The 72,089-nt window shown below is 40.4% G+C and overlaps 1 pseudogene across 1 annotated transcript; it reads right to left on the reverse strand.

Annotated features, from left to right (window-relative positions):
* Positions 1–38,047: 38,047 nt before the first annotated feature.
* On the reverse strand, positions 38,048–50,002 carry LOC114267859 (glutamate receptor 2.8-like; annotated as a pseudogene). Its single transcript, XR_014335217.1, has 6 exons — positions 49,708–50,002; positions 45,555–46,605; positions 43,992–44,251; positions 41,062–41,377; positions 39,565–39,962; positions 38,048–38,725 (listed from the first exon to the last, which is right to left on the reverse strand). The product of XR_014335217.1 is annotated as a glutamate receptor 2.8-like (transcript).
* Between the last annotated feature and the right edge of the window lie 22,087 nt (positions 50,003–72,089).

The raw sequence follows: 72,089 nt of genomic DNA on the forward strand, positions 1-72,089 counted from the left end.
TTGGGAATACCATGGTTGCATGCAATGGGGGCAGTTCCCTCAACATTGCATCGACTACTGCGGTTCCCAACAGAGCATGGAATTGAAGAAGTCAGAGGAGATCAACTGCAGGCAAAGAATTGTTCCATAGCAGCAATGAAATCCACTTGCAACATTCGAGAACCAGAAAAGGTAGAAATTGAAGATAAGGAAGTGGAAGTCCTAGAAGACGTCGGCAAAGAACCAGCCGAGAAGAGCAAAGAGGCGCTGAAGAAAATCCTCGTTCAGAATGGGGATGAAGAACGCTTCTTTCTTCTCGGCTCGGGCTTAGCCGAAGAGGAAGAAAAAGAGTTAGAGACTTTTTTAAGAGCCAACATTGAGGTGTTCGCCTGGACACCTTACGAAATGCCTGGCATTGACCCCGAGGTCACTTGCCACAGACTGAATGTCGATAGGTCGGCAAAACCTGTGATTCAATGAGCCAGAAGACCGACGTTGATGCACATCGAAGCAGTAGAAGAAGAAGTGGACAGACTTCTGGAGGCCAGGGCTATTCGAGAAGTTCATTACCCGACATGGCTATCCAACACAGTAGTGGTAAAGAAGAAGAACGGTAAATGGCGGGTCTGCGTAGATTTTACAAGCCTGAACAAAGCTTGTCCCAAAGACTGTTTTCCTCTACCAAGATTGACCAGTTGGTAGACGCCACATCTGGACATGGAAGGATGAGCTTCCTGGATGCTTATAGAGGATACCACCAGATAGCCATGTACCCCCCAGACGAAGAGAAGACAGGGTTTATCACCCCAAAAGGACTGTATTGTTACAAGGTAATGCCTTTTGGGTTGAAAAACTCAGGAGCAACTTACCAAAGGTTGGTAATCAAGATGTTCAAAAATCTGATTGGCCAAACAGTGGAAGTCTACATTGACGACATGGTCGTGAAGACCAAGGAACCAAGGGGTCACCTTGCCGACTTAAAAGAGGTCTTTGAGATTCTCAAAACATACCGGCTCCGACTCAACGCATCGAAGTGCGCGTTTGGAGTTGGATCAGGTAAATTTTGGGGGTACTTGGTAACAAGAAAGGGCATTGAGGCCAACCCAGATCAAATCAAGGCCATCCAAGAGCTAAAAAGCCCGACGTCGGCAAAACAGGTTCAAATGCTTACTGGAAGGGCCGCAGCCTTAAACAGGTTCATAAGCCGAAGCTCAGACAAATGTAAACCTTTCTTCAACCTGGTAAAGAAGGCCACAGACTTCCTATGGACTGAAGAATGTGAGGCCGCCTTGGCCGACCTAAAGAAATATCTGACGACGGCTCCAGTCCTTTCAACACCTGAACCTGGAGAAGAACTGTTTTTGTACTTAGCCGTTTTAGAGCATGCAATAAGTGCGGTATTAATTCGTGAAGAAAAAGGGGAGCAAAAGGCTGTTTACTATGTAAGCAGAACCTTAGCCGATGCAAAAACAAGGTATCTACCCTTGGAAAAATTAGCGCTAGCTTTAGTAATGGCTTCAAAGAAGCTAAACCATTACTTTCAAGCACACAAGATTATAGTGCTAACAGAACACCCACTGAAGTCCTTGTTACAACAAGGAGACTTAACTGGAAGAATAGCAAGATGGGCAGTGGCCTTGGGCCAGTACGATCTGGAGTTCAGGCCGAGAACAGCAATTAAGGGCCAAGTTTTAGCCGACTTCGTGGCCGAATTCACGCCAGAATCCATCGAACATCAGGCTCCATTGAGCCGAGATGAATGATGTCCAAGCAAGCAAGGAGAAGCCCAGCCAAAGACAAAAGAACAAGGAAAAGAAAAACTAAGACCTTGCAGCATTTACATCGGCGACTCCTTTCGCCTGTTTGTCGATGGAAGTTCAAATCGACAAGGAGCGGGGGCAGGAGTAGTGTTAATATCTTCGGATGGGGAGATATTGGAACAGTCTATTCGATTGGGGTTCAAGGTCTCAAACAATGAGATAGAATACGAAGCACTGATTGCAGGACTGAAGCTAGCAGTAGCAGCAGAAGCAGATGAGGTAATAATTTTTTGTGATTCACAACTTATAGTAAATCAAACAACAAGAGAGTTTGCAACCCGAGATGAGAGGATGTCGGCATACGCAAAAGAGGTCAACAGATTAACAGCCTTGTTTCGCAACTGCCGACTTCTTCAAGTCAGCCGAGATAATAATAACCACGTCGACGCGTTGGCCAACTTGGCAAGCTCAATGCAAACTGAAAAAACAAGAACAATAATGATTGACTATCTGTCAAGCCCGAGCATAGAACAGCCGATCACAGAGCAAGAAGCAATATGTGTGGACTTGGGTCCAAGCTAGATGGATGCAATTGTTGCATTCCTGAAAGAGGGAAAGCTACCAGAAGACCATAAGGAGACACACAAGATCAGATTGAAATCGGCAAGATTCAGCCTGACAGCAGATGGACATCTCTACAGAAGGTCCTTCACAGGACCCCTTTTAAGGTGCGTACACCCTTTACAGGTTGAAGATTTTCTATACGAGATTCATGAAGGGATTTGTGGAAGCCACGCTGGGGGCAGATCACTAGGTCACAGAGCCATTACCCAGGGGTATTGGTGGCCCTACATGCAAAAAGATGCAGAAGCCTACGTAAAGAAGTGTGAACAATGCCAAAGGTTTACACCTTTAATACACCAGCCAGCTGCTGACCTGAACCCTGTATCCAGTCTATGGCCATTTGCCCAATAGGGCATGGATCTCATTGGACAGTTGCCCCGAGCAACTGGGCAAAGGAAGTACTTGCTGGTAGCAACAGATTACTTCACAAAGTGGATAGAAGCAGAACCTCTTGCCAAAATCCGAGATGTGGACGTCAAGAATTTCGTATGGAGAAACATCATCACCAGATTTGGCATCCCAAGGGCAATAGTTGCCGACAACGGAACACAGTTTGACAGCAAACTCATCAAGAACTTCTGTGCGAAATTCAAGATAAAAAATTACTTTTCAACACCAAGTTTTCCCTAAAGCAATGGGCAAGCAGAAGCATCCAACAAAGTAATATTGGATGGAATAAAAAAGAGACTGCAGGCAGCAAAATGAAAGTGGGTAGACGAATTGCCCAATGTACTCTGGGCATATCGGACTACGCTGAGAAGATCAACAGGGGAAACCCCCTTTGCCATGGCTTATGGCACAGAAGCAGTCATCCCCCTGGAGATCGGCATCCCAGGGATCAGAGCCGAAGGAGTAGAGAATGGCACAAATGATATACTTCTAGCCCGAGATTTGGACCTCTTAGAAGAAAGAAGGGAGAAAGCTGTAATTCAGCTCGCAACATACCAGCAGCAACTTGCTAGAGCTTACAATAAGAAGGTTAATCCAAGGGATTTTCAGGTCGGCGACCTAGTCCTAAGAAAAGTTGTTGGCAACAAGAAGGATCCAAGAGAGGGCAAGCTTGGCCCAAACTGGGAAGGGCCCTACAGAATTACTTCGGTATTGGGCAATGGAGCATACCGGCTTGAAGATAATGAGGGCAAAGAATTGCCAAGACCTTGGAACACTTGTAATTTGAAATTTTTCTATCATTAGATGTTCCTTGTTATATTTTGCCAAACATCATCAATAAAATCTTAGCAAAATTCTCCAAGACTTGTGAATTGATAAAAGATACATAATGATTGTTTCTGAATAATGAGAACCCAGGTAGAACTCAGGTTTACATTGGGGGCAGAGAGAAGACAATAATACTTAACGCTTGTTGAAATTTGTAGCAATTTACAAGTTGAAGTTAAACCGAAGTAATGCTTAACGCTTGTTGAAATTTGTAGCAATTTACAAGTTGAAGTTAAGCCGACATAATTGTTTATCTTCACTTGTTGAAATTTGTAGCAATTTACAAGTTGAAGTTAAACCGAAGTAATGCTTAACGCTTGTTAAAATTTGTAGCAATTTACAAGTTGAAGTTAAGCCGAGATAATTGTTTACCTTCACTTGTTGAAATTTGTAGCAATTTACAAGTTGAAGTTAAGCTGACATAATTGTTTATCTTCACTTGTTGAAATTTGTAGCAATTTACAAGTTGAAGTTAAACCGAAGTAATGCTTAACACTTGTTGAAATTTGTAGCAATTTACAAGTTGAAGTTAAGCCGAGATAATTGTTTATCTTCACTTGTTGAAATTTGTAGCAATTTACAAGTTGAAGTTAAACCGAAGTAATTCTTAACGCTTGTTGAAATTTGTAGCAATTTACAAGTTGAAGTTAAGCCGAGGTCATTGTTTACCTTCACTTGTTGAAATTTGTAGCAATTTACAAGTTAAAGTTAAACCGAAGTAATGCTTAACACTTGTTGAAATTTGTAGTAGTTTACAAGTTGAAGTTAAACCAATATATTACTTAGCACTTGTTATAACTTGAGAAAAATTTATAACCTTTATATGTTTATCCTTGTTGAAACTTATAAGCAATTTACAGGACAAGTACTTGCCGAGGTAAATTATCAGGTGGCATAACCGAGGTATGTTACCCCGAGAAGATTGTACAAAGAAGAATGAGTACATATACGCAGAATATTCTAAGTATAGAATCATATGAAGACAAGGAAGAGAAGATAGAAGTACAAGCATTCAATAAAGGAAAAACCTTGTATTAACATTCAGAGAAAAAAGGGGGGCACATCGACCATACAAAAGCATACATTGTTCCCCAAGACAAAGAAGCTAGAAAATGCAAGTAAGAAAAAGATAAACAGCTAAGACTCCTCCCCAATAGTTGGTTGAGTTTGAAGAATAGATACCACCTCGGCCTCCTTCTCTGCCGCTATCTCGGCGTCAATTTCTTGAAGAGTTTCTTCAACCGTCTTGACCTCAGAAGGGATGTCGGCTGGTGCAATCTCAGGAACAGCTTCTATGGGAACCAAATCACCTTCATCGTCCTGAGTCAAGTCTAGGACTTGCTCATTCTGAGGAGGGGGCTTGGCCCTATCAGCGTCTTTGGATTTTCTAATCAAAGCCTCGTCCTCTTCCTTCTCGGTCTCATCCTCAGCATTAGACTCGCCGACATCTTCACTTGGAGTTGGGGTTGGAGGAAATGGCAAGGGAATGGCGTCGGCCTTGCGCAAAGGAGAGTCATCAGGAATATTAAGCTTTTTAAGAAGGGACATCCAACCAAGGGTGAAACCCTTGTTGCATGCCTCCTTCACTTGTTTTTCATAGGCCTCAGTGACGTCGGCCATACCCTGTGAATATGCCTTTTCATCGGCTTCTTTGATTTCAGCTTCTTTGGTGGCCAGGGCTTCCTGAAGCTCTTTCTCAGCTTGGGCCATCTTTTCCTCGGCTTCTCTCTTTTGAGACTCAGCCACTTTCCTGATGACTTCAGCGGCCTCAGCCTTCTCTTCGGCATTAGTCTGGGCTTTTATTGCAGCCTCGGCCTGGTCTTCTAGTTTTTTCATCTTCGATTGAAGACCTTTGTTGGTCTTTTGGAGGGAAGAGAACTCCCTCTTCATCTCAACAAGCCTTTCCCGATTTTCGAAAGATTGCATTGAAAATGAGTGGGTATGCTGGATGGCCTGAAAGAAAACAGAAGTGTTAGAGAATATTCAAAGTATGAAAGAGGACGATTACCAAATAGAAGACATCTACCTGAACGGAGTGCTGCAGCATCAGGGCGTAATTCTCATACTCGCTAAAGCCAGCATTTCGTTCCAAGTCCCCAGGCAGAAGCAGAGCTGTACTGAGTGCTATGTCGACGTTGATATCATCGGCACTGTCAGAGGACAGGACTGGCTTGTCCTCCAGAGTAATTTTTGGAGTCCAAGGGGCACCGCTCTGTTTGGACCCCGATGTCGTCGCGGAAGAAGACCTCGGCTTTTTGGATTTTGGGGACTCTGATGGTTGAGTTTCAGAGCGCCTCTTCCCAGCAGAGGGTTGAGATTTGTCGCTCTCCGCCAACTTTGAGACAGGCAGGCTATCTTCGGACTCGACCTGGGTTACCTTAGGCTTTGGTTGAGCCTTTTTTATTCTCTTTGGCTTCGATGGAGGAAGGGTTTGGGTTGGATGCTCATCAACAGATGATGGAATGCTGGCCAGAAGATCTTTTGCGACAGGCTTAGGGCGACCCATCTCGGCAGTTAGGACAAGTCGTCGCCGACGTTTTCGTTCTGCAATTGGAACCAAGTATGGAGCTGAAGAAGATGACTGATCTGCTGGATCAGATGTTGATCCTTGGTTTGTTCGTGATATTGATGCAGCTAGAAGAGTTGTAGCAGATGGAGGAGATAAGCTATTCTTCTTTTTTCTCCTGGGGACGTCGGGGAGAGCTGATTTGTATGTTGGGATGAAGTTGAGAAGCAGGGGTGCCTTTCGCCTTTGAACTGGAAGGTCCAGTAATTTCTTTAAATCCTTGCTGGGAACAAAGGATTGGCGAAAGTTTTTTGGCGGCTGAGGCAGAACTGCAAAAGTAAAGGCAAAGCAGACATTAGGAAACAAATAAAATATAGAAGACTTTAAAAGTAAAACAAGTATGAATGCAGGGCTCTTTCCATTACCCTCTATAAAGACTGATTGTGGGAGAGGGAAGAGGTGGAGGTCTTCATCTGGGGCAAACTCCCAGTTCCCCGAGGTAATGAGATAATCATCACCAGCTCCTTTGTTGGAATCTGGGAGGTCGGCTACAATTTTGAATTCTGTGGATCTCGGCTTAAGGTAATAAATGTAGCATTTTTCTTTCAAATTAAGGCCACACATGGTATAGCAATATTGGATGTCGGCAAGGGTGATCCTAGCGTTTTCCCGTTTAGCTAGGGCTATAATACCAAAGATCACTCGATAGGAATTGATTGCCAATTGCATGGGGTTCAACTTATAGTAATGGAGAACCTCACGAAACAGAATGTTTAATGGAAGCCGAAGTCCACACTCTATAAAGGCGACTACAGGGAAGGGCATGGAGTTTTCGGTAGGCATGATGGAGTCATCATCCCTAGCCAACCTCAGATTGACATCGGCTGGAATTTCAAACTCCTGTCTAAAGTATTCTAGTTTGGAGGGGGTGTTTACCCTATGTTTCCACATACCCATGATGTCGGCTCAAATCTTAGACGGGTTAAAATTCAGAAAGAAGATGTTTCTTATTGATGGGGCCTCGAGTTTTTCTTAGGTTTGTGCTGGTACAGAAATTTGTAAAGAATGTTTCAATTTTTTCCTAAGTTATGGGTTCTACAAACAAATCCCAAACCTAAAGCTATGAAGATGAAGAGTAAAGGCATAGATCTGGAAAAGATACAAAAAACAGAAAACAAAAACGAGGTTTCAGAAACAAGAATTGAGATGGGCTATCAAGAACATGAAGAATACAAGAGTATATGTCCAAGAACAGTGGCAAAAGTGCAAAGAAGTGGTGAAACAGTGCGTGTGTTCAAAATGTAGGCAAAGGCAAAATCATGGATGAATACATTTCAGATGTACGATTTATGAATTAAAAAAGCTTGAAAGAGTACAGTAATGGTGATAGCAAGAAAGAAGAAACATCAGGGAAATGAAAAACGAAAAGAACAGTAGCTGACCAGAAAAAGGGAAGCCGGAAAGGGATTTGCCGATGTCCTACGACGATTTCAAGAGCAGAAGACCAGTGGAAATCTCGTCGGAAGAGGTGAACGGAGGAGGTTGCAGAGCTTTGGAAGCTTGAGTGATGGAGGATTTTGAAAGCTAGAGAGAGAGAGCAGGAGATTCGAATGAAAAAGGGAAAAAGTTTTTGATTAAACAGAAACGGCGGCAAAAACAATCAATACGCCTAGAAGAACGAGGGCGTCAGACGGCGCATAGAAAGAAAGAGACGGCTAACGGGCGTGTTACCTGTACGAACCAATAAGAGGGAAACATATGTCTAAAACGGTTGGGTTAAAGTGCATGACAGCTCATGCGCATGAGAAGTTCCTTAAAAATCTTGATTTATTAGGGAAAGCATGTCGGCCTGAAATGAAAGATCTCGGCTGTCAAGTTTTAAGCCGATTTATTGGAAGAAAATACAGATATAGGTTCCATCACCTCAGAATGCCGAGGTAATAGAACCTAGGGGGCAGTTGTGGGGATGTATTTTCTGAATACCAACACGTGGCAAGGTGACGCCGACGTGTCAGCCGAGGTGCCACGTGTCCTGGTTGTAAGGCCGAGGTTATCTCCGAGGATATCGGAATCCGAGATAAGCGGATAAGGGATAAGGGACAAGAGTCCTAGAGTAAAGTGGAGACTTAGCCAAGATAAGGATAAAACTCTTAGGGAGTTTATCTTTATCTCTTGAGGAGTCCAAAGTAAGTACAGAACAGGAGTTCATAGAAGTCAGGCTTCTAGTGGGATTAGAATTGAGTTGACTATAAAAGAGAGGCATCCCTGTGGGTCTAAGGTACGCAATTTATATTCTGTCTAGTAAGTTTAGCACTTGATTATCTTTGAGAGATATACTGACTTGATTGTCGGAGTGCCCCCAGGTGGAAGAGCCACCGTCGGAGCCTTTTCTTTCTGTTGCAGGTTAGCTGAAACCATCTATTCTGCCGGTGCTCTCCAGCTGATTACCAGGCAGGCAGTGTGGTCAGAAAATCACTCACACAGTAAACATGTACAAAATGTATGGCTTTATGTATTTATTATATGTCATCATGAATATTTTATTTAATTCTTCCTGTTTCTTTTATTTGTGTTCTATTAGATCAACAATTTGATATGCAATATTTGGCGGTAAATGATGATCAAGCCCACCCTGGACTGAAACCGGCCAAGTTGGTGGCCGGTTGTGATTGGCTACAGGTGTGGGACCCACAAACCTATAGCCGATCACAACTGATCACCTTGGTGTGTTTTGGCTAAGGAATGGGCCTGAATAGAAAAATTCATATTTCTAAAATAACTCATACTGAAAGAGTGATTTTTTTTATTTTAAATATTGTTTTACAAAAAAGTTAACTTTTCTCTTAACTATCAAATGATTAATTATGTGCTGTTATGTGTATCATTGATCACACTGAATGAATGATATAAATTCATAGATAATGTGATAGTAAAAGTAGCATTTGGCAATGTGTAACCATTATGGAGTTGCCAATGATGAGATTTTGTAAGAGAAATACCATCCACCTTGTTAGCATGATTCTGAAAAAATACATAAACTCCTTGGATAATTGACAAATCAATGTTTTGACAAATAGGAAGATTAAAGAAGTATTTTCTAAATTAGTTGTGAATATAGTTAAAATGGTATAAGACATTTGACATTAAGTTCCCAAACAATTTCATTGAACCAAAATGAAGTGCATGAGTGCATGTGTAATTTTTCTTTTTTTTTTTTTAATAGATGAGAGTATTGAACACTGAAAAAGTCCACAAGGATTCCAAAAGAGCCGGTTAAAAAGTTCCAAACATCACAGCAAAAGTATAACAAGCTCAACTCTTATTTTCAGTAAAGTTTAGGACAGAGAGCTTTAAAGTTGACCCATCAAATACTTAAATACATTGGTTTAGTTCCAATAAAATGGAAAAGGCTTGTATGTATGAGATTCATACAAACTCTTTTTTTTTTTTTTAAACAAATTCACTGAAAACAACAGCAACAATCAATTTCAAAAAATTATTGGTAATCTCAGACAAATTTCTACAAATCTCAACCAAACAATAACAATGTCAAGCAATCTCAAGCGAAGATTCCAAAATCTAAAGTAAATTTTAAACAAGAAATCCCTGTATTTCAATATGCTTACGAATTTGGGCTTGTGATATGTGATATGCAATCTACGAATAGGGCTGCGATCTGCGAGAAGGGTTTGTGATCTTTGATCTCGTCGACTGATGTTTACCGAAGAGAGGTTTGAGATGTTAGATCCTCGTCAATTGATGTTCACCAGAGAAAGATGAAAGAGATGGAGAAAAAGCGGGGGGTAGGATGTCGACTATGAGAGACCGATTGACAACGAGAAGAGACCCCCGCTGATAGTCCCTTGTTCATCGAAGAGAACAATGGAGAGAGAAAGAGAGAGAGAGAGAGAGAGAGAGAGAGAGAGAGAGACTCTCACAGTCGTTGATGAGAGAGACTGAAGGGTCAGTGATGAGAAGCTTCTGGATTGGAAGAGCACAAATGAGAGAGAGATGAGAGAATGAAAAGGATGGAAAGAGAGAGAGAGAGAGAGAGAGAGAGAGAGGCCTGATGATCCACAAAAAATAATTTTTAAGTAATTTTTTTTTTCAAACAATAATCTCAAGTAATTTTTATTTTTCAATGGTGGAGTGAATTATATACTCCTATATATATTTTCAAATTTAAATTTTTGTTTAGTTAGGTATAGTATAAATATTTAATTTTTTTATAAAACAAATTAAATAGTCATAAAAGACAAAAAAAAAAGGGTGATGTCGGTGGTAGCACTGAAGGAGGAGAACGGGTAACGTCAGTGGCGGCACTGAAGGAGGAGAACAAGCTACAGGAGGAAAATGGGGGCTGAAGGTACAGAACGTGTGTTTTGCAAGAGAGAGATGTGAGGAAAACTGAAGCACCAAAAAAAAAGGAAGGGGGGAAATTAGTAGTTTTTTTTTTTTTTTTCATTACCGCCAATATTACAAAGTTCTCTCTCCAAAATTAGTGATAAAATAATTTTCTCACCAAAAATGAAAATATATTTTTCATCAAATAGTTTTAAAATATTTAAAATCAATTTTTTTTAAAAAAATATTTAAAATTATTGGTGATGAAAATTGATTCCTCACTAATAATTTTATAATTAGTGACAAATTTTTTTCTCATCAAAAGTCTCAAAATTTTGGCGTCACCCAAAAAGATTAGAATGAAAACCTTTGGTGACGAAATTTAATTTTTCCTCATCTAAAACGAAGTATTTATTAACGAAAATAAATTTTGTCACCTATTATTTTTATTTATTTTTATTATATATGATAAAATTTTATAATTCATAATGGATTATTCTTATTTAGTGACGAAATTTATTTTCTTTATTACTTTTTCGTCACCATAGGTTACTTAGAGATCTAATTAACTTGTGTTTAGTTTTGAGAGAAAGAAAGAGAGAGAGAGAGGGGAGAGGAAAACTGATGAACAAAAAAAAGAGAGGCGAGTTAGTAGTTTATTTTTTTTCATTACCGCCCAATATGTCAAAATTTTCTCTCCAAAATTAGTGAGAAAATAATTTCCTCACTAAAAAGTCTCAAAATATTAAAAATTATTAGTGATAAAAATATATTTCTCACCAAATGATCTTAAAAATATTTAAAATCAAGTTTCTCAAAAAAAAATATATAAAATTATTGGTGACGAAAATATATTCCTCACTAATAATTTTATAATTGGTGACAAAAAAATTTTCTCACCAAAAGTCTCAAAATTTTGGCGCCACCAAAAAAAATTAGCGAGAAAATCTTCGGTGACGAAATTTAATTTTTCCTCACTTAAAAATAAGTATTTGTTGACGAAAATAAATTTCGTCGCCTATTATTTTTATTTTTTTATTATATGTGACAAAATTTTATAATTCGTTACAGATTATTTTTATTTAGTGACAAAATTTATTTTCTTCACTACTTTTCGTCACCATAAGTTACTTTTCTTGTAGTGATTATTGATACAGAAAACTTTTGGCAATCAACAGATAATGACTGTCGTGGTACATAGATCACCTTTTGTCGTGGTACATATATACCATTTGTCGGCGTACATATAGGACGTTTTGTCATGGTCCATAGAAAACTTTTATCGTGGTACATATGTCACCTTTTGTTGTGGTACAGATTACGATGGTAATTTGTATCATGCCAAATGATAATTTCGCTTGGTAGTAAATGTATTTTTTTGCATACGGAAGACTTTGATTTTTGTATGACATATTTTGTATGGAATTATTATTTTAGTTTGGACAATAGTTGATTTGTATGGATTTTGATATTTAATGTTATTTATTTTTAGTATATGGATGCATATTATGGAATGATTGATTGTATGTATCATTTTGTTTTTATGCGTATTACAAGTTGCATTATATATAGACAGGTTGTGGAGAAATTATAATTTCGCGATAAAACAAAATATCATGTTTTTGGTGACTAAACAATTAATAGCTAAAAAAAAATTGGAAAAAGATATTTGGCGACTAAAAGTTTTGTAGCAAAAAAAAACATTTGGCAACTAAAAGTTTTGTAGCAAAAAAAAAAAAAAGACATTTAGCGACTAAAATTTTAGTAGCCAAAAAAAAAAAAAAAATAGACATTGGGCGACTAAAATTTTAGTAGCCAAAAGAAAATAAAACATTTGGCGACTAAAATATTTCGTAGCTAAAAATAAAAAACTAAATTAAAAACACACTTTTGCTGACTAAAATTTTAGTAGCAAAAAATATAGAACTTTAGATGACCAAATATTTAGTAACCAAAAGAGGAATTCTTTGCCGACTAAACATTTAGTAGCCAAAGATGGGGACTTTCGGCGATTAAAATTTTAGTAACTAAAAAGGTGGGACTTTAGGCGACTAAAAGTTTGGTTGCCGAAAAGGGTCTAATTTAATTTAATGTCCAACCTTTTGGCGACTAAATATTTAGTCAGCAAACGAATACATTTGGCGACTAAAATAATTTTAGTCGGCAATTAGCTTTCCCGACCACTCTTTAACTACTAATTTGGCAACCAAAAAATTTAATTGCTAAAGCCTTTCGACGACTAAAAATTAACTTTTGAACTAAAATTTAAATGTCAAAAGTAAAAATTCTTGTAGTGATTTTACATCACGTTTTACATGAATATTCATGACTGATTTCTTATTTGGAAATTGACATCAAACAAATAATATTTTATAATGTTGCAGGATCATATAAATGATGATAAAAATCAAGTAATTTGTAGACGTCCTCATATAATATCTGTTCTATTAGATACCGTATAGTTCATGCTTTGCTTTAGATATGATTTGACAATTGCTTTTTTTATTATTTAATTTTTTTTAATAGTATTTATAGTATAGTGATTGCAAAATATATATATATATATATATATGTATTTTTTTAAAAAATATTTTTATGAGTTGTTTTTTTTTAAATTTTTTTTCTCCCTTGTTTCTTTCTTTTTGCACATAGCAAAATAAATATAAAATTATGTAATCAAAGAACATACTGTGTTCGGTTTTAATTTTTTGAAAATTAAATTTTTTTATTTTTTATTTTTAATGAATATTTTTAAAATTTTAAGCAATTTTTTTTTTAGATGTACTTTACTTATATGTATCTAAAAAATAAAATATTTGTAAAAAAATATTTTAAAAAATTAATAAATATATAAAAATACGAAAAATATACTGAATTTTCATATTTTTTTATTATATATTTTTAGTATTTAGTGAATTTTTTAAAAAGAAAAATTCATAAATATTATACTTTTTAAGTATATTTATATTAGTTGTATCTAAAAATTAAAAAAATTACTTAGAATATTAAAAAAATTCAGCGAAAATAAAAAACACAGAAAATAAAAAATTGTAATTTTCTAAAAAGTAAATACTAAAAAACCAAACCAAGCCAAGCCAAACCAAACCAAACAAGCTGGTATTGCACTTATTATTTATTTTGTCTTTACTGTTTTTATTTCTAAAAAAGTCCCCATTTTCAAGAAGAATTATTTTTTAGACCCTTATAGACTAGATAGATTTGAAAAGTACAAATAATAAAATTGACACAAATATGAAATAAAAATCACTAAAGTCCAACCAAAAAAAAAAGAAAAAGAAAAAATTACTTATTGCTTTTGTCAAAACATATTGCTAACATGTGCAGTTGGATTACCAGTTTGCGCGGCCCCCCCTCCCCCCCTCTCTATATATATCGAATTGTGTAGAATACACTTTGCGCCATTACAATTTGTCCCAAATTTCACCATTTTTGATGAGTCATCACAACCTTCATATGCTCTGCTCAATACCTGAATTCTCAAAGCCAGTACCTCAGATTAAATCTGGACCAATTTGATAAAAGATTAAAAGAAAAGCAACATAAAGAACTTGTGAGTTTTTTTTTTTTAATTACCAAAACAGGAAAAGACATACAAAGATGCTCGGGACACAGCCCGAAGAAGTTGCTCAAAGCATGCCTAAATGGCAGACTCAAGACAAAGATATCTAGACTTTGTCTTAAAAAAAATTAAAAAGTTAAAAAGTCATTATTTTATTTAAGTTACATTATTTCTCTAATACATCACTTCAAATTCAATCCATACTCAATTTATAATTCATAAAAAATTAAAAAATACACTTATTTAGATCATTTTAAACCACTCTTTAGCCTACTAAAACCGATGAGGCTAGGCCAAAAGCTGAAACCTATCGAGAAAACAAGAAAATAAGTAATGCCCACCTCTCAGAAAAAGACAGATTGTTGCCTTTCTTTTGACTATGGATATGGAGTAAATAAAGTGCCACATCTAATTTTGAGAAGATCATGTGGGTGACACTCTATTCAGGTGAGGGCCGGAGTTGATCATTGTCAGGGTTGTTTTGTTTTTGATTTTGGCTAAAAAATTATAAAGGGATAAAAGAAAAGTTAAAAAATCACAAAAAATAAAAAATCAAAGGATAAAAAAAACATCCACCATTTTAAAGTTAAAAAATTAATCAAGAATATCAAACGAATGAAAAAGTTCCAAGCTAAAAAAGTCAAAAAAATCAAAAAATCCAGTACAAAAATCATTACGAAACGAAGGTTCAGTGGAATATCTCTTGGAAAAGGGATGCCGACAGTAGCTCTATCAAACCAATTTTCACTACATACCTGACCCTTTCTGACATGCTTGTAGCAATCGTGTCTATAGTCTTTGCAAAAATTGGAACTTTGCTATATCATCGTAACAGGGGACGGAAAATACCATAGCTGCAATTATTGTTATTTCACATTTTGCTTCGAGGATTACAGGCAAGAATTGTTAGGAAGACACAAAACACAATTTTATCTATTCTCGGAGCACGAATTATGCTCTTTGCCACTCATTTCCTGTACTTGTTTTGAGATGATATTACTCCACAGATCAAAGCAACCATGGGAAGCAGCATTGTGATACATTTATCAAGAAGGGAAAGAGCTGGGATTCAAAAAAATATATAAAATAAAACCCATTTGAATATGATTTTATAACCCGAGAAAGAAAACTACAACAGCAAAAGAAGATATATCATGCCACAACAAGGTAAATTGATCTTCACCACAAGATCTCACGTGAAATATAGCGCAAACAAGGTCCCATAGTCCTAAACATCATGGTAACGAGAAAAATAGACAATGTTATTGGCACGATAGTACTGATTTTTCATTTCAATGCATGCAAAAAGATTTTTCAGATAAATTATTATTCACCTTAAAGGAGGACAATTTCAAGGAGACCAAGAAACTCGCATGAAGAAGAAACAGACTAGCTTTCAGCAGCTAACAATGCACCAATGTGATCAAAACACCACACCATCTTAGCAGACATCTGGATGGAGCTCACCGGTTGCAGGTGGCATCCATCTTCCAGAGTGATAGACGCTTTCACCGACTTTCCAACCGGGCACGTCCTTCATTATTCTGGCCTCTTCTTCAAGATACTTCCTCCACTCTTTGACAAATCCAGCCAAAGAAATTTGTTTTAAGATAGCACAGTTAGGTGAATAAATTGAGGATGCACGGGAAGGAGAGGACCGTTGGAAAAGAAAATTACCTTTCATCCTCTTCAGCTTGAAGCATGGGCAGTGCAGCTCTGTGTGCCGCATATTTTTCTTCCTTAAGCTCTCTAAATAAAGGAGACATTATTAGTATATCATACATGAATGACTTAAATAACTATCCACAACAAAATCAGAGAGCTTGGCCCTTAGAAATCCAAAAAAATAATTATCATTTATCACTAGATTTTTTTACATCACTTCAATTGTAGTTATCATTGTGAGCATATATGTTAATATGTCAATTATGGAAATATATATCAATTAGGTTGACTATATAGGGTCGATTGATTGTGTGAATATTAGATTGATTGTATAGGGTCGATTGTTTCCTATTTCAGATTAGGTTTAGTTTTGCTATATATATCGGTTGTAATCTCAGTCTTAGACACAATTGAATATAGAGATTCATCCAGAAAGCTTACATGGTATTAGAGCCACGTCTGAAACCCTAGGTTTGGTCTTGATCATTCGAAGTTCTTCCTCTGCGTTCACGTCTACTGTTCAGTAGACACCCCATTTTTGACCGACCTTGAGACTCAGACGTCACCAGTTGAGCACTCGGTGATATTGCATATTGTGCTTGCTCAGAAGTTTCAGAGTCTCGGCTGCGAGCCTTGCCTCCGGACTTCCGGGCTCTTCTGTGCTTTGCCTCGGTTTGCGAACCAGGCTCTATTTTCTCTGTTTTCTCTTACCGAAGGGAGGGAGAGGTCTCGTAGATCATCTCTCAGTGGCCGTAGGCTACGTTTCGTGGTCGTAGGCCATTTTGCCCGTTTGGAGCCCGGTTTCCGATTTTTCGGGGCCGTTGGCCGTGTGCCTCGGTTCGGGACCGCTTAACCATCTTCGTTTGCTCCGGTTTCTGGCATACATCCTATTTTCTCCCTTTTGAGGGACACTGTGGTCCGAGAGACCAACTTCGTGGTCGAACACCACTCCCGGTGCTTGACGGTCAGTTTTTGGGGCCTCGAATTGCGCGTTTCGGCCCCCGAACCTTCATTTTGCATCGGTTTTGGTTCATTTTTGGCAGAGACCTCTGTTTCATTGCTAGGAAGGCCGTAGAAGGGTGGGAGGCCAGTAATTGTTCTGTCAGCCAACTTTATCCCTTCATCGCCCTCCGTCGCCCGATTTTGTCCACTTCAAAGCCAATGTTGACCACCCTTGGGCCATTTTCTTGCACCCTAAACCCCATATTTGTGATGTACACATTTGGGAGGCCACCAATATTTGGTGGCCGGCCAATAATTGTTGTTGAACCTTTTGAACCCCTTTGAAAAGTGGACTGTTCTCTCTCATGGTTCACTTTTTTCCAGTTTTTAACCACAGGGTTGTGTTGTGCACACATCAGAGGCTCTCTTTCTGTGGTGGCCGGCCATTAATTCTCATTGACCGTTTTGACCCTTGGCCGGCCGGCCATGGGAAGTAACCGGCCGGCCACCTGCAACCTAGATAACTGGCCGGCCAGAATCCTTGCAACAGGTACAGTGCAGATACAACCTTTTTTCCCCCCAGATTCTGTATCCGGGGGGCTGCATTTTGGAGGGAAACTTGGTTGGTTTTCCCTCCATTTTTCCCCCCTTTTCCCCCCCTTTTGGCCTTTATAACAGCAGCTCCAGCTCTGTTATTAGGGTTACAAAAATCCCCCTCAAGCCCTTTGCATTATATCTCTCTCCCTCTCTATTCCAAGCTCAAAACCTTTCAAACCCTACACCCCTTTCTTCATCAACCCATAGCCCCACCCTTCCATCCTCCATTCCAGCAGTTTGAGGGTGTTCTCCAAAGCCTAAGAGTGCTGCATTTTGGTCCAAAAGGCTGCTAAAGTTTGGTCTTCAAGGGTAAGCAACATTTTCTCTCTTTTAAACTTGTTTTTGTATCCTTTCTAAGCCATACTTTCTTGCTGTTTTGGGCTCCGACCCTAACTGGAACTAGGCTTATTTTGAGCTCCTTTTCACTTTTGTTTAAGGGCCTCTCACTGTTTGAGGCCTCCTTGTTGCACTTGCTTCATTATCCCTCTTATATGCCATTTTCTTGTGTAGTATTTTTGGCCTATGTATAAATTGTTTTGAGGCATGTCATAAACTGTAAAAGAGATTATTTTGTGCCCTTATTCAATGTTGTTGAAGGGCTCATCACTGTTTGTGACTTCCATGTGCTACTTGCCTTTATATCCCTTTTTTGGCTCCATTTTTGCATGATTTATTAGCCTCTTGTGCTTCTGTTTTTGGACTCTGGTCCGAACTTAAAACAACCTTATTTTGACCCCCTCTTCATGTTTCATTAAGGGTCTTTCATTTTTTGAGGCATTCTTTTTATACTTTGTGTTATATCTCTCTTTTTGGCCTTATTTCGTATAGCATTTTGAGCATTCTTGCGTACTGTTTTGGGTCTGGCCATAAACTGTAAAGCGCAATATTTTGGGCCCCTATTCAATATTGTTGAAGGGCCCCTTTGTGTTTAAGGCCAGAAACCACCACTTGCTTCTTCGTCCCTCTTTTGGCCCATTTCTTGCATGAGAGCTTAGCCATACCTGTGTTGGTTTTTGTGGTTTGTTGTAAACTGTAAAAGGTCATATTTTTGGCCCATCTTCAACATTGTTGAAGGGCCCTCATCTTTTTGGGCCAGCAGCTGTGACTTGCTTCTTTACCTCACATTTAGGGCCATTTTTGCATGCTAGTTTTGCCCTATTTTTGTTCATTGTTTGGCTTTTATATAAACTGGAAACATGCTTGTTTTGGGGCTGCCTTGAATCTTTCTTCACATGTCATGATCAAATAATTCATGCTTGATGTAGCTATAGGTCATTGCGTATGCCTAATTTTGCATTTCGGGTACCATTTCATGCATCGGGTGCCATGTTTCCATGATTCGGGGTTGTTTTGCATCATATTTCGCTTCTGAAATTTTCATGTTTGCATATCATATTTCATGCCTTGCCATGTCTTGTTAGAGTGGCATTTGGTGCCTTAGGGTCGGTCCTTGGTTTGCGTGCATGCGTGCACGCATCTCGAGTTGTCTCATTTTCATCTAATGGCCTCTTATGTGAGTGTGGCTGAGGTCCACTCATGTTGGTGTAAGTCCATTATGCATTGTGCATGCCATTTCATTTCATAGCATTGCGTATGCTAGGTTGTATGTTAGCGCATTGTGTATGCCATGTTACCTCGTGCATCGTGTATGCCATTTCATAGCATTGTGCATGCTAGGTTGTATATTAGTTGCATTTCATGCATATCATGCATATTGCATCGTGCTTGGGATAGGAGTTAGCCCGAGCACGGGAAACGAGGTACGTTCCGTACTCTGAGTGACGGAACGTGTCTCAATTCCCCAGTCATCGACACTCCGGATTATCCATGATGGAGTTAGGTTTTAGTTGAGTTTTCATGTGCATTCATTCCATATTGAGTCATGCAAACCGACTCCTCGGCCATCATGCATCGATATGCGTGATTGGTGGCACGAGGATCGAGGCATGCATACATTTGTGAAAATACATTGCTATGCCTTTTTCCTGCTCTCTGTTGTAGCAAATCAAGAATCAGCAGTCTTTCGGGGCTGGGCACGCTTTCCAAGAAATCATCACAAAACAGAGGCTAATTGGGGCATCCCAGTGGATTTCCGCGCAAGGCAGCCCAAACATACATCAGTCATCAGAGTCAAGGCAGTCCCTGGCTTGCATGCCAGTTTATAGCTTTCCTAGATTAATTTGTAAATTAATTAAGATTTTTGTATTTATTTTGGACTGTAATATTTATTCGGGACTGTATTATTCTTTCGGACCCTCTGTGCGAGGGCACAACTGTAATAAGTGTGCGTGTGTGTGATGTATGTCTTCCAACCCCACGTCTTTCTTCCCTTTTATTTACCAGCTTATGATGGTTAGATTAGGGCATGTTTCAATTAGCATACAGTATGACAGCATGTTTGCATTCATTCATCTGTTTTGCATGCACCGGGCTCGGCGCATCATACTAACTGCATTGTATTTTCAATTCCAAGTTGAATACATGTTAGCTGTAGCATTTCATAGGCCATGTTTAGAATAGCCGAGCCTGCTATAGTTGCATTTTTGCATGTGTTGCATTAGGCACTTCTGTATAGTTAGGATCATGCATGGATTTCTAATTAGTTTCTGTTTTGGCTTGGAGTAGTCCGTAAGTTTTATGCTTTAGCATCCTTGCATGCGTGTGAGTGACTGCCATGATAGCATGCTTACCATGAGGCTAATTGCTTATGTGATATAACTGCCTGAATGCCTGTGGGTGAAGGTTGAGTTATTTGAATTGGAACAATTCATCAAATGTGTGTTTTAAGCCCACTAGATAGTGGCAAAATCATATTTTCTAAGCCCACCTGAGGGTGGCAAATCCACGTCTTAGCCTACTTGCGGGTAGCACCATCAAACAATTTTCAAATAAACAAACATGAAATGTTTTGTTCCAATTTAGGCGATCCAGTCTATACTTGTATGCTGTGCGCATCACATAGTAATCTAGGCTAATAACCGGAATAAGAACACACAATGTTTTCAAAACTTGATATCATGGTTAGTAGAGGCCGATCGTTGATCGGGCGAGCGGGGGTGCTCACGAAGTGACCTTCCCCAATCGTACCCAAGTTCCCAAGCCGAGGCAACTTTGGTGATGACGGACACGTGGCCTTAGGCAACGAGTCAGGGTTTCCTAAATTTCTCAAAATAAAATATTTAGGTGGCGACTCTGTATCTGGTAAAGCAGTCCATGTTTGGCACTTCTTTTCAAAAAATCTGTTTTCTCAAAATGATTTGCCGGATTTGGACTCTTTGGTTCAGATTAAGAACCGTGACAATTTGAGAGTCCTGAGCTGTAGTGACCCCAAATGAACAGAACGGGATTTCCCTCCGGGGGCGTTCGGGGACGTCTACATGTTCGAAGTCCTCTCTAGTCTTCTTCGAAGTCGCGTTCGTCTCTCTCTCTCTGGTTCGTGGGTCTCGATCTCTCTCGTAGGTCGATCCATCCTCATGGTCTGTTCCTTCTTCTGATGCTCTGGTTGTATCTCTCTCCTTCTTTGTCTCTCTGTGTTTCGTGACTTTTGACTCTATCAGTACTGTTATTTGGTTAAAAACACTTATTTACAGTTTTGCTCACTTGTTTTTTTTTATTATCCTTCAACCTGTTAATCTTTGGTTATTACAATGATGGACACCAAAATCCAAGCCATCAGATGTATATTCACTGGTGCCAATTATGTTTATTGGGCTAGTGTTATGAAAAATTTCCTTCTTGGTTAAAAAAAATAGGGCTATGTTTCTGGTTCCGTTTCTCGTCTATTGGACTCGAGACAAGAAGGATATCTAACTTTCTGTGACACTTGCGATTGTGATAATGCCCAAGTTTTGACTTGGTTTCATAATTTTGTGGATGACCGTATTGGAATAATGTTTTCCAAATATAGTACTGCCAAGGCAGTGTGAGACTATTTATTGGGTGTGTATCAACAGTCTAACTTTGCCAAGTGATATGAGTTGGAAACAGCTATTTAGAGTGCTCGTCAACGGATCAATCTATTTAGGACTTCTACATTGAGATGACAGGCCTCTAGGATCAGTTGGCTCTCATGGAATCATCTAGCTTCAAGGCACTAGACGCTTATGTTGAGTTTCGGGAGTAAGGTCGTTTAGTGCAGTTCTTAACGGCTCTTTTCCCTCAGTATGAGGCTATCCGTGGTGGCATCCTTTATCGATCTCTTCTCCCTAGTGTGGATGATATTGTTTGTGAGCTCCTCTTCAAGGAAACACGTCTTAAGACGGCCAATCAGACTTTGTCTCCATCTGTCTTCTTGGCTCCTACTCAGCCTCCTCTATTGTTGACCCCACCACCTCATCAGCTTCAGGCCAATGTAAAGCCCAAGAAGGGGCCACTAGCCTTTGATGAGTATGCTTTTTCCCATCAGAAGGGCCATTGGAAGTACAACTGTCCCAAGAAGGGATGTCAGTCTGCTTAGTCTTTTCAGCCATCTTAGACACAGTTTCGACCTCCTACTACTTATACTGCATCTGCTCCGGCTTCTGATCTTGACTTGGCTTCCTTACGTGCCCAGATGGCTCAACTTCAGCATCTCCTGTCTACCTCTCAGCCAACCCTATCTGCCTCTACTCTCATCTCTCTTCATTCAGGTTTATTTGGGTCCTCTTCAGGTATCTCTTCTTCTGTCTGGATTTTTGTCTCTAGGGCCTCTTATCATATGACTCCTCACCCTTCTTTACTTCAAAACTGTATCCCCCTTCCCTCTTCTATTACTGTTAATACCGCTAATAGGTCTGGTGTGCCTATTTTATCTGTTAGGTCTGTCTTACCCTCTGTCATGTCTATTATTACTATTCCCTCTGTTCTTTATGTTCCTTAGCTATTTGTCAGTTTATTATCTATTAGTCAACTTGATATTTCTGGTTTTGATATTATCTTTTCCTTTTTTGTCTGTTGTGTGCAGGATTAGGTGTCCAAGAAACAAATTGGGACCGACTATAGAGTTGGAAATCTCTATGTGGTAGAGAGCTTGCATCTTCCTCTATCTACCTCTTTAGTTTTTTTTTTTTTTTTTTTCTCATTTCAGTTAGATTCTCAGTCAAGTCAGTTTTACTTATGGCATTTTCACCTAGGTCATTTGTTTGTTGACCACTTACGGTCTTTAGCTCAGTCAGGATTATTGGGTAAAGTTTCTCCTAGTCAAATTGATGAATGTCGAGGGTGTAAACTTGCCAAAATGTCAGCTTTACCTTTTGATAAAAGTACTTCTGTTTCTCCATTTTCTCTTGTGCATACTGATGTCTAGGGACCCTTTCTTGTTCTCACTAAAAGGGGTTCTGCACAATATGTGTCTTTTGTTGATTATGGCATCTATTATACTTGGGTTTATCTTATGACTCATAAATTTAGTATATCATACATTTTAGCCTATGATCACTACATAGTTTGGGTCTACCATTAAATTGTTACGATCTGACTTGGGTGGGGAATATTTTAAAACTGAGTCATGTGAGTATTTGGCCAATTTGGGTACCAAACTTCTTGTACTGATACCCTTGCCCAAAATGGTCGAGTCGAGTGTAAGCACCGTTATCTCCTTGAGACAGCTAGATCTCTTCTTCTCTCTGCCTCAGTTCTAGCTTCGTTTTGGAGAAAGACAGTTTTTACTGTTGCTTTTCTTCTTAACCCCATGTTCACTCCCCTTCTTTTTGGTCGGTCTCCTTATGAGGCTCTGTTCTCTCAACATCCCAATTACTTCCCCCTTCGTGTGTTTGGGTCTGCTTGTTTTGTCCTTCTTTCTTGTAAAGATCGAACCAAACTTAGTATCCGGTCTGTCCTATGTGTCTTTTTGGGTTATAGTCTTACTCAGAAAGGCTATCGGTGTTACGACCTTATTTCCTATCATTTTTATATCTCCCGTCATGTTTCTTTTCTCAAACTTTTGCCTTACTTTTAGCTTCCTCCTATCATTGCTCCTGTTTCCAAAGAGGATTTGGTTCACATTGATCCATTTCCTTTTGAGGTCCCTCCTAATGAGTACATCTCTACTGTTTCCCATGACCTAACTCCGTTATCTCCTCTTTCTCCCTAGCCTGCTCCTTCTCCTCTTCCTCCTCCGTTGTTAGTCTATTCTTATTGCCAGGATTTCCCTCCCCCAGTTCTTTCTTCTTTTACTGTTGATCCTCTTACTTCTGACGACTCTGATCCGAATGCACACTGATATCCTACTCGAGCGCGTCATCCTCCAAAACTGTTGGGTTGGTCTAATACATGTCTTTCTACTTCCTATCGTACTTTTTTGTTTACTATTTATTCTTTTTCAGAACCTCAGTCTTACAAGGAGGCCTGTCAGGATCTTCATTGGATTTAAGCTATAGAGGATGAGTTGTCTGCTCTACAGAAGCTAGTACTTGGGAGTTGGTTCTTTTGCCTACTTGTAAGAATCTGGTTGGTTGCAAATGGGTTTACAAAGTCAAGACTCATTCTGATGGTTCTCTTGAGCGCTACTGTACGGGGAGCAAATATTTCGGCAAGCCCGTACTCCTTTCTTCCGAGGTCCGTCGATGTCCGATCACCTGCGAGCAAGTAACGGTGAGCTACCCGGCGGTGTGTGGCCGGAAAAACCCTCCGACGATCAAGTTAGCACACACCTTAGGATGGATAGAGAGAAGGGAGAGAGTGTTTGAGTGTAAGAATCCCTTACAGAGATGGTTGTGTGTTGCGTATGGGGGGCGCAGACATGCTTATATACCTTCTGAGCCCCATATCCACTCCCAGTCATCTCCTGACACGTGGCTCTGCTATCCCATCTGTCAGCATAAACCATGCCATTCATCACCTAACCTCAACTGCCTGTCATCACAGCTGGAGCTCGGCAGCCGAGCTGCCCTATCCGTTGTTGTGCTATGCCGTGCTCCATACCCTAGCACTTCACTGGCCAAGACTGAGGAGGACCGGGCTAGGCGGCATCTCGGCAAAGCCTAGCCCGAGGTGCCTCCACTGGCCAAGACTGAGGAGGACCAGGCTAGGCGGCATCTCGGCAAAGCCTAGCCCGAGGTGCCTCCTGGGGTCGGCCTTTCTGCCGGTCAGACAACTTCCTCGGATGTCCGCGCCTTCCCGGGCGTCGGTCACTCGGCCTATCTGGCTTCGGCCATTTTCGGACCGAGCATCCTGGTCCGACCGAGCACTGCCTTGCCGAGTAGTTTCTATCCGGTCCGGGGTGGCACACACAGCCCGAACTCTGCCCGGCCCAAGTTCTGGCAGCCCTTCTCTAGGCGAACAGTCGATCATCTCGGCCCAATGCACTGCTGGGCTTTTAACCTGCTCGGTCGATATCTCGGCCCAACTCCAGATCATAAATCACCCTCTCAATTGCCCCTTAATTTCGTCCGCGAAAGCGTGACTGGGATTACTCACTTCGACCGAGATAACATTTCTCCGGTCTTCAAGACGCCGAACCTCGTCCGGGCTAGTTAACATAATTGTCTGCAAACTTGCCTGGTTATATTCCCCAGCTGACATCTTTTCTCCAAAAGTAGCTCGGCTGGCTCTTCGCCTCTTCAACCCGTCGCTTCAGTCCTAACGTTGCCATAAATAGGGACACATGGCGGGCTGCCATTGGTCATCGAGCAGCCCACCCGCCGTCTGTGTCAGAATTTGAATTTGGGCGGTCTCATGCTTACATATACACGACCCCCATCATTTCATTTCTTCCTACTGCTGCTTCCATTTCTAACGATTCTGAAGCTCAAGCCTTCTCCTCAAACTCGACTGCCATTCTTCGTGTTCGAGGGACACGACCCTGTCCTTCATTGGTAAGTCATTCCACCCTCATTTTGTTGCTATTTTCCTTCATATTGCACACATTAGGGCACAAAAACGTAGTCCTTAGGGCGTAGGCCATAGAAAACGTCTCAAACCTCCTACTGTTCTTGGTGTTCTTCGTCTTCCTGAAGAACACTGAAGAACTGGGGCGAACCGGGCTCTCGGTCTTATTTTGATCCGAAAAACCAATCAAACCGGGCAAACAACATGTTTGTCGCAACCCCGGCACAAACCGAGATAACAAAAGGACTTGGTCGCTCAACCGGGCTAACATCTGGTCTGCTTGGGCGACCGGGCTCCTTAGATAGAGCAGACAACCGAGGTGGTTTGGCACCCTTAATGACCGAGCTAAAATCCAGCTCCTTTTGCGCGACCCCGCCCAAACCTAACACTTACCATCCTTTTCCTGCAAAGTCCAAGGGGACCACTGTCATTCCTGAGGCTCTCAGGACCGAGAAGCATCCAATAACCAGTGCCAAACCTCTCAGCCGGGATACACTAGGCCGGCCACCAATGGGGAAATTCCGCTTCCTAGTGGATACTCCGGCCGCACTAGCTGCTTTCAGAGAGGACTACGGCATCCCGGCCGATGTTCATCTTGAACTGGCAGAAGAAGAGACCACACCCTGGGGCAGACTTGATCAATGCCCCTTCACCGTGCTCTCAATTGTCGAAGGGGGTCTCCGTTTCCCGCTCAATCCTCTTATAACCGAGTTCCTTCGTCGCACCGGGCTGGCACCCACACAAGTGTCAACCAATACCTATAGAATAATCAACGGCGTACACGAACTGAACAATCGGCTAGGCACCCACTTAGGTCTAGCCGAGATATTAAGATAATACACAATGGGCCACACCGGTGACGGCCTAGCATATTACTTGAAGATTAGACCGGGCAAGGAAAAAATTGTGACCGGCACCCCGGATAAAGATCTTCACGACGATGATTTTTTCTGGGTGTCGGGCAATTACGAAACAGCCGAGGTGCCGGGCTGGTTCATAAACAAGGACTTCGGTTCTTCCTGTAAGTCATTCAAACTTGCTCGGTTTAGCTTAACGTTTTACCTTGTCACTAACCGGTTTTCTTGTTTCCTTTGCAGCAATCCAAGCCTTGCAAGCCAACTATCAATTTCCCAACGTCGAAGCAATTCGGGTCGTGCTTCGGTATCCCCGCCGAGATTGCAACGAATTAGTTGGCTACACACCGACATACAGGTATTCTGCTCCGCGCCGGAGTAGAGTAACTGACTTCCTCCGGGCTCCTTCGCCACCTCCAGATCCTACCCTTCCAGACGTTCCTCTCATCCGCCTGACCGAGGAACAAGAGATGGCCAAACGCAGTAGAATCAAGAATCTTCTCACCGCCACATCCGCCGAGCTGCCGAGCGTTGTAACCCGGTCGCTAGCTGCTGGTCAATCCAGCAGCGCTGTGGTCGCCCTTGCCTCCCAATCCACCGGGCAATCCAGCCGAGAACCCTCTGCACGGCGCGCCGGGAAAAGAGCTCGGGCAGACCCGTCCGCCGAGCTTGTCACCGAGCTTACCACCGAGCATCCAACAGACGCCCCTACCCCAGTGCCGGCCTGGCGCCCACATTTGAAGCACCGGGGCCAAGACATCCCGGCGACGGCTTCGATCAAGGGTGACAAAGAGCATCTGCTCGCCTTTGATCTGTCAAAAGCTCTGCTACTACCGAGCGACGTGGTCGGCAGCGACCACGTCCCCGACACTCGGTTGGTCAAGTCGTCAGTGAAGTCTATGGCCAGGGTAAGTTGATGTTCCTTTTAAAAATTTCACAAGTGTTTGCTCGGTTCCCTTTCTGCTCGGTCCCCTTTCTGATCAACTTTGCTTCTTTGTGCAGGCCATTCAAAAACAACACTTGGTTTTGGAGCGCATCCACCGGCTTAGGCAAAAAGCCAACGACACAGCCAGCCAGGTTGAAAGCCTTCAAGCCGAGCTCGGCCGGGCTAAGTCTTCGCTTGAAATGGCCAACTCCGACAATAACAGACTGCTCGGCCAGCTGGATGCGGCCGAGAAAAAACGAGATGAGCTCCAAGCCGAGGTGGACACTCTAAAGAAGTCGAAGAAGAAAGCTTGCCGGGCTGCAAACACCGCTGGCTTCAACGAGGCCGAGGAGAGCTACAAGAAGCAGGTCTTTGCAACGCAAGACATCTACTTCAAAGCAGGCTGGAAGTCTGCCTGCGAACACCTCGGCCAAGGCTCCGACACCGACGTATTTGCCAACCCTCCTCCAGCTTCGCTACTGGTCTACCTTGTGCCTTACGCGAACGACGTATTCAGCGCTCTGCAAGCGGAGGCCGAGGAGGGACTTGAAGATGGAGAGGATGACACAGATTCAGGGGCAGAGGAGGTCGAGGTGCCAGAGCAGCCCGGCAGTGCTGAGCCCGGTGCCCAAGAAGTCAGTCCTACCATCAACCTTGATGCTGGCGAGGATGAGTTCACCAATCTCTCCCCCCTAGTTTAGTTTTCTTTTTCCTTATTTTTGTATTTTTGCTTCCAACTCTTTTGATGTAACCGGGCCTGTCCCCACCTTTTGTAATGAATTTCTTATCAATGAAAAATTCTAATTTTTGCAAGTGTTTGCACGGTTGTAATCAGTTCTGTCTTCAGCAAAACACCTCGGTATAACTCATAGTTTGAACACTTTGTCGACCGGAATACATAACACGGTCGAAGCACTTCAGCAGAACAAGACAAATTCATGAACCGAAATAGCCACCTCGGCTGTAACAAAGTTGAACAAATCAACACTTCCAACCGGAGTACATTATCTCGGTTGGGAATCCAAAGTTGGACAAGACCCCAACTCTTCCAACCGGAGTACATCATCTCGGTTGGGAATCCTAAGTTGGACAAGACACCAACTCTTCCAACCGGAGTACATCATCTCGGTTGGGAATCCTAAGTTGGACAAGACACCAACTCTTCCAACCGGAGTACATCATCTCGGTTGGGAATCCTAAGTTGGACAAGACACCAACTCTTCCAACCGGAGTACATCATCTCGGTTGGGAATCCAAAGTTGGACAAGACCCCAACTCTTCCAACCGGAGTACATCATCTCGGTTGGGAATCCTAAGTTGGACAAGACACCGACTCTTCCAACCGGAGTACATCATCTCGGTCCGTAACATTAAAACAACAATCCAAGTGCTAAAGCAAAATTACTTCTATAAATTGACAAAAAGAATTACATGCTGTGGTGCAAGCCAAAAAATTTCTTTGCACAAGAAAAGAAAGCAGAAGCTTAAAAATAATACAGTTTCAAGTTGGCCGCATTCCATGGCCGGGGTATTGCTCTTCCCTCTAAATCCTCCAAGTGGTAAGCCCCCTTGCCCGCCAGACTAGTGATCTTGTAGGGTCCTTCCCAATTTGCCCCTAGTTTGCCTTCTCCTGGCACCAGGGTGTTGCCCATAATCTTCCTCAAAACCCAATCTCCAACTTTGAACGGTCTGGGGTGCACTGTCTTGTTATACTTCTTGGAGAGCTCTTGTTGGTAGGCGGCCACATGGATGAGGGCTTTCTCCCGGCGCTCTTCCGCTAGGTCCAGCTCCAAGGCAATAGCCTCGGCATTTAGCTCGGGCTCAAAACTCTCGGTTCTGAGGGTGGGCATTTCAATTTCCAAGGGTATGACCGCCTCCATGCCGTAAGCCAAAGCAAATGGAGTTTCCCCGATTGAACGTCGCGGGGTTGTTCGGTATGCCCAAAGGACGCTGGGTAATTCCTCAGCCCATTTGCCCTTGGCCTTTTCCAGCCGTTTCTTCAACCCATCCAGTATAGTCTTGTTCGATGCTTCGGCTTGACCATTGGACTGCGGGTAAGCCGGGGTGGAGTTGTAGAATTCTATCTTCAAATCTTCACAAAATCCTCTGAATAGGCGACCGTCAAACTGGGTGCCGTTGTCAGAGATCAAAATCTTGGGGACGCCAAACCGCGTGACCACGTTCTGCCAGACAAATCGCTTCACGTCTTTCTCTTTGATGGTTGCCAAGGGCTCAGCTTCAACCCACTTTGTGAAGTAATATGTGGCCGCGATGAAGAATTTCCGGTTGCCCGGTGCTGTTGGCAGTGGTCCCACTATATCTAGCCCCCACATGGCGAAAGGCCAAGGACTGGTGAGGGGAAGAAGTTCCCTGGCAGGCTGGTGGATCTGATGGGCGAATTTCTGGCATTTTTCGCACTTGCGGACATACTTTTGTGCGTCGGCCTGCATGCACGGCCACCAGTATCCCTGTGAAATAGCTCGGTAGGCCAAGGACCTGCCCCCTATGTGGCTGCCACAAATACCCTCGTGAATTTCGTACAAGAAGGCCTCCACACTGTTCGGGTGCACGCACTTTAAATAAGGCCCAGTGAAGGACTTCTTATACAACGCGCCCGATGGAGAGAGCCAAAACCGCTCTGATTTCACCCGGATTTTGTGTGCTGCTTTCTTGTCCGTTGGAAGAGTCCGGTCTCTGAGGAATAAGATCAAGGGGTCCATCCAGGAAGGACCTAGCCCGGCGCAGAGTACATCCGTCTGCCCGGCGTCTTCAATGCTCGGCTGCGGAAGAAAGTCTATCAACAGGGGGTTTGGAGACGTACTATCTACCATGGAAGTGAGGCCGGCTAGTTCATCAGCTCGGCTATTTTCTTCCCGGCCAATCTGTTGGACTCTGATTGCCTCAAACTGCTTGATGTGTTCCCTGACCAGAGCTTGGTACTTCGCCATCCTGTCATCCTTTGCTTCATAAATCCCAGAAACTTGGTTAACCACAAGCTGGGAATCACTGTACACAAGGAGCTCGGCAGCCTTCATTTGAATTGCGCTCTTGAGCCCGGCGAGAAGTGCCTCATACTCAGCCTCGTTGTTAGACGCCGGGAAGCCAAGCGTGATAGAATGTTCAATGGTTAGGCCATCCGGGGATATAAGAACAATACCTAGGCCGGCACCATAGCGGTTGGACGCTCCATCAACAAAAAGCTTCCACATGTCCCCCACAAAAAGCTTCCAGCAGTCAGATGGGTCCTGAGAGTTGCGAAGGGCAATGGGATCACAACTGCTCGACTGTGCGGTGTTGAGTTCGGTGTTGACCGGTTCGAATTCAGTGCCCCTTGGTGATTCGACACCGGACTTAGCAAGTTGTTCTGTAATGCTCAAGTCTGTGGGCGAATCATCAGGTTGCGGTGTGAAGCCGGCCGCAGGTTCTGAGCTGTGTGGAGCCATTCCTTCCCCCCTTGATGATTCGGCACCGGACTCAGCAAGTTGGTTCGGAATACCCAAGTCCGTAGGCGAATCATCAAGTTCTGAGCGGTGTGGTTCAATTTCTTCCCCCCTTGGTGATGCGGTACCGGACAGAGTGGATGGGTTGGTGATACACAACTCCGTCATCGCATCACCGGGTGGTATGACCGTGCAAGCTGAGGGAACTTCGATGGTGCGCGCTAACTCCGCGGCGCTACCTCCTTGAACTGGTTGTTCCTCGGTTGGCATTGCGTGCATCTTATCATCTGCCTCGGCAATATCGACCGGGCATACCGGATGAGTGCCAGGTGAGAACTCGGCGACAAAATCTGCCAAGGTTTGGGCTTTGATTGCGGTGTGCGGCTGGAACTTCACATCGAACTGTCCCAACTCGACCGCCCATTTTAGAATTCGGCCTGAAAAGTCTGCACGTTCAAACAAAGCCTTGAGGGGAAACTCGGTCAATACGATGATGGTATGGGCGTGAAAATAGTGCGCCAATTTTCTTGAAGCCATTATCAAGGCCAGGGCAAGCTTCTCCAATGGCAAGTACCTTGATTCTGCCGGTAACAAAGTTTTGCTGACATAAAAAATTGGGAGGTGCTTGATTCCTTCAGCCCGGACTAACACCGCACTTACTGCGTGCTGGGAGACGGCAAGGTAAAGGTAGAGTTCCTCACCCGGCTCTAGTGTAACCAACAGCGGCGGAGAAGACAAAAAATCCTTGAGCTCGGCCAAAGCTCGGTCACACTCGTCATCCCATGAGAACTTTGACTTCAATGCTTGAAAGAAAGGGCGGCAACGATCTGACGACCGGCTTATAAATCGATTAAGCGCGGCGGCCATCCCGGCCAGATGCTGCACGTCCTTAGCCGAGCTGGGCTGCTTCAACTCTTGCACGGCTCTGATCTGAGTAGGGTCTGCTTCGATGCCTCGGTTCATGACTAAGAATCCCAAAAATTTTCCGGATCCCACGCCAAAGGCACACTTTGAGGCGTTCAAGCGCAGCTTGTGCTTCTTCAGAATGGCAAACATCTCGGCTAAGTCGGACAAATGGTTTGCCTCATGTCGGCTCTTTACCACCATATCATCGATGTAAGCCTCCATTGTCCGGCCGAGCAAAGGAGCAAACATTTTGGTCACCATCCTCTGAAAGGTTGCCCCGACGTTTTTCAAACCAAAGGGCATAACTCGATAACAGAAGAGTCCCCTTGGAGTCGTGAAAGAGGTGATCTCTAGGTCAGGCCCATGCATGGCGATCTGGTGATAGCCGCGGTACGCATCCAAGAAACTGAGCCTATTATGTCCAGCCGTCAAGTCCACCAGCTGGTCAATGCGCGGCAAAGGGAAGCTGTCTTTGGGACAAGCTCGGTTGACTGTCTTGTAGTCGACACAAACTCGCCACTTCCCATTCTTCTTAGGCACCACTACTGTGTTGGAGATCCACCGGGGATAATGCACTTCTTGGATTGCTCGTGCCTCAAGCAGGTTCTTGACCTCCTCGGCAACTACCTCAGCGTGATGCAACGCCGATCTCCTTGTTCGCTGGATGACTGGCTTTGCTCCAGGGAAGACAATGAGGTGATGGCAGATAAAATTCGGGTCGAGGCCAGGCATGTCGTAAGGCGACCATGCAAAGACTTCGATATTCGCCATCAAAAACTCAATCATCTCGGTCCTCTCTATGGCCGTGAGACTTGAGCCCAGCAAGAAGAACTTGTCCGGCTGCTCGGTATCAATCCGAACTTCAACCAATTCCTCAACAGCCTTATCTTCGGCCTTGGTGCCTACATCATCCAAGACACCCTGGTCCTCCGGTCCCTCAATCATTTGAACGAATCCTTTGGCAGCCCGGCTTCCGTTGACCGCCACGAAGCACTGTTTGGACATGACCTGATCGCCCCAAATCTCCTCGATTGCCCCCATAGCCGAGGGGAATCTCATTACTTGGTGAAAAGTTGATGCCACAGCTTGCATGGCGTGTAGCCATCCCCTTCCAAGGATAAGGTTGTACGTCGAAGGCACTTGCAGCACCCAAAACTCAACTTGCTTGACCACGGATCCCGCTTTGACCGGCAGGATTATCTTTCCCAAAGGCCACTCCGGTTGCGAGTTGAATCCAACCAATGGCGAAGTAGCCGGAGCCAAGTCCGTCTCACGGAGTTTAAGCTGTTTGAACGCATCATAATACATGATCTCGACCGAGCTTCCCTGATCGATCAAGATCCGTCTAACATCAAATTCTTTGACGCGTAGTGTTACTACAAGAGCATCGTTGTGCGGCGTCTGGATACGCTCTAAATCCCTTGAGGTGAAACTAATCACGTCTTTCTCTTCTATCTTCCCCCTTTTGATGGCAGGCTGTACCGACAAAGCTTCCCTCATATGCTCTGCCTTCTTGATCATGCCCCGGAGTTCGCAAACACGCTCCGGTTCCACGATGCCGTGGATGACATTAATAACTCCTTGTGGTGGTGCATCTCGGTCATCCTGTCCCCTGGGACCGATCGGAGCCTGATTCGGTTTCACGCCGCCATCAATGTAAAGGTCCAGATGCCCGGCCGCAACCAGTTCTTCCAAGTGTTGTCGCAAAGGCAAACAATCCTCAGTCCGGTGGCCTCTCTCCCGGTGGAACGTGCAACGATACCGCGGATTGTAGCCCTTTTGTCCATCGCCCAACTTAGCAGGAAACCAGACATACTCCTCGTCTCGGATTTCACTAAGTATGCGATAGATTGGAATCTTGAAGACCGTGGTTATGCCAGTCCTCGCCTTCATTCTTCTGTTTGCGTCCTCAACGTCATCTCGGGGGTAGTCATCCCGGTCATTCCGACGTCCTCTACCCCGGTTTTTACGATTTGAACCCCGGTCTGGTTCCTCTGCTCGGTCACTTGAGCGGCTGGACTCTTGCCCAACTGCGTGCACTTTGCCTGCTGTCTTCTTGTCTGTTACGACCGGACTGGCTTTCACGGTAGAAGCCGACGCGTCATCCTCCACACGGATGTGCTCATTGATGCGCTGCATGAGTTGGCCCATGGAGGTTGGCTGGTGCATGGTAAGCGAGTCCCGCAGTCTATGTCCGACCGGGAGACCGCGCTTATACTGCGTGATTACAAGGTTGACCGGGCAGTCTAAGATCTCGTTGAAGGTTTCCCAATACCTTGAATTGTACGCCTTCAGTGTGTCGCACGGTTCCATCTTGACACTTAGCAAGTGATCGACTTCCTTTGGTGTTTTTGTGTTGGTTTTGAAGCGCGTAACAAACGCCTCAGCCAACTGATGCCACCTTTGTATGCTCCCTTCCGGCAACCTCTCGAACCACTTTAAGCCCAGCTCGCCCAAACTTGACGGGAAGATTAGGCACATAAGTTCGTCATTCCGCCTATGTCCGGCCATAACCTGTCGGAAGTGACTCACATGCATGTAAGGGTCGGTTTTTCCGTCATAGAGTGTGAACTTAGGTTGGTGGAAGCCTGCCAGAAGTGGTGTTGTCTCAATTTCCAGGGAAAAAGGAGTGGCACTCAGCCTGGCCAAGTCCATATCTTCGAAGAGTGGAACTACTATGCGGGGTGGAGGCATTCCGACCTCCTCACTGGTGTGAACCCCATAGGATAACTGCTGGAAAGCAGGTATCCTCTGAGCTTCGCGGCGGCGGGCCCGTTCCTTTAATACCGCCCGTAAATCCTCTGACTAAGCGGAGTATGAGTACCTCGACGTCGTCGCCGGACGTGAGGGTTTGTAGGTGCTGTCTTGCGCGCTAGACTTTTCTGCATGCACGTCGGAATCACCAACCTGGTAACTTCTGGTGATGGAAATAGACTGAGTGCGTCGCTGACTCTGATCGCCTGACCGGCGGGATGGGGTGCGCTCACTGTGGTCTCCCACTCCAGCTACACCTTTCCCTTTGACATGCCGCTTAAGATCCTCCATCTCCGCTGCCATCCGCCTGATGACAGCGTCTTGGTCCCTCAATTTGTTTTCCAGTCGCCTAGCGTGCGAGTCTCTCCTCCGCCGGTGACCGTCTGGACTCCGTGAATGACCATGACTCCTTCCGCGCTTATCCCGCACGTCTCCTGACTGTCCTCCAGTGGGCGTCCCCAAGTTAGCCATTGGATGAACGGCAGGAGGTCCCTCTCTCCTTCGGGTATACTCCGGGGTGGCTCCGTCGATGGCGGATAACGGAAACTCGTCGTTGTTCGCCATGGACTGCGATCAGACGAGCCTGGAAGACAAGGTTTTGTCTGAAAACTCTTTTCCCACAGATGGCGCCAATTGTACGGGGAGCAAATATTCCGGCAAGCCCGTACTCCTTTCTTCCGAGGTCCGTCGATGTCCGATCACCTGCGAGCAAGTAACGGTGAGCTACCCGGCGGTGTGTGGCCGGAAAAACCCTCCGACGATCAAGTTAGCACACACCTTAGGATGGATAGAGAGAAGGGAGAGAGTGTTTGAGTGTAAGAATCCCTTACAAAGATGGTCGTGTGTTGCGTATGGGGGGCGCAGACATGCTTATATACCTTCTGAGCCCCATATCCACTCCCAGTCATCTCCTGACACGTGGCTCTGCTATCCCATCTGTCAGCATAAACCATGCCATTCATCACCTAACCTCAACTGCCTGTCATCACAGCTGGAGCTCAGCAGCCGAGCTGCCCTATCCGTTGTTGTGCCATGCCGTGCTCCATACCCTAGCACTTCACTGGCCAAGACTGAGGAGGACCGGGCTAGGCGGCATCTCGGCAAAGCCTAGCCCGAGGTGCCTCCACTGGCCAAGACTGAGGAGGACCGGGCTAGGCGGCATCTCGGCAAAGCCTAGCCCGAGGTACCTCCTGGGGTCAGCCTTTCTGCCGGTCAGACAACTTCCTCGGATGTCCGCGCCTTCCCGGGCGCCGGTCACTCGGCCTATCTGGCTTCGGCCATTTTCGGACCGAGCATCCTGGTCCGACCGAGCACTGCCTTGCCGAGCAGTTTCTGTCCGGTCCGGGGTGGCACACACAGCCCGAACTCTGCCCGGCCCAAGTTCTGGTAACCCTTCTCTGGGCGAACAGTCAATCATCTCGGCCCAATGCACTGCTGGGCTTTCAACCTGCTCGGTCGATATCTCGGCCCAACTCCAGATCATAAATCACCCTCTCAGCTACAAAGATCGTTTGGTTGCCAAAGGTTTTTTACAGGAGTATGGTATTGATTATGAGAAGACCTTTGCACCTATTGCCAAGACGACTACTGTCCGTACTTTAGTTTTCGTTGCTATTGTTCATTCTTGGCCTCTTTATCAGATATATGTTAAGAATACTTTTCTTAATGGCCATCTCACGGAGGAGGTTTACATGCGTTCTTTCCCTGGCCTTCACCAGTCCTCTGGACAGGTTTGTCTCCTTCGGCGTGCTCTGTATAGTCTGAAGCATTCTTTTCGTGCTTGGTATAATTGCTTTCAGACTGCTGTTATTGCACTTGGGTTTCATCATTGTGCTCAGGACTCTGTTTTATTTCTTCTTCACATCACTACTGGATTTGTTGCCTTATTACTGTATGTGGATGATATGATCATCACTGGCTCTGACTCTTCTATTATCTCTGACGTCAAGCAGCATCTTTTCTATGCCTTTGAAATGAAGAATATGGGTCCTTTGTGGTATTTTCTAGTATGTACATTGTTATATTGAAAAAGTTTGGTTAAAATTACCAAAACACAATTTTGAGATACAAAAGCATTATTCAGTAAAAGAAATATTAATTTATTTTTTATCATTATATAAAATAATTTTATTGAGATAATCTGTTATGGTTTTAATTCTAATATAAAACTGCTTTGATACCACATGTAAAATTATAGAATCTATATACTAGAAACTAAAAACCATAATAATCTGATTGAATTAAACAACTTAAACAGATTTAAATACGTACCTTATTTCTCACCATTTCCATGAGATATTAAACAATGGTCTTCACAATTGGAAAACCCTAGCAGTGTCTCTTCCCTTTCTTCTCCTAATCTTTATGTTGTCTTTTAATGGGATTGACAATCTTTTGATTCACATATATATAAATATATATAAATCCTAATAGGACAGGAGAGGGGATTAGGCCTAAATAAAACAATTACTAAGCCCTCCATACCACATATACACATATAAAATAATAAAGGGGGAGTGACGGGCCAATCTTTCTTAGGAAACTTATTACCTGTTAGGTCCAGCCCAAGTTAATGAAGTCATTTTTACAATTTTACCCCTAGCCTCAACCACCGTCCTCCTCTGTCATTGTCAACATCATGAGCCTCAACCACCATTCTCGTCTTCTTCTCTTGCAGTTGCTCGCCTCATACTACCATCCTCCTCCTTCGTTGCCATCACCGCCACTCTTCCATTATCCATTTACTATCTTCAACACCGTCATGGCCACCATAATCCTCCTCCATTACTAATCTATTATCTTTGATATCGATCTTCACTAGCGACTTCAGATCTAGCCAATTTCAACGCCGATCTACAATCTTCAACCTTATAACTAGATATATTGTGTATAAAAACTGAAAGAACCGGCCTGAATAAATTCATCAGTGATAAATTTATCACTATAATTTATCATTGATTATTATTGATTATCACTGATAAATTTATCAATAAATTTGTTGAATTCTCTGCTATTAATTCATCAGTGTTTTGGTTGTACAGTGTTAGTGATTGTTGAATGATGATTGAATCACAAATTAATTTAATTATTGATCATAGAATGATAAAAATGATTAATTGACCATCCTGCATATTTATCTCTTTACATTGACAAAAATGATAAATTTATCACTATATTAATATTAAAATTTCATCACAGCAACAACCACATATCAAATAAAATCAGTGATAAATTTATCACTACATTAATATCAAAATTTTAACATAGCAACCGTCCACAACGTATTGAATAAATTAGCTTTCAGTGATAAATTTATCACTAAAATTATAACTAAAAATATATAATGGTGTAAATATATACACAACAATCTCCAACAAACACACAACAATCTCCACATTGTGATTGACAAATAATTGGAGAAAAAATCACACAAACAATCTCCACATTCATTCAGAACAATATATAAACTTAGGCCTCGTTTAGGAAGCGACCAGTTTAGCCAAAAAGTCAAAAAGTTACTAAAAAATCCAAAAAACCAACAACCCATACCAAAAAGTCAAAGATTCTCTTTTCTCTCTACTTTTTGCACATCTTTTCATAAAAAGTCAAAAAGTCATCCCAAACATGCTAGTTTTTTTTAACTCATATTTTAGCCAAATAGCCAAAAAGTTACTAAATTAGCTTGTTCCCAAACAAGGCCTAATGTTGAATATAGCAAATCAATGATGGCGACAGCGGCAGAGGACGGTGATGGTTGAGGCAAGCGGCGTTGAAGGTGATAGAGAATGATGGTGGTTAAAGTAAGCGGCGTTGAAGGCAACAGAGGAGGGTGTGTGCCGACTGTAGAAATCATTAGAGAGAGAGAGAGAGAGAGAGAACAACGAACAGGGGGAAAAACAGAGCAGGGGTAAAACAGAAAAAACAAAAGAGCCTCAGGACTGATTGGTGCATAAAATCAAACTTTAGGACTAAAACAGGAATAGCTCCTCAAAGCAGGACCGACCAGTAAAAAAGCCAATAATAAATACACTAAGATGGACCATGGCTCAAAACTTTATGGATTACAATAATAATTTTGGGCTCATACCAATCAATTTGTCTGAATCACTTTCAACCTGTTTTTAATAAACCAAACAAAATATAGTCAATCACAACCTAATTATGAAAATTTCTTACAATTTAGACTAAGAAATTTTATTTAAAATTTAAACACAAGTGCTTCATTACATATCTATGAAATAAAAAGGAAAATGTTTTTCAAATTTTTTTCAGGTTGGTAATACACAATAATTCATCAACTATTTTCATTTGTGATATAAATGATAATTTCTCGGTGTCTTGGATTGTGAGATTCGGCCAGTTCTCCTTTGAAATGAGTAAAAGTCTCACCGGTGTCATCTAAAACAATTGATCGAGTGGGAGAGTGTTGAGTAGGTGGTGATGGAGCGATTGACAAAGGTGATGATGGTGGACTTGCCTGATCTTGGTGAGTGTCAATGCCTGTGGCAGTGACAGTGTCTTCATGTTTGAGAATGTACTTCCTCCACAAAACTTTGAGATCCAAGTGCATCAAGAAACTCTTGTGCTCATAAGCTAACATAGCCATAAATATAATGAGAGCAAAAGAAGCAGCAACTCCAACTATGACAAATAGTCCCTTAAAACTATTAACACTCAGGTTACTGGAAGACATCGTATTGCTAGAGTCTGGACAACTGTCACTCAACAACCATTTTTTTTCAATTTTTAACATGTTACCTTCTTCAATCACATGCAAGATTGCTGTTGATACATCACGTACTAAAGGGGAACCTTTACGAAACGCCTGGTAAAATAAAAATCAGTCAGGGTATTATGAGAAAGTTGGGTGAGAAGAAACATAAATACAAATATAAATATATATATGCACGTGATGAGACCGAGGTCTTAAATAGATGAATTAGTATAACATCAAGAGTAACGAGCGAAATATACAAAAATGATTGGGAGCTCTAATAAAGGAGCTCTAATGAGCTCTGATGGGAGTGGACCCCATTGCGATGTGATGTTTTGGCCTTGTGATTTTTTTTTCTTTGCCACATTTTTAGAGCTCAATTAGAGCTTCAAAATTAGAGGGATGTATCATTGCTTCGAAATATATTAGTTGATGCAATTGTAAGTTTTTTATAATCATTTATGACAATTTTTTGATATTTGGTAATCATTTAATGCATTTCAAAAAATGCCATTTGTTGTAATATTGGATGAAATGAGTATCAATTTTTTTTTTATATTCTGGTACTGATACGTTCAATATATTAATTGTAATAAAAATAATGTGTATTGACCATTTTCTATTGGTTTGTAGCCGGTTTCCGATTGATTAGATGATTTTAAAAAATTTACGATCGTGACACCTAATTTCTAATAGGTATCGTATTGATATGTCTCCTGATACAACTATTTAAAATCGTGATAGTAATTAAATCATCCAAATAGATTATAAATCAGTTATATCGATTGTGAGTCAAGGACTTAAATAATGGTATCGAGAGATCAATAACCCGATATGTATTGGCCAATACAATATGTATTACTCAATTTGTATTAGGCAGCTGCGCAAATTTAAACCCATGAGAGAGAGAGAGAGAGAGAGAGAGAGAGAGAGAGAGAGAGAGAATATACAAAGCCAAAGCCGCCAGTCTTGTAGGTTGGTGGAACCATGGTATAATTTGAGCAGTGTCTTCCAATAAAGGGTTTCAAGTAAGGAATTTCATCGAAAGCAGCAACTATACTCTTATTCGAGAAAGCGGCATTCAAGTCTCCGTACACAGTATGATAGCCTTTAAGTTGAGACTCGCTGAATTCCATTCCTTTCAAGATATCACCAACAAATGAGGCATTTGGGTAACCAACTGGATGCCCTTTCTTTATAAGCTGTTGCACATCAGTAATAGATGGTTCAAGTCGATGAACAGTCAACATTGAGCTTAAGCTAGCCGTGTAACTTTGAGTTAGAATTAAGACCACGAAACACCATATGATCACCACAAACCTCGCCAAGTTGCTTACTACTTTCTCCTCTGTAATAAATGTTATTCAGGTAATTAGGATAACAAAGAAGAAAAAAAACAAATAAACAAACTTAGAAAGTGTTCTCACTCGTGGGTTGTGATGCTTTGGGTACATCACAGAATTTCGATTATACTAAGATTGTGTTTAAATTTTAAATTTAAGTATTTTTAATACTCTTCTATACTTCATTGTGTGAGAGCAGTCTTTTTTAGAACTTTTTTGTTTTGTTTTGTTTTCGAACAAGAAATAAAGGAAGCTTCTTGGAGGTGTCATTGCTTCCACAAGTCTTGGCTCTGGAGAAATAGATTGCCAGTCAGATTTAACCCAATCCATATGAAGGGACCTCGCATTGGGGCACTAGTGGGTGCCAATTACCTCACCACAACAGGTTTCCCAAGCTATTATGCGCCAGTCAAATTTAATCGAATCGAAAGGAAGGGACCCCCTACGGGGGCATTAGCGAGTGTCAATTACCTTGCTACAACAAGCTTTCTAAGCTATTATGCGACAGGAGTACAATGCATCTGCAGATGCACCCCCCGAGTGTCGATCCTAGGACCTCCTGCTTGGTGAGGGGTCGGCTTTCCACTAGGCCACCACTCTCGGTGGTTTTTTAGAATCGTTGAGAGTAGTCTTTTTGTTTAGCAAGTGTTTGATCTACCATCTAGTGTGTTCTTTTTTTTTTCTTTGGGCCATTAGCTTTGCATTTGATTGGTTTTGTTTCATGTTTCAACCTAGTTGAGATATGACCTTTTAAGCTTGGATGCTTTGTTATGTTTCTTAGTTGAGATTTATTGTACTGCGTTTCAACGTAGTTAGAAACATACCCTAAATGTTATGTTTTGTCTTGCTTTCATGGACAATGCATGACCATATGGAATTGGTTGCTCCATGTTTTAACTCCTGTTGGATAAATATTCCATAAATTCTAGACAACTAAGCCTTGTTTTGGGTGTTGACTTCTTTCCAAACAAGTTCTAATTTGTAGTTATGGTGAGCCAAGCTGTTGCTATAATTTTTCTAGTTGTTCTATGGCTTCATGCTCTTTATACAATGATTCATTAGTACTATGTAAATGCAGTAAAGAGGAGGAAGAGAGAGAATTACTGTGAGAGAAAACCATGGTTGAGAAAGAAAACCAGATACTTGTGCTGACTTGTTGTAGAGGATTCCCATTAAAATCTTCATTAATTTGATGTTCAAGGATCCAAACCAGAAACCCAATGAACACAAAGAAACAAGCACTTGTCACCCATAGATCCCAAGTCAATGGCTTCAAAAAAACCCATGCACTGTTGTAATTCTTGTTGTCTTTGAAAGGAACGATCATCATCACTCCAGATTCAGTGTATGGAATTGTGAAGTCAACAGCATGAGACCGGTTTTCTCTAATAGTAATATCTCCAACCACAGCATCAAAATTCTATTCAAAAAAAAAAAAAAAACAAACAAACGAAAAAAAAAGCGGATTCTTCTTAGAATGATGTGAAAGTGTCATATTTATAAATTATAATCATAATAATAAATTTATTTTAGTAATTTTATTTTCACTTTTCTACTAAGATAAAAGAGGTAAAGTGCAAATAAAATTACTAGACAAGGATGTTATTATCCTAATAAATTAATAAGTTGTCTCACATATTTCCCACATGATCTGATTTTATTTAAATCTCTAACAAAATCCTAATAGAATGTGCTAAGTTTAAATTTTTAACAAAATCCTAATAAAGTTTTTATTTTTGCTGAAAAAAATGTGCTGAGTGTAATAAGGTAATACCTTAGACTCAATTGATAGTTTAAGAATTAAATAAATAATTTGACAATAATTTAACAATAAAAAGTGTAATAAATCCTTTCTCACCACCTCAAACATACACTACAACAAATAAGAGTTTTATAGACCAAATGTTTTGGTTTCTAAAAGTGAACATTTTGTTGTAAAAGACATTTAGAGACCAATTTCTATCGTCATGAGGATAGTCGCTAAAACATCGTCCCGAAAAGTCCAAAACAAGGCTTTTAGTGACAAAATTTTGAAAATGTCACTAATAAATAGACTTTTAGAGACAAAATAATTTGGTCTAAAAATGGTTTATTTTTTGAGACAAAAAATTTAGTCCCAAAAGGATAAAAATCTATCACTAATGTCTAATTTTTGTTGCTAAAAATAAAATAACGGCACTTTTCGTAACAAAAATATTTGGTCCTTAAAAAATAATTTTATCCCTAAATTTTGGTCTCTAAAATTTTTTGTAGTGATATTAATAAAATATTCTAATGATATATATATGACACAAAAATTGAAGCTTTTTATTAAAAATAAATAATAGTTTATAGAATTCGATCATAATTGAGAGGGTAATTTGTAAGCAAATTGGGCCGAGCTAGGAAAGTCTTCTTTGGAAGTTGGACTGCGTAATGGGCCGAGATAAGGGCTGGTGTAGCTCGGTCTTAGGCCAAGAAGACATCTCATATTATGGATTTGGGCCGAACTATGAGCTGAGGTGTTTGGACTTCGCAAGTTGGACCTCGTCCTTGTTAGTTCGGTCGGAGACTGCTGCAGTTAGCTCAGTCTAAACAGACAAAATCGAGGTATCAGTGGGGGTAGAACCGAGCTAAAGGATAGCTCTACAGGGCGTCATCTCAGAGTCAAGACTGATAGTGGTGCTTAAAGTATCACCGAGCCGAAATAACCTGGTTGACCGCAATGTCAGCCGAGGTAAAGATGTCAGCCGAGGTAAAGGAAGTAACATCAATGGCGAGGGCCGAGCTGTGTATAGCTTGGTAGGCTGGCATTCGATAGATTAGTTTTCGATCACACAGTCCGAATGGTAGGGGACCGAGATAAGGCAGTTCGGTCAGAAATGTATAACCGAGGTAAATGGTTCAGTCATCTCACTTGGCTTGCAGTGATGAGACTCCTAGTAGGACTCTGCTAAGGAGAGTTAGAGTTCTACTGGGATTGTACAAACCATCTCAGTTGGTTAGTAGTGAGTAGGAGTATGACTCCTAAGAGGACTTTGCTAAGGAGAGTAGAGTCCTACTAGGATTGTGCAAAACCATCTCACTTGGTTGGTAGTGAGTAGGGCGTGTGATTCCTAGGAGGACTCTCATAGGGAGAGTTGGAATCCTACTAGGATTGTGCTAAACTAAAGTCTATAAAAGCTCATGACTAGACCTATGGACAAGTATCCTAATTCTTATCCCAGAATACACAGAGCTTATTGTCTATTGTCTAGTTGTTGACTTAGGCATCGGAGGGGTTTCCGGCACACACCCGCTGGTTAGCTCACGTTTGTGTTTTCAGGTGGCAAAGCAACGTTGTTTGGAGGAGTGCAAACTTGATCAAAATGATCATACGAGAAGAATTATTTCGTACTCGTACAATAATTCAACACAATCCACTCATTTGATAAGAACCCACACATTTAATAAATCACATCTCATGTGAAAAAGTTGCATTCAAGAATTGTGTGCACGTAATAGGATGGATAAAAATTGCAAAAAAAAAAAAAAAAAAAAAAAAAAAATTGAAATAGTTTATAGAGTAAATTATGAAAATGATTCCTATAATTTACACGATGTGTCAATTTAGTTTTTATTATTTTAATTTATTCAATTTTACCTCTTAATTTAACGAATTATGTCATAGTAGTCTAATAAATAACGACTGTTAAGTTTGGTGGACTGAAAGTTATTACGTGCTCAAATGATGTGTCAATTTGGTCCCTGTAATTTACACGATATGTCAATTTGATTCATGTTGTTTTGATTTACTCGATTTTGACAGGGATCAAATTGACACATCATGTAATCTATAGGGACCAAATTGATACATCGTTAGACTTTTCGTCCACCAAGCTTAACAGTCGTTATTTAATGGACTAAAATGCATAATCTATTAAATTAAGGGGGTAAAATCGAGCAAATTAAAATAATAAAAATCAAATTAATACATCATGTAAATTATAAAAATTATTTGCGTAATTTACCCTAATTTATAAATTATGGTGGGAAAGGGAGTTTAATTAACCTACCCCATGGGAAAGCTCGCGCAGCAATGCATCATAAGCCCCCTTGTCAAAGGGAAAGAAGTCGTAGAGAACCGAATACGGCAGCGCCTCCATTACAGCTTTGAAAACGTCTATGCAGTACCCAGAGAAACTCGGCTTGTTAGTGATTAAATCCCTCTCGACCCTCACAAAATCACTCTGAAAATGCCTCTCTAAAACTCCCACTCTCAGCACCTTTCCATTTGTTGGCACATTCCGTCCGTTCGGAAAATGTGTAGTTTCACCTTTTCAACAAAAAAAAAAAAATCTGTAAAAATGCAGAATTTTTTCAATAAGGTGATGCTATAATGACTTATTTATTTCTATATTTTTTTTTGTCAGTTTAGTTGTTGCCATTGAATTGGAGATGCACATCAATGGTGAGACTATTACACTAATATTGTGTTAGACTAATAAAATAATAGTGAGACTATTACACCAAATGTGTGAAAGAGTAATCAAAATGAAGAAGGAAAAAACAAAAATTAACAATTTATTGGAATGGGCTTTTTTCAATACATAGAATCCAATTATGGCAATTGTTAGCTTCCCTCGTACTTATTTCAATAATTCAGACCATTCATATTATATGATTTATTAGTAGATCATTAATGCAATTTTTATTTTTATTTTTAAACACAAATGTGATCTGACTTCCAAGCATGTGACAACTAATGTTTGATCAATTTAATTTTAAATATGAATAATAATTTATATGGCAAGACTTAAATATGAACCATCATTCCAACTTGATCCTTAAATGGATAGAAGGTAAATTATCAGTTAGTCCTACCTAGTGGACTTAAATACTTATAAATTTTGTCTAAGTTTTTAAGACATCCTAAAATATTAATTTGACCCCAGCACACTTTAAGATAATTAATAAGTGAAAAGATATGTAAATAAATTAGGTGAATAAGAACGGCCTATAATGGAATAGAGGAAGCCTTGTCCTATTTTATTAAGAAAAAATAAAAATGGAAGTTGTGTGGAAGAGTATCAAAAGAAAATGATTATTGTACATAATTAAAATAGAAAAAAAAAAAAATTATAATATGTGATTGAGATTTATAATATCTGATATGGTCTGCTCAGCTGTGTGATGATCTGGATCGGTTGCTGTTTTGGTCGCTGGTTTGTTTCGAGTTTTGCCTTGCTGGGTGCTTCATTGGGTCGAATGCCAATGTGTTAGGGGGTTGGTTTTTTTGTGTCATTGGTAGGATAGTCTACGGGTTGAATGCACATGGGGGAGCATCTTTTATTTTTCTTTTTGTTGGTTCCTCACCAACAGGCGCTTGGAGCTTCGTGTTAGCTCTAAGCTACTCTTTATTGATGTTTCTAATCATACTGTGTATGTTTCATCAATAAAGATTTATTTGCCGATCAAAAAAAAGTTTAAAATAAATTTAAATCACAGGCTACATTATCTGTCTGTGTTTTAATTTCTATATATATAGCATTGTTATAATAATAATAAAAAAAAAATGAAAGTAGCATAGGAATAGTTGCTAAAATGGGAAAAATTCATATGTTAGTATAGTATATCACCTGGCCACGTAATTGCTTTAAGGTTGGTCCGAGATGTCGTATTCACTGCATCAAATTTTAATTCTCGTACAATTCCTTGTTTCGGCGTCCAAAATCCTATCCCTTTTGGCACATTTCCGATCACATTTACAATCTCAAAAGCAGACAATTGTATTTGCCCATCGACAAAGCTGAAATCTCCACTGAGTCCTCTAAATCTAGGAGCGCTTGAAAGAGCTTGGCGAAGATCAATACCATTTTGAGACACTCCAACACTTTCAAAGTCGGTGGTTGAATTTTTTGCAATGTTCGAAATGCTAAAATTTAGCGCGCCAACTTTCTCAACCGCCATTGCCAGGGCTGTGGTCGCATCGTATGCCCATAACCCAAAAACATTTAGATCACTACTAGTTTTCTCTTGGTGTGATTTGTTTTTCCACCTAGTAGTAAAATCTTCAAGTTCTTTACTTTTTGGAACATGTGGTTTTACACCAATCACCCCTTGCATTGAGTTGATGATGATTGAAGGGTCGAAAAAATTCAAGGAATTGGTTATGCCATCAGTTATGATCCATACATACCCTTCACTCATCATCCCGATGTCATTTGCTTTGGTAAATAAGCGAGTGCTAAGAGAGCGAGTCATGTGTACTATGAAAACCCGGGTTTGCATAGTCATGAGCTTGTAAAGCTCTGCAACAATTTCTTCATCACTGGCCATAGGACGAATTGTACTTTTGTACAGAACACGAATTTTGTTTTCTTGAAATGTGTCGGTCAAAAATGGAATCAACCCTTCTCCATACTCATTTTCTGTGTAAATGGGTACAACTTCTTTCCATCCGAAAGCTTGAACTATAGCAGTTATGGGTTGTACATACTTGAGATGAGTCATTTAGAGTAGCTCGGAAAAAATATGGACTCCGAAGATAAGAAAGGGAAGGACTTGTTGCAAAGAATGAAATAATGGGGACATGAGCTTCTTCTCCAAGATGAATTAGAAAATTTGCTTGCATGGATGTCAATGGCCCAATGATGGCTTTCACTTGTTCAGTTTTCAGTAGTTCCATAGCTGCATTTTACATGTACAAGAATGAAATGATATTATTAAAATTAACTCTATATTCCCTTTGTTTAGAGACATTTCTCTAAATTTTGAAGTTGTAACTTGGGGTGCTTAGAAAGGAGAGATTTGAGGTTCAACACTCCATGACTAATTTAACAATTAACTTTTGTCAATTTAATAATAATAATTTTAATAATTTAAGGTTGACATTCTCCCTAGTTGGAATTCCAACTCGAAAGTTTGTGGCTCGAGAGTGGTTCGACACCAAAACGACGTTGTTTTGGTGTCCTCATTTTTTTTTTTTTTTGCCTTTCTTCGCGTTTTTCTGAAGATGAAGAAGAAAAAGAGGAAGAAGAAGAAGAAGAAGGAGCTGAGTCTGCTACGTTGCTGGGTTCATCAACATTTTTTTTTTTTTTTTTTTTTCCAGATTTTGAACATCATCATCTAATCATCTTCATCAAATCCAGATCTACTGGAAAGGGGATCACCGACATCAACATCTTCATCAACAATTTTTTTTTTTTTTTTTCCTTCATCTTCAATCCAGATCAACATCATCAACATCTTCAGCAACAATTTATTTATTTATTTTTTCCTTCATCAACCCAACAGATTTTGAATATCATCATCTTCATCATCTTCAACATCATCATCATCTTCATCAAATCCAGATCTACTGGAAAGGGGGCATCACTGACTGCCATCACTGCCATCATCGGCGATCACTGACCGCCCCCTTCTCTCTTCCTCTTCTCTTCGCTCTCTCTCGCCTCCTCTCTTCCTCTTTTTTTCTTCTTCTCCTCTCTTCCTCTTTTCTCCTCTCTCTCTCTTTTCTGTCTCTCTATTCGAAAAGCAAGAAAAGGAGAAGAAAAAAAAAAAAAAAATCGAAGCCCAATTCGGGCCACCGAATTTCGAGCTACGGATCATTTTTCTTTGTCATATTCACCACGGAATTTATTTTATGATTTTCATTATTCATCTTATAAGATTATTTAAAAAGATTATTTATTTGAAAAATAATAAATAAATAAATAAAATTAAATTAATTGAACAACAATAGTCATATGATTAAATTGCATTTGTCTTAAAAATAGTCAATCTATTTTCAAAATCATGCCTTTCATTTTTTAAAAATAAAAATAATTCAATGATGAAATTACAATTATTCAATCAACATAGTTTGCAAAATGGAAGACAAAGATTCACAGAGAGTTAACTATACCCTCCAGTTGAAGGGATAGGTTCTCTACAATAATATTTCTTGATAATCTTACAATACTAGTTTAAGTAGGTAATTGCAAAATTATTGCAAGACAGTAGTATAGAGAATCCTACTCCCCAGTTGAATTAGAAACATGAAAGAATTCTTCCCTATAATTTATTTTGAATTTGCCAAGAAAGAAGACACGTGGCATTATTAAGTTTTCTGCATGGGATGATGGACCAAGCCTTGTTCACAAAAACAATTCTTAAAAGGTCTATGCACTCACAAGAAGAATATAAAATAATAATAATAATAATAATAATAAAATTGTCTTCTTAGATAATTTTCTGTTTTTATTTTTTCTTGGATTTACAAAAATGTTGTATTCAGAGAGGACATCAACGCTTTATAAATCATTTTATTTAGGGAAAATTATATCAGTAGTTTTTGTATTTTATCTCTTACGTTATTTTAGTTCTTATATTTTTAATTGGTTCAATTTTGACCTTTAATTTTAAATTTTGCTTCAGTTTGGTCTAATTAATAATATTGTTAATGTTTTTCAAAAAAAATATTACTAAATTGGCTGAGGTTAACTAACTGAGTAAAGTAAGTCTATAATTCTATTCTTAAAATATGACACGTGACATTTATGTACATATTTTTTAAAAAATATTAAGAATTGTAATAAATTAGATTAAATTGAAATAAAATCATAAATTTAAAATTAAAATTAAGTTAATTAAGAATATAAAGACTAAAATAACAGGAGGAATAAAGTACAAAGACTGCCGCTAAAATTTTCCCTTTTATTTATTACATCCCAATATGCCAAACAAGCCTTGTATATATCGTTTAGATATTTCTGAAGAATGTGGGTTACCTATTGTCTTGTTCTGAAAATTTTCTTCTACGTCGCTCTCTTGAAGCCCAGCTGACTATAGGCAGATTCCCTCCAGTTCACACGCTTTTTGGTTATGTGAGCGCATTACGAATTTTATTTTGATAATCTGAATTATTTATTATCAAGTATTTATTGTGTTTTATCCACACAAAAAATGATTTGGTTGATCCGATAACTTGTTCAATTTATCACGTTTTTAGCAAAAAAAAAAAAAAATAGACAACAACTGTATTTTTAAAAATAAATTATACATTTTTTTGATAATAAGCATAATAAATTGAATAAGTTATAACTATCGGATTGACTTAATTTTTTTATGAATAAAATACACGAAGTATCTAATAAAATAAATGGCAAAAATTATCGAAACGGGATGCATAATAGACCTCACGAACCCAAATGACACCCTCAAATCTAGATTTTGGACTGTGAGGGATTCTCATGACCTTGATTTCTTTGGTCAAAAAATTAAATGTATAAAAAAAATTACTCAAATAAAGCGATCTTGACTTTCAATTAGATGGATTTAAAAATAAATTTTTTTACTCAAATTAAAATAAAACCATTTAAAATGGAAAAAAAAAAGAAAAAGAAAAAAAAGAGTGACGGAAAGCTACCAAAAAGATAACAATATCATATAAAGCCGCTTATTTTAGCCATTTATCAACTAACTAATCATAAATGCATGAACTAATTGAAAAGAAAAAACTGAATGAACTATAACTTGTATTTTATTTTTTACTTGCATAAATTCAATATCTAAACATAGTTTAAATAGAGATGATTCAATTATTAAGTCACTTCACTTATCACCTAAGGCTTCTAAAAATAAATTTAAAAATTATTGTCAATGAAGGCTCTATTTTTTGAAAAACCTCATTTTGTTGTTAACCAAAGATTTCAAAGAATCTTGGTTAGCTACTAGGATTAAGAACACTTAATTATTGATTATACATGTATAACTATATATACAAATTATATTTGAGAGAGAGAGAGAGACCTGCTGCAGCTGCACCAACAACATTATCCTTGGAATCTCTGACGTGGAGGTCCAATCTAGTTTTGTAATGAGCATGAGATAAATAGAAGTCTGTGAGGGCCATGTTGATACCCTTCAAACCCATCTCACCAACCCAATTGTTCATGTCGAGAACCACTCCCACCTTTACTTGGACTTTTGTTGTGCTTGTTGTGCTCTGTGCCATGGCCATTCCTCTTAAGGAAATTATTGTAATAACTATAAAGAAAAAGAAGAGAGAGAAAACAAGTTGTATGGTTTTTCCCATCATCTTATAACCCTCACACAACTTAAGAAACTACTCCAAACTAAATCATATATTTATACCCCGTGATATATCGGGGGCAAAAGTCAAAAAAAAAAAAAAAGATATAGAGAAATTGTAGAAGTTCATATTGTATGTACCTCTAAGTTATATTATTTTCTTTTTTAATAATGATTATTTTTTTTCTTTAGTTATAATCTTATTTTAATTATGACTTATGAGATTTTTGGTTATGTCATTTTTTTTTCTTTGGTTATAAGGTGCATACGTACCATATCTTTCAAAAAAATATATGATTTTACATATTATTAGAAAAATATTTTGTTGACACAATTTTCTCTCTCAAACCCTCTCAATGATGTGACAAGTAAAATTTCAAAAGTTGATTTACACTCCAACTGGTATAGGACTTGCATTATGTCTTGCTACCTCATTCGAAGGGATTTGTGAGCAAGGAAATTGTGTAAATGTAACACTACATATGTTATTATTACAATTTACAACAATGTTAAAAGCGCAGCAACCGAACACCAAATAAGATACAAATCACAAATGAGTCCCATATTATGTGAGTCCCACTCTCTGAAAGTTATTTGTCTATTTGATCATCTATATGTTCTTACTTATTCACTGTGTTTGGTTTCAACTTTTTGAATTTTGTCTGTTTTTTATTTTTTGTATTTTTTTGTTTTCAGTGAATATTTTTTAGGGAAGGGGGGGAGGGTTGTGAAAATATCACCATTGGAAAATTAGATCCACCCACTTTTCTTTTAAATGACATATTTATCCTTGGACAATTTAAGGAAAATGAGTGGGAGCACTAATTAGTGTCACCACTAAAGATGTGTCACAATGTTGTTGTGTCTATTTTTATTTTATTTTTTATTAAAAAAGTGAATGCCACATCATTAGTGATTGTTATAGAGCACCACTTTTAGTGGTCTCTAGCATTGCCCTTTGGTACTCACATTTTTGTCGTATTTCCTTTCTCAGACCAATTCAATATCTTCAATTGTTAAATTTTTGACTTTCAATTATTAATTTTTTGACTTTCAATTGCTAAATTTTTGACCAATTTGAGTTTTATTTTATTTTACTTTTATTTTTTATGATTTTCTTACAATGGCTCCGTTTGAAAATATATTATTTTAGTTGATTATTTGATTTTTTTAGTTATTTTAGTCTAACTAAAAAAAGTTGTGTAATATCTAAAAAACTAGCAGGTAACTCGTGCAATGCACGGAAAATTATTTTCAAAAAGGAAATAATTTTAGCTTTAATTAAAAATTTGCTAATGGTTGATGAAAATTATTGTCACTATGTGTGTGATCCTAATATCTGACATAAAATCACAATGGAATTAGCTTTAATTAATGTAATAATATTTTATATTATGATGTATTACAAAAGAATAATTTTAATTTTAATTTAAAATAAATTTTAAATTTAAATTATTTATTTTAATAATCTTAACCTTATCGTTCTATCTAAAAGTGTTACTTGAATACTTATATATAATAAATTTAGTTAAATTATTTATTTATTTTGATAATTTTAGTTCTATTGTGCTATAAAAGTGTAATTATCATATAATGATTTTATGTATAATGATTTTATATGATATATATTAAATTATAAGATTGTAAAATAAATACTTATTTTGATATTAAAAATAATAGTTAAATTAGAAAGAGAATTAATAATATAAAACTAGAAGTGATTCTAATTATTTATTTTTATTTTTATTTTTATATTTATTTGGAAAATACAACTATGTACAAATAGAATTACACAAAATTTATTTAAAAGATTAAATATAAATTTGTTGTGATTAGATTAAGAATAAAATACATAAATTAATTATGTAGAGTATTAATTTTTTTTCTTTAATATTCTTTTTGAATTATTCATACATATTGTATATAGGTATATAAAATTTAAATTAAATATAAATGTTTTGTATAAATAATTTCCTGTTAAATAAAAAATTAAATCTAAATTAATATTAAGACATTAATAAGATAGACAAAAAATAAAAAATATAAAAGAAAGTCATTTTGATCCGTGTGATGCACATAATTAAGAACATTTTATCTTATTTATTTATTTTTATATCGAGATAATTTTTTTTTTCAAATATCATAATAATTAAATTAGAATTATATATATGAAAAATAAGTTTTTCTCAAATAGAATCTATATAAAATTGATTATTGTAATTGAAATTAAGTTTGTACAGAACTGTATATGTAAATGGAAAAAACATACTGATGTAACTTGTAAAAGTTGATTTTTTGACTTTTTGATTTTTTTTAAGTAACATTACCTCTCTACTTTTTGCATGTTATTTTTTGAAAAAAGTCAAAAGTCAAAAAGTCAACTTTTAACATACTTTCCAAAATAGACCATAAAAAAAAAAAAACACTACTTATATATATATATATATATATACGAATTGTGTTTGAAATGATAGTTGATTTTTTTTTTTTTTAGTTGATTTGATGGTTATGAGAGAAAAAATGAACTGAGTATGAATTATATTTAGCATTTTATTTTATTAATTATTTTATTTTATTTTGTCTTTATTAATTATTTTAGCCCAAAAAAAAAAAAAAAACCTCTATCCAAATACGTTACCAAAATATAGAAACGGAAAAATGAAACAGGGATTAGGATCAACGAATCTACAGCCCAAGCAACCTTCCTAGCAAAGTGATTGGAAATACTATTCAATTCATTTCAAGACCAACTCCAAGATCAAAACCATTTGAAATGCTACCTTCCTAGGTCGTTGGAAATACTATCCAACCTTCCTAGCAAGTTCATTCGAAATACTATTCAATTAGGTTGCATGTGATTCAGTGCAATTGAAAATACTATTCAATTCATTTCAACACCGACTCCCAAAAACGTTGCCAAAATACAAAAACCGACAAATGAAACAGGCGTTAGGGACAAAGGATCTATAACCCAAGCAACCTTTCTAGCAAAGTCATTAGAAATACTATTCGATTAGGCTGCATTTGGTTCACTACAATTGAAAATACTACTCGATTCATCTCAAGACCAACTCCAAGATCAAAACCATCTAAAACGCTACCTTCCTAACAAAGTTGTCCATGGAATACTATTCATGCCGAGATCTTGTCCATGGAGATACTCTTCATGCCGAGACCCACCCCAAGATCAAAACCATTCAAAATGGAGCAGCAGTCCCTCCACATAACATCACTTATTATGCGATTATTTGGTGATCCCAAAATATCATATATAATATTACTTTATGTGATCCCAAAATCCAAAACATAACGAAAAACTTTAAAGATATATGATAAATAATGGCCCATTTAATATATATATATATATATATATTATGATTATCACGTAATACTGTAACTCTATTCAACAATTTTCCCAATTGTGTAAGCTAGACACAACTAGGAATCAAGTATTATTGTGCTTATTCTTATTTTCATTTCAGCATGGCATGTTGAACCATTATTATGCAATAAGTGATCTGTTGGAGTATAGATTAAAAAATAAATAATAATAAAAAAAAGTAATAATCTTCACTTCATTCACAACTGATGACATGAGAGTAGAATTCGCAAAATCAACCTTTTATTGACTGCAGCCATTCTACATTTTATTGCATTTAATCTATTAACTCGTACTAAAGTTTTTGCCACCCGGTAAAAGTTAGTAAACACAGTTTTGGCATTAATTAACAGTCATTTAAAAAAAAAAAACACAAATCAACAAAATCTATGTTGACTTCTGTTGGCTGTAACGTAGTATTCCATAGACATCGATGATACCAGGAAGGAAAACAGGGTCAGTTGTTGCTCTGATGGCAAACTTAGCCACAGAAGCGACATTAACAGGTGGTGTAAGCAGAGAACCAACAAATGGAACCTGATTCAGCGGTTTTGCATATTGAAGAACCTGCATTGGTTGTGTACCGAGGTTAATAACCAAAGATAAGGACGAGTGAAAACTGCCCGTCACTCCCTAGTCATCAAGTGAAGAAGCAATTTGGAATGTAGCCTATTACCAGAACGTGTGTGTGTGTGTGTGTGTGTGTGTGTGTGTGTGTGTGTGTGTGTGTGAGAGAGAGAGAGAGAGAGAGAGAGAGAGAGAGAGAGACCTCTATTAAATAACCAAACTTGACAAATTAGAGCAGTAGTCTATCCCAGATGAGTCACTTTATAGGGATTGCAGAAAACAAAATATTATTTAGACTTTAGATGCATTTGAGATGAGTAAACGGGATAGAGGCAGCTTCTTCTGATGATGGTTACTTTTTATCTCAAGCTAAGTATGTTAATGAGGTTATTCATTATACCGGTCTTACTGATATTAAGTTTTCTGATATCCCTATTGAGACTAATGTGAAGCTCACCACTACTGATGGTGTTCTTCTCAATTATCCTACTTTATATCGAGAGGTCGTGGGTTACTTAGTCTATCTGACGGTTACTCGCTTTGATCTTGCTTATGTTGTTCATGTTGCTAGTTAGTTCGATTTTGCTCCTCGTTCTACACATTGGGCTGCTTTCGTTCAGATTCTTCGCTATCTCCAGGGTACTATATTTCAGGATTTACTAATCATTTTGCTTATTAATTGAATCATATACCATGTTAGTAGCCGAGCCTATTAATTGCATGATTGTATGTGTCGCATTAGGCATATTGCATTAGTTAGGAGCGTGCATGTTTTCTAATCATTTTGCTTTGTTTGGCTTGCCTCGGAGTACTAGGTGAGCATTTTGTATTTTAGCATATTGCGTTGTATGTTTGTAATGCCATATCGAGTATACTTTCCATGAGGCTAAGTGCTTGAGTGATATACCTGTTTGAATGCCGTTTGCTAATTGCTAAAATTGGGATAAGTTGATTAATGTACGAAAACACCTTTTCAAGTAACGCGTATTCAAAACAACTTTCAAACAAACATGAAATCAAAATGTTTCAATTTTGCAAGTTGGTCTATACTTTTGTGTGCATCACATAGTAAGTTGGCATAATAATCGGAACAAGAGCATATAATGTAAATAAAAATCACATCATGATTAATAGAGGCCGATCTTTCATCGGGTGAGAGGAGTGCTCAATTCATGACATTCCCTTCTCATACCTAAGTTCCTGAGCTGAGACACTTTGGTGATGACGGACTAATGGCCTTTGGCACGAGTCACTGGTTTCCTAAATTTTCAAAAAATATTTAGGTGGCGACTCTAAAATCTGGCAAGGCAGTCTATTTTTGACATTTGATTCAAACATCGATTTTTCAAAAAATTTGCCAGAATTGGACTCATTTATGTTTATCTATTTCACATTGCACTTGTGAAATCAGATTCAGAACCACGGGAGTCCGAACTGTAGGGCTAGTCGTATCCGAAAGGAGCACGAAAAGCAAGCTACAGTTTCTGGCTACTCCACTGTAGACTTAGAGAACTTGACTTGAAACTTATGATGTGAAATTTTATCTACATGTATATATTCTTTGCATAGCATTTGCATTATTACTTTAAGTCACTATGTTCTCCATCTGCTATTCCTGGACGGCTTGCCTAAAAGTTTGCCAATAGGCTGACCGGTCATGGGCTCTGCCATGTTGGAAACATAACCCTTGGATCTGGATTACCGTTGTACCACTTGATCCTCCTTTCACTTCTCGGTGTTACGTGTGAGAGGTATATTAGGTAATCTTGCCGAGGTACCCTTTTGACCATTTGACCTAGCTTCATATAGTAAAGCCATAGCGACTATCCCAAATTAGGACAGGATGCCACCCATATACAGGATGTTGTGAAACTCTTTGATTGAAGTAGTGCAGCTTAGATCATGTCAAAAATCTAGGATAGGGTAACCCTACCCCCTCATAGGAGTATTTTGGTTCTTTTACACGGCATGTACTTTTACAGTGAAACTGTACAAAATGGTTCATATCAGTAGTACAAATGAATATCAGTTTGAGAATAGAGTTCAGTGGGAATTGCAGTTCTTCAGTTGTGTTCTTTTTATCTGTTGTAAATTGGGCCAAAGTGCCATCCGATTTTGATCGATGGTTTTTCTTTTCTGTCTTTTGCTAGGTAGTATACCATCATAGCTTTAGAAGGACCCAATATTCCCCAAGTTGTGTGGACTCGTTCTGGCAATCTTTGCAAAACTCAAGACCTTGTTGGTGGTCAACCAGTGTTAGTCTCACTTCCGCTTGTTGTTCAACGAAGACGGAACAGATAGCCAGCAGCACCAGTATAAAGCACTCAGCAAACACCTGTCCGATCTTACCCAGTTAGTTCACCAGCATCTAACTCACCTAGACCAACAATGGCACAGAACACAAAAGAATTTGTCGCCATGATGGTAACTTTTTAAAGAACCATGGATACCGTGAATCAAAGGATGGCCGCACAGGATGAAATGATCGCTGATCTACGACGCATATTTGGGGTATCCACGTCAACCGTACACCCAATCTCGACTGCTCAGCCGAACCCTGATCCACCTCCACCAGTGGAAAATCCCCAGGCCCCAGATCCTCAGGAAATGTTTCCACCGGCTCCGGCTTATAGGCCTCTGGCGCAACCCCCTGTGGGAATCCTTCCCTTTGAAATCAATGAAATTGATCCGGCCCTGATCAAGATTACCAGGCTAGAGAAAGTGCTAAAGCAATCCCAAGGCTTCAACTCTATTTTGGACATTGAAGACGGGTATACTAAGGCTTCGGTCAGATTACTAGAGAAATTTAAGATGCCCCACATTGACAGATTCGATGGGAGTGGGGATCCGATTGTACATGTCCGTCTGTTTTCAGATGTGCTAAAACCGATGGGCCTGTCTCGGGCTCAAAAATTGTCGTTGTTTGAGAGGACTCTATCTGATGTAGTGGTCATCTGGTACGCTAAACTAGAGGATTCTACGAAGCAGAATTGAGAGGAGCTGTTTGAGGCGTTTGTTAACCAGTACTCATAAAACACTCAGATAAAGGTAACCATCAGTGAGCTAGAGGCTACTACCTAGAACCCCAAAGAATCATTCATTGACTTTGTTGCTAGATAGAGGGCAAAAGCAGCAAGAATGACAAATAGGCCATCTGAAAGAGAGCAAGTCTAGCTGGTGGTCCAGAATCTTAAGCCAGATATGCTGCAGAGAATGATAGTGGCACCGTTATCCACATTTGCCTCCGTTCATGAGCTAAGGGTCCAGATTGAGAGTGCATTAAAAAAGGGCAACATCTACAAAACTAGTGAACCTGTAAGAAGGCCATTCACTCGGAGTACCAATGCTAGTAATAGCATTATTCCACGGCCTGTAGATGTCAGTACTGTTGTCACGGTGGCCAAAATGGCCGATCCTTTTGCTGCAACAACCTCCTCAACAAACTCACGACTCTCATAACCTACCGGCCCAAAATGGAACCGGAGAACCTTTAACCCCTTCTATATGAGCCCAGCCTACGCCTTCAAATTGTTAATGGAAAAGGGACATCTCAATCTCCCCGATCCTCGACCCCTCCTTAACCCACTACCACCCAGACACAACCCTACCCAGTATTACATTTTCCACCAGCAGCACGGTCACCCCACAGACTTATGTTACCTCTTACGTCATGAGATCCAGGATCTTATTGACAACAGAATTATCGCTCCACCTGCCAAACCAAACGTGACTACCAACCCACTTCCTGCTCATAACCAAGTCCCCTCTCGCTTAGAAATATTCACCAAATCCATACACTACCGCCCACCTTTAACCTCAGCACATATATTATCCTATCCCACCTACCAAAACCCGAGGTATTTATTTCGAAGGGCACAGATATGTGCATGACAGACATAACACCGTGAACCCAACCTGGGCCTGTGGTAGCAGAGGTGGAGAAGAAAGAAAATGCACTAGAACCGAGGTCATCTCACACTCGAGTCATAAAGAAAGAGGCCGCACTTGCAAAGGAGTATGACCCCAGCTTATATATCGTGGTCGTCGATCAGCCAAAGCCAGTAGTCACACTGCCGAACTTCCTCAATATCAATGCTATCAGAGAGGATAAACTAGGGCAATTTCAAAATGAGTGGCCTAAACCAGGCCTTAATGACTTGGCTGAACTGAAAGAAGACTTGGCCAAGCTGGAAGATGATCTAAACAACCTTTACTTCTTTGAATAAAAGGATACAAGCAGTGTACAACTGGGGTGGTAGGATCCAAGTTAGCAAGAAACAATCAACGGGTGGTTGAGTGAAGAAGAGTCAAATGCGGAAGAACAGATAGGAGAGACTAAAAAAGAAAAGAAAGTTGGTGGTAGCAGCAAGACCGAGGCTACACCTCTAACTGAGAAAGAACAAGTGTTGGAGTAATTCCAACAGGAAAGAATAGAAGAAATCTAGTGGAAGATAGCTCTAGAGTAGGAAAAAAGAAAGGGAAAGAAGAAGCTGGGGCAATGGCAGATGATGCCCAAACTACCAAAAAGACTGAATGGGAGCCCAATGACCTGAAAAGAATGCCAAAGAAGCTTAGAAAGTATTGGAACGCAGAAACCAAAACAGTGGTGGAAGAGAAATGGTATGATGATGGGGGGCGTGATATGAACATGCTCCAAGTAGAACCTGATAATAGCCCATGATTGCGGGGGAGTGGTGGGAAGACAGTGACCTAAGTCATACGTATACTAATGAAGAGTGGAAAGTTGATACCCCTGATGACACGTGGTATACTGACGAGATTAACCACATGACCTAGAGTGGTCGGTACTTCAAACCAGCGGCCTTAAATCAGCCGGAGTCCTCTAACAAAGAGGCTGAGAAATCAAAAGAGAAGGATGTTGGAGAAACCTGGTCTTGAAACAACTCAAGAAGATTCAGGTAGACATATCAATATGGGGGTTGATAATGGCTTCTCGGGAGCATAGACAAGCACTGCTAGAGGCAATGAATCGGACCAAACTTCCTATCGACACCACCGCTAATCAATTGGTATCGTTAGTCACATTTGGGGACGTTATGCTAGTGATATCTTTTACAGATAAAGAGTTGCCACCTGAGAGTGCCAACCACAACCGACCCCTGTATGTGACCCTGGAAAGTCAGAAAAAGTGGATTCCGGCGGTACTGGTAGATACCAGCTCGGCTATTAATGTATGTCCGGTAAGGATTGCCTATGCTATAGGTTTGAGGCCGGCTGACTTTACGCCCACAACCCAAGCCATCCGAGCCTATGACAACCCCAGCTGGGATGTTATGGGGACTTTTAAAAACCAAATACTAATTGACCCGTCCAAACATGAGGTAGAATTCCATGTAATGGATGTACAGGTAACCTTTAACTTACTCTTGGAAAGGCCTTGGTTGCATCAGATGAAAGCAACGTCATTAACGGTCCACTAGTTGGTGAAGTATCTTTTTGAAGGTGGGATTGCGACTGTGTATGACAATTCTGCAATCCACCCTCCCTAGGGAACTACCACACCAGTGAGGGAACTACCACATCAGTGTTGGAAATCATATATGGGGAAGAAGACGTATTCCTTTCTGGCTTCTCTTTGGCAGAAGCCTGGTTAGTCCAAACTATCATGGCAGAAGACAATGGGAATTATGTGAGTGCCCAGTCTATCTACATGATGAACAAACAGGGACATATTCCTAGATCAGGACTAGGTACAAGCGGCAGGTAGGGAGGTACTATTGCCAAGGAGATGAGTCACAATCCCCACACTTTCGGGTTGGGATACAAACCTACCACTGTAGACTGGCAAAGGAAGGGGGATGAGCTGAGAGGAAGAATTAAAGCAAAGAGAACTGGGAGGCAGTATGAGTTAGTCCACAAGCCAATACAGGGAACCCTGAACGGACGCTTTGTCCGCCAAGGGAAAGATTTCCCCTTCTGTGGATTTCCAGAGCCTTGGTACGACTGGGAAACGAAGACAAGGTACCCGGGGTTCGAAAATCTTCTTTAGGCACTGGTTACCAGAAGATGAGGATGAGCAGATAGACTTGAGCATTAATACAGATCACGACAAGACTATAAGTGTGGACATTAAAGAAGAATAGCTGTTAAGGAAGGCACTGACTGAGTTACTAGTGAGTTCTACTGCTGAAGCTGAGCCGGTCAACTTGGGAGATAGTTTTACTATCTCAATGATCGGGGATAAACCAACAGGGGATTTCTCCAATCTTATTGTGGACGCGTTTGAGGCTCCACGCCTGGTCTGGAAGTTTGAGAAGGGCGCCATCAATAGTTTTGAATTGGATACTAAGTCTAGATTTAATTCCACTGAGTCTGTGGAGTCAGAATCAGATTCGAGTTCTTCCGAGTCTGGTATTTCTGGGAGTGGTAACCCGAATACCAAGGTTTTGTCTAGGTTGTCTTTCAGTTTCTCTTTTGAGTCCACTGTAACTGAAGATTCGGACTTTTTGAATGAGAATGCTGTGGATTTCAATTACTTCTCTGTGCCTTTGGTTTGTTGTACTGATCTTGATTTTCAAAATTTTGATTTAAACGAAGAGGAAGAAATTCCTCAGGTTTTGAAAATTTTGGTTGACCAAGAGGAGGAGAGGTGTGTTGAGCCCTGTACTAGTGAAATCATTGTGATTAATGTGGATACTGAAGAGGATCCCCGCTTGGTCCAGATCGGGTCCACGTTGTTTATGGAGGAACGTGAGTGTTTAATCGCTTTATTAAAAAATTTCAAACATGTTTTCACGTGGTCTTACAATGACATGCTTGGAATTGATTCTGAGATTGTATAGCATCAGATCCTTCTTGACCCTGAGGCTCGACCAGTCAAACAGAAACTACGTAAAGTGCGTCTGGATTGGGAATTGAAAATCAAGGAAGTGGTCACTAAGCAAATTGATGCAGGCTTCTTGTTAGTATTTAAGTACCCGACTTAGCTAGCCAATATCGTCCCGGTTCCAAAGAAGGATGGCAGAATCAGAATCTGCGTCGATTTTCGGGATCTGAATAGAGCCAGTCTAAAAGACGACTTTCCACTGCCACACTTTGATGAGTTGGTAGACTTCACCTCAGGCCATGCGTTGCTTTCATTTATGGATGGATTTTTCGGGTATAACCAGATTCTGATGGCACCTAAGGACAAAGAAAAGGCTGCATTCACCACGCTAAGGGACACTTATTGCTACGGAGTCATGCCTTTCGGGTTAAAAAATGCTGGGGCTACTTATCAGAGGGCTACAACCATGATCTTGCACGACATGATCCACAAAGAAGTTGAGGTGTACGTGGACGATATAATTGTCAAGTCTAAGGATCGAGAGGGCCACTACACTGTACTAGAAAAATTCTTTCAATGAATCAGGGAGTATAGGTTGAGGTTGAACCCACAAAAATGCACCTTTGGGATGACTGTAGGGAAAATGCTGGGGTTCCTGATCATACATAGGGGAATTGAAGTAGATCCTTCTAAAATTAAGGCCATCTTAGAAAAGCCGCCACCGAAGACTGAAAAGGAGGTGTACGGCTTTCTGGATAAAGTGCAATTCATAAGATGGTTTATTTCAAAATTAACCTTGACTTGTGAACCACTGTTTAGTCTCTTGAAGAAAAGGAAGATTTTCCAATGGGATGATCACTGTCAATTTGCTTTTGAGCAGGTCAAGCAATACTTGCAGAATCTACTTGTATTGTCGCCACCAAGGAAGCCGCTGATCTTGTACTTGTCAGTGATGAATTCGACCAAGGGATACATGTTTGCTCAAGAGTCAGAAACCAAAGTGGAGAAGGCTATCTACTATTTGAGAAAAAAAATTCTAGATTATGAAACCCGCTACACTCCCCTTGAGAAAGCTTGTCTAGCCTTGGTATGAGTTACCAAGAAGTTGAGGCACTACTCGTTAGCTCACTCTATAATTCTGGTTTTGAGATTAGACCCCATCAAATATCTCTTTGAGAAACTGGCACTTACGAGGAGGCTAGCTTGTTGGTTACTTCTCCTCTCTGAATTTGATCTCAAGTATGTCACACGCAAGTCAGTTAAAGGAAAAGCAGCAACAAAATTCCTGGCAGACCACTCGGTAGAAGGAGATGAAGTAGTAGAGTACTTGTTCCCAGATGAAGACATTCTGCAAGTAGAAGATGAAACTTGGACAATGTACTTTGACGGAGCATCTAATCAATATGGTTATGGAATCGGTGTGTTGCTCATAGCACCCGATGATTCCCACATACCTTTACTTTCAAACTTTGGTTCAGAGTGTCCAACAATGAAGCAGAATACGAGGCGTGTATTGCTGGTTTGGAAGCTGTCCTAGAATTAGGGGTAATAAGGTTGGATGTTATTGGGGACTTGAATTTGGTTGTCTCTCAAGCTAACGGGGATTGGAAGGTCAAGGAAGAGAACATGAAGATGTATCATTAGACCCTAGATATTTAGATTCCTAGGTTTGAAAAATTGATGTTTACACATCTGTTGAGAGAGAGCAACCGGTTCGTTGATGCATTGGTAACTCTATTCCATGGTAGACATCCTGTTGGGAGTGAAGATGCGTTTAATCATCATTGAACAGAAGTACACGCCTGCTTATCAGACCATCACCTTGATAGATGAGGTTTAAGATGAGAACTCCTGGTATTATAACATTTAGAATTTCCTAGAAAAAGAGACGTATCCACTAGGGGCAAATGCCAAAGATAAACGAGGAATACAGCGTTTGGCCGTCCAATTCATCATCTGTGGAGGTAAGCTGTACAAGAGAGGTCATCTAGGAATGCACAAGCTGTGTGTTGAAGAAGAAGAATCAAAGCGTCTCATAGAGGCCATCCACTGAAGGGAGTGTGGGGAACACATGAATAGTGTGATGCTAGCTCGAAAAATCCTTAGATAAGGCTACTATTGGTCCACTGTAGAAAAGGATTGTATTGGTTTTGTCCGGCGATGCCATAAATGTCAAATTCATGCTAATCGCATGAATATCCCTCCGTCAAAGCTCTACAATATGACTTTGCCATGGCCTTTCTTAGTCTGGGAAATTGACGTCATTGGGGCAGTCTCGCCAAAAGGTTCCAATGGGCATGAGTTTATCCTTGTGACGATTGATTACTTTACCAAGTGGGTAGAAGCTCAGTCTTACTCTATATTGAAGGCCTCGAATGTGGCTAAGTTCATCAAGAATAATATCATCTGTAGGTATGAGGTGTCGAACGAGATCATCTCTAACAATGGCACGTACTTCAAGAAAGAGGTAATAGATCTGCTTAAGAAATATAATGTGGCTTTTCATAAGTCATTAACATATAGACCACAAACCAACAGAGCTGTTGAGGCCACTAACAAGAACATCAAGAATATTTTGCAAAAAATGGTTGAGGCCTACAGAGACTGGCCAGATAAACTGCCATTTGCCCTCTGGAGCTACATGATATCAATTCGAACATCTACAGGGGTAACCCCGTACTCCTTAGTATATGGGATGGAAGTTATTATGCCAATTGAGATTGAAGTACCGTCACTCAAAATCATGGCCGAGTGTCAGATAGCAGAGGCGGATTGGCAACAGAGTAGATTTGAACAATTGATGTTATTTGATAAGAGGAGGTTAAAGGCATTGTATCATATCCAGGGCTACCAACACAGAATTACTAGGGCTTTTAACAAGAAGGTCAAATCCAGAAACCTCAAGAAAGGGGATATGGTGCTCAAAGACAACCGAGCTCCCATCCATGACCCTAGGGGCAAGTTCAGACCTAATTGGACTAATCCCTACATCATAAAGTCAATTTGGTCCGGATGAGCGATTATTCATATAAAATATTACCCCTGAGAGGCTTGCTAAGCCAAAAATCTAAGAGGGCGACTGTAGACACCCCATTTTTGATCGACCTTAAGACTCAGACGTCATCGATTGAGCGCTCGGTAATTGCGCATGTTGTGCTTGTTCTGAGGTTTCGGAGTTTCGGCTGAGAGCCTTACCCCCGGACCTCGGGACCCTTTTGTGTTTTGCCTCAGTTTGTGAACCAGGTTTTGTTTTCTCTTCCCGAAGGGAGGGAGAGGTCTCGTAGACCATCTCTTAGTGGCCGTAGGCTACTTTTTGTGGTCGTAGACCACTATCCCCGTTTGGAGATCAGTTTTCGATTTTTCGGAGTCGTCAGCCGTGCGCCTCGGTTCGGGACAACTTAACTTTCTCCGTTTGCTCCGGTTTTTGGCACACACCTTGTTTCCTCTCTCTAGAAGGACACTGTGGCCTGGGAGACCACCTTTGTGGTCATACGCCGCTCTCGGTGCTTAACAGCCTGTTTTCGAGGCACCCGGCTATACATTGTCGATGCCCATCTTCCCGAGTCTATTTTAGCTCGAACCTTTTGAACCCTTTTTTTTAGCTTCTTGAGGAAGCTTGACCTTTTGAACCCTTTTTTAGCTTATTGAGGAAGCTTGAACCTTTTGAACCTTTTTTTAGCTTCTTGAGGAAGCTTGAACCTTTTGACCCCTTTTAGCTTCTCCAAGAAGCTTGAACCTTTTGACCTTTTTTAGCTTCTCCAAGAAGCTTGGCCCCTTTTTTTAGCTTCTCCAAGAAGCTTAACCCTTTTTAGCTTTTCCAAGAAGCTTGACCCCTTTTTTGGCTTCTTAAAGAAGCTTGACCCTTTACTCCAAGCTTCTAAGAGAAGCTTGAACCTTTCTTAGCTTCTTGAGGAAGCTTGACCCCTTTGCTCTAGCTTCCTCAAGAAGCTTGACCCTTTTTGCTTTAGCTTCTAAGAGAAACTTGGCCCTTTTGCTCAAGCTTCTAAGATAAGCTTGGACCTTTGTTCTTCTATAAGAGAAACCCTCTCCCTCATTAGCAAAGGTTCAGATTTTTTGACCAAGGCATACATACACCTATCTCTATACATCTCTCTATTTTGGTCCCAAAAGTACTAGATTCTTGGCCCCTTTGCACTACACCTCTTAGCCTAACCTCTCCATCATCCATCTAAGTACCTTGGAGCTTATTTTCAGAGGTTGAGAAGCCACTTTCTTGGTCCAGAAGCTGCTGTCTTTCTTGGCTACAAGGGTAACTCTCTTATCCCCCTTTTGGTCCTTATTTTGCTTCATATCTTAGCTATATTTGCAAGCATATTTGGGCTTTAGAATAAACTGAAAAAAGTCTCATTTTGAGCTTCTTAACAAGTTTGTTTAAGGTCATTTTTTCGTTGGGGGTCATCTACCCCCTTGCATGCTTGTTTTCATCTTGTTTTGAGCCATGCACTAAGGCCTTTGTATTGTGCTTTGTTTGGCCTTTTAGCCACTGAAATCCAGTGGATTTTTAGTGGCTAGCATGCTATTTTGAGCATCAAAATCAGAGAGGAGTGACCCTCTCACCCCTTGTCTTGTTTACTAGCTTTCTTGGCCTTACAAAGGAGCCCTTATTTGCATGTTTCCAAGCCTTGTTTTAGGCCATTTTTGATGAGTTTTAGGACCTGCATGAGCTCTGTCCAGAGCTATTTTTTCCATATTAGGTGTCCCTCTTGCATGTGTAGAGTAACCCTATTCATGGCCTTTCAAAGGAGCCTTTACTTACATGCTTCCTAGCCTCATTTCAGTCACTTTTCAGTGAGTTTTAGGGCCTTCATAACCTCTGTCTAGAGGTGATTTTGTCATATTGAATGTCCATCTTGCATGTGTAGAGTAAACCCTTGCATAGCCTTTCAAAGGAGCACCTCATTCTAGCATGTGTTCACTGAGTTCCAGTGGGCTTTTGGTCATATTTTGGCATGCCATGTTTCTATTTTTGGCTGGTTTGGTAGTCCTTCACATGCTTTATATAGTTGTAGTGTAAGTCATGGTTCACTAACTTATTTTGCATGATATTTTGGCCGCCTTTCCTAGCATATTTTGGCCTTGCCTTAAACTGATTTTGTGCATGTTGGACTGCCTTAGCTCTGTTTTTGGGTCTCATGGTCGAATGATGCTTGTTTTGCATGCTTGTAGTTCAATATCCATGCTTAACTTTGAGTTTTGAGGTCCATCGCATGCATATACTGAGGTGTTTTCATGTTTTGGGGCCATTGCAAATAATATTTCAGAGCTTATATGCATGCCATATTCCCATGATTTCCACTCTTTAAGTGCATTAAAGAGTCGGGCTTGTATGCCTCATTTACCGACCATTGCATGGGCTTCATTTGAATGCATTCCGAGCCATCGTTTTAGACCAATTTCCCACTATCTTGGACTTGTCTAGGGTCTGTTTGGGGTTGGTTTTGTCATTTGTGCATTGCTTTGTATACCTCTAGTGTAACACACTTCACTAGTTTTGGTATTCGGGCCATCTAGCATGCATCGTGTGAAGTGTTTGCATGATTCAGGACCATTGTGCATCATATTTCAGAGCTGGATCATAAGCCATTCTATGCCATATTTCATCCTTTGCCATGCTTTGTTAGAGTTGCATGTTATGCCTTAGGATCGGCTCTTTGCATTCGTGCATGTTTGCATGTATTTCGGTTGTCTCATTTTCATCATATGGCCACTGATGTGAGTGTGGCTGAGGTCCACTCATATTGGTGTAAGTCCATCTTGCATTTTTATATGCCATTTAGTTCATGTGCGCATGATAGTCTTCGTAAGTGCATTGTGTATGCCATATTATGTCACGTACATTGTGTATGCCATTTTAGCCCATAGCATTGCGTATGCTAGGTTGCATGTTAGTCGCATTGTGTATGCCATCTCATTGCTTTGTGTTTGGAGTAGGGTTTAGTCCGAACACGGGAAACGAGGGACGTTTCGTACTCCAAGTGACGAAACGTGCCTCGATTCTCGGTCGCCGACACTCTTGACTGTCCATGATAGAGCTGTTGACTTTACTTGCTTATATGTGCATTCATTTCACATCGAGTCGTGCAATTCGACTTCTTAGCCATCATGCATAGAGATGCGTGATTGGTGGCACGAAGATCGAGGACTACACTCCCTTGAGCTTGTGCAAGGACGGGGAAAGTGGTCATGCACACATTTGTTGAAAATACATTGCCTTTTCTCTCTCTTGCCTTTGTTGTAGAAAAACCAGAAACCAGAGGTGGAAACTGGTCGGCCAACCAGATTTTCTGGCAGGCCGACCACCCTCTTTGGTCTCCACCACAAAGGGTGGTCGGCAGGTGGTCTCCCATGCTAATAACTAGTCGGTGGCCTTCCCAAGGTGGAGTTTCAGCCTTCTGAAGCTTTGTGCAAGTTTTTGAGATCAATTGTAAACAAAGGCGAGGCGAGGTGTCGCGATGGAATTTCCTGACAAGGCGACCCGAGTATGCATGCATCCTTCATCATTTGGAACAGAGCTAAGGCAGTCCATTGCACGTAGCATAGCATGCTAGTTTACTTTGCTTACCTAATGCATTTGTTAAGTAATTAGTATTGTGTAATAATTCGTTATTTGTTTTGGTTGTGTAATATTCTTTCAGACCCTCCGAGAGAGGGCCAATTATTGTAATAAGTGTGCGTGTGTGTGATGTATGTCTTCCAACCCCACGTCTTTCTCCCTTTTATTTACCAGCTTATGATGGTTAGTTTAGGGCATGTTTCAATTAGCATACTAATGATAGCATGTTTGCATTCATTCATCTGTCTTGCATGCACCGGGCTCGGCGCATCATACTAACTGCATTGTATTTCAATTCCGAGTTGAATACTTGTTAGTTGTAGCATTTCACATGCCATCTTTAGAATAGCCGAGCCTATTGTAGTTGCATTCCTGCATGTGTTGCATTAGGCATCTTAACATGAACTAGGATCATGCATTGATTACTAACTAGTTTCTATTTTGGCTCGGAGTACTTGGTAAGTGTTTATGCTTTAGCATCCTTGCATGCGTGTGAGTGACTGCCATGATAGCATGTTTACCATGAGGCTAACTGCTTACGTGATATACCTGCCTGAATGCCTGTGGGTGAAGGTTGAATTATCTGAATTGGAATAATGCATTGACTGTGAGTTTTAAGCCCGATTGAGAGTGGCAAATCATCTTGTTTTCTAAGCCCACCTGAGGGTGGCAAATTCGCATTTTAGCCTACTTGCGAGTAGCGAACCGTTTCAAAAGCAAACATGAGGTGTTTTGTTCTAATTCAGGCGATCCAATCTATACTTGTATGCTGTGTGCATCACGTAGTAAATCTAGGCTAATAACCGGAATAAGAACACATAATGTTTTCAAAACTCGATATCATGGTTAGTGGAGACCGATCTTTGATCAGGCGAGCGGGGGTGCTCACGAAGTGACCTTTCCCAATTGTACCCAAGTTCCCGAGCCGAGGCAACTTTGGTGATGACGGACACGTGGCCTTAGGCAAACGAGTCAGGGTTCCCTAAATTCCCTAAAATAAAATATTTAGGTGGCGACTTTGTATCTGGCAAAGCAGTCCATGTTTGGCACTTCTTTCAAAAAAATCTGTTTTCAAAAACGATTTATCGGATTTGGACTCTTTGATGATTCATCGGTCTTGTATTGCACTCTGCGAGATTAGATACAGGACCGTGACATTTGAGTCCTAAACTGTAGTGAGCCCATATAAACAAAATGGATTTCCCTCCCGGAGCGTTCGGGGACGTCTACAGCGACCTAGGCAAAAGCTTCATGAAAAATTAAAAACAAAGGAAAAACTGAGCTCACAAGTTTGAAAACCCGAAAGGGCAGTTTTGGCAAAAGTTAGAGCACAAACGGAGAGAGTTAATACTCGAGTAAACCATAATCGAACTACGTAAGGCCTGATTCCTATCTTTGGGATATGTGGGCAAATTTATCCCGAAGTTCAGCCATAACTGTCTCCAATTCAACTGTCTTGTTCATTTGTATGATCGGGTTATCTTTTTCCATCATCTGTTTTTCGGGTTGTGATATCTCCAAACCATTTGGCAAAAAGGTCAGTTACAAGATAAGCCAGTGATGATAATACAATTGTGGGCAGCTATGAATTTCTGATTCGAGGTTGTACATCTTGATGACTGATTCTATACGAATCAGGTGGTGACCGTTGCAGAAAATTGTTTTGAAAAGTTTTAATGAATTAATTTTTCTCAAAATTTTACCTTTTTTAACTTAGACCATTTTAGACCAAAAAGGAAAATTTTCAGTGCTCACAACTTTAATTTTATTGATTTCAGCACAAGTACATTCTCCAACTCTTTGATTAAATCAAAGGTGCTTTTACATCATAAAAATTTGAAAAGAAAGATCAAAGCAGTAAAACTAGGGGCACAGCTAAGTCAGGTAGCTCTATGTCTTTTGTTTGCCCTCGTGAAGGATTCTACAGCTAAAGATGGCCTAACCTTTGTCTCCTCCTCAAGCCAAGCAAAGCACTCGCCATAGAGGGTGTAATTGAAGCTAACGGCAGGGGTTAGAAGCTTCCTCGCCCTCCAAGTAGCAAGATACCGGGGTAAGTGTAAGGCATGAATCGAAAATGAAGCCGTATATTCCACCCGTTCGCTTGGACGAGTCTGATCATGTTCGAACTGGCGTCTGAGTTAGATGGGGAAATAGAACATGCAGTGTGTGAGGCCAATTAACTCTACACTCGATTGTTGAGAGATGTTGTAACTCATCTCAATCAAATCAAGCCAGGGGCAACGCTAAGTTATGTTAGCTGCGAACCGGCTACACAACTAGTCACACCATAACCCCTCCGAAGGGAAATCTACTAACCATTGATGAAAGAAGGAAGCTTGGGCTGAATACTCGAGGTAAAGGTCCACTACTTTCAGCTTTTCCATCAACCATAGCCGGAGAGGGATGACAACCAAAGAGATTAAAGAATAGAGAGTTGTATGATGAGGGAAAAAGTAAGGAAGAGGTTTGGAGAGAAAAATAAAGAATGAGTACCGAGTGACGTGAGAATCATAAATAAGAGAGGTGGGAAATAATACCTGGAGGAGTAGCGAACTCCCTGCCAACTGAGTAGTCTCTCACTGACGAAAAGTATCAAGGCCCATCAAGGTTTCGGCCAGTGCTAAACCCATGCAACTCTTGCCCTCTTTCAGACATTAAGCCACTTCGATCAACCGGATACTAGCTCTGTCGAAACTAGGGGCAAGAAGGAATTGCGCAAGCAAGCACAAGCAGAGGGCATGTTGGTGGTAGCCTCGCCAGAGAAGGTTGCTCCTCGTCATGTGCCAAGGACAGAGCCTCATGTAATGAAAGCCCATACATTTGTCCAAGTGCCCAAGCATGGCCAAAAAGGAGTTGCGGCATGATCTCCTTGTCGCGCCGGGACTCCATTAAAGCTCGAAATTCCTCGATTTTCGGGCACATTTCTTGTGACCCGAAACAAAATACATGCGTAATTAGGTTCCAGCATCGGATTGCGGCGTGGAGGAACGAAAAATAAAGCACTGTGCAACTCAAAGAAAAAAGTGCACTTATGCCAAAACCACGAAAATTCATCTTTTGTGAGCCGTCTAAAGTGGTTATCTAGTCTCAGAGCCTATTATTGAGAAGAAACTCTATCTTGAGAGAAAAATGCAAAGACTTGCTACTCTGCCAAGAAAACAGCATGGGAGCACCTTTATAGACTTTGAGAAGGAGTAGTGCATGACAGCTAGATCCCACTGACCGACAGCACTTTTGGGCCCTGCCGTGTCTCATTGGAGCTTGGTCGTGCCCATTTGGACCCAGCCGAGTCTAAATGTTGGCCCAGATCAGCACAGTTGCAGATAAGGTTGGTTTTTGCCTTGGTGTGCTGTGGCTATAGTTTGAGTTTTGTTTTGTTTGTATCAAATGTTGTTTAGTGTTTTTAGGTTGTTTTCATTTCTTTTGTTTGTATCAAGTGTTGTTTAATGTTTGTAGGTTGTTTTCATTTCTTTTTCCTATTATTGAGTTGTATTTCGTATTTTGTCCGGTTGTAGGTTGTTATCCGATTCAAGAATAAAGTCTTGTGCAAAGTTATCATGAAGTTATCTTACAACGGCTGCGCCATTCATTCATCACACGCAATTATCCAAAGTTTTCTTTTCATAAACAAGAGGGTCTAACCCCAATCGTTGTTTTTACAAAGCAAAAATATAAAAAAAAAAAAAGTCTTCAAAAACAAAATACAAGGGTCTATTTGAAGCTAGTCCTAACTACAAAGTAAAAGAAAAGAAAAGAAAAGTGAATCATCAACCCATCCTCACCCTTTTCTTCCTTGGCTGCGGAGCAGGTGTGTCATTGTTATCACTAGGGCTGCTGGATTGCAAATCAACCTCATCTCCCTCGTCCTCAGGGTCGTATACCCATCAAAAGACTCATCGGAGAGCAAACACTATCTCACCCTGCCTTTCCCTCGATTGGCCTATCTTTTGCCTCTCACTGGGCTCCGTCTCTCTCTCCTCCTAGCTGGAGGAGGTCCTGCAAGTGCAGCTGGCGCTAGCTCAAGCTAAAAAGAGCATAAATATTAGGATAAACTAACAGGAGTATGGATAAGATGGCGACAAAATTGAACTATAAACAAAAGTATATCTCAATCCCATGAGTAACCAAAGCATTCTGCCTCCTCCGCACCATCAGAAGTAGTTAGTCAATTGTCTGGAGAAGATCATCAACATACCCTGCAGGCACCTTATAGACACCCCATTTTTGACCGTCCTCAAGACTTGGACGTCACCGTTTGAACACTCGGTAATCATCCATGTTCGTGTTCGTCTTGAGTTCTCGGAGGTTTCGGCCACGCGCCTTGCCTCAAGACCTCTCAACTTGCCTATTTTGTGTTTGGTTTTGCACCAAACACTTGTGTTTTGCTTTGCACCAAACACTTGTGTTTTGCTTTTGAGGAGTAGGGAATGGCTTGTTGGCCATCCCCACATCTCACCGGTCATGGCTTGAGGCCACCGACCATTGTTTTGTTGCCATCGGCCAAATGTTTGGCCAGTCGGCACTCTGTTTGGTCGGTCGACCATTTATTTGGTCAATTTGGCATTTTTGGCTGGCCGACCACTGTACATCTGCTTTTGGCAGATATTTTGTGCCAGCTGTGCTAGCTGGCACCCACTTTGCACCCCCTCCATACACGTGCATGGAGGGATTTCACTCTTGCTTAGCTTGTTTTGTAAGCTTTGCAAGAGTGATCCTCTATAAAAGAAGACCTTCTCCTCCCTCCTCAAGGGTTAGAAGATTGAGTTTCAGAGCTCTGGATTAGGGTTAGCATA

This window comes from Camellia sinensis, chromosome 7 (genome assembly GCF_055761805.1).
Source record: "Camellia sinensis isolate YWXY chromosome 7, ASM5576180v1, whole genome shotgun sequence".
NCBI lineage: Eukaryota > Viridiplantae > Streptophyta > Magnoliopsida > Ericales > Theaceae > Camellia > Camellia sinensis.